We start from the raw sequence: 72,089 nt of genomic DNA on the forward strand, positions 1-72,089 counted from the left end.
ATAGACTCCCTCATTTCCCAATGCAAGGCTTCTAGACAAACTGAAAATAAAATAGGTGGAAAAATAGAAGTCGAAGAAAAATGAGCCTGCGATATCTATCTCAGTCATACACCAACCTGAACTTAAATGCTCAGTGACCATGTCAGTTCCAGGCCTGCCCTGTCTTCAACACCCTCCTTTTGCCACCACACCCCACCCCAGAGGCCAAGCTGCTGTCAGGCTTGTGGGACCTTACAGGCCCTTTCTTTGATGCTTTCCTGTTCAGTGTCACTGAGACTGCCTGATTGGGGGTCCTGAGGTCAAGACACTATCAGGAATAAGGTTTCTTAAGTGCCATGTGTGAGACACCATCTGACACTGTTTATAGATCAATTTAGCTCTTATTGACCATGGGACAGAAGTTAAAAGCATTGCTTTTGGAACTCAAATGTGTTAACTTCTAAAGCGATGTTTGAATTAGGGTTAAGAAGGGCCCAAAGTTTTGATCTGCTGATTAGAGAGGGAAAAAAAAAGAAAGGAAGGAAGAAGAAAAGACATGGAAAATTGTGGGTTTTTTTCTTTTCTAGAAATGAAATCAGATTATTTTGACTAAAGGAAGAGACCAGCCTATAATTAATCTGTCAGCTTTGGAGTTGACATGAAATGACTATAGAAGGTCTGAATTGTGCACCAACCAATAGGTGAATGATCTCTTAAAATGCAACTGCAGGTTCTCAAAGTAGCTCAGTGAAAGAAGTAACTTCCCTCTTTAGTAGATCAAGGCTAGAACAGGAAGTCTCCCTTTGAATTTAGAATCAAAACAATCCATTTTTGCCAAGTGCAAGTCAAAGCAGCATTCCTTGCCTAAAACTTGACCATTAGCGATCGATCAGTTACAAAATGAAAAGATATAAGCCATCTCACTATTTTGTTGGAACTTAGCATACATTTCCTTCAAAATGCTTTGCAAAGTAGAACACAGAGGATCTGGCAGATAAATTCCCACACTCTCATATATGGTGTAATAAAATGCCTGTAATGTATGTATTTTGTAGGCTGATAATTTTTGTTTCTTTGTTTATTTTGCCAGTCCTGGGGCTTAAACTCAAGGCCTGAGCACTGTCCCTGAGCTTCTTTTGCTCAAGGCTAGCACTCTACCACTTGAGCCACAGCGCCACTTCCAGCTTTTTCTGTTTATGTGGTACTGAGGAATCAAATCCAGGGCTTCATGCATGCTAGGCAAGCACTCTACCACTGAGCCACATGCCCAGTCCCCCAAACTGACAATTTTTAACTGATGTATTTCTTATCTATGATGTGGTATTACAGGAAACAGTGGCAATTAAGATAATTAGATATGAATTCAAAGTGTTTGGCTCATATATACTGGCATGGATACACTTCTGCAAAGCAGTAGGGGTTGTTACATTGCAAAAATGTCTGAATTCTGCAGCCCCAAAATGTAATGACTCTGAAGTGTGATAAGACTCTGGGGTCCTTTTTGTACCACATAGGAAACAAGAAATAATGTTCAAGAGGGTTTGAAAAGCTGAATTAACTCTGCTGTATTCTAATTCTTTTAAAATTAATGAAGTGAGTTAAATATAGATTGACTGTCAATTAAGCTAAATATTGGGTGAGAAATGTCTCACTAGACAAGAATTTATTACAGAAAGTACCTGCCTAGTAATTAATAGACTAGAATTCTTAGAAAAATAGTGAAATTATTCAGTAAGTAAAATATCCAAAAAGACAAAGTATTGATATGAACTGCAAAGAATTTATAAGTAAATCAAATTACATTTTAAAATCATTTCGGCCCTTGTTAAGAATATTAAGAGGCAGTAAATAGCCTCTGAACTAAATATATGGACCCTTATTTTGAAGAAGATATTGTTGAAGATGCAGTCTTTACCATTTCTTATAAGTCCTGTTACATGAAGCTTTTAATTTGCTTTTAGTTCTGTATAAACAAATTGAAATTTTCATCATTGATGTAATTGTGCAATAAATATTTGTGGGACAGTGATGCATTGAGGACATGTTCTAAATAATTGGCTAGGGAGTATACCCAGACTATTGAACCATACTTAAGTATATGTGTGAATGATGGAGTAAAATCAGGACGATATACACACATCATAACAGAAGGGGCTAGAACCTATCATCTTTCCTATCTGAAAACAATACCTATACTTTAGTGCAATGATAACTTTGAGGGTATTGTTTCAAAGTTAACAGGACCACATTCTCGGAGATCCTCTAAAAAGCCATTCATTCTTTGAACTGTTTAGTAAACAACTATCTACAGAGTATTCATTAAATACCAGAAGTGATTCCATATGCCAACATTGATTTAGGGAGCAAAGACTATTGTTAAAGACAGACTAAAAATGTTTTAGAAGTGTAGAGATTTTAACCATGTTTCTTCGTCACATCTTTATGATGTACAAAGTTTTAATATTGAATAAGTTCTGTCTATGGTTATCTCATCTGATCTAGGCTAAACTGTGTTCATGAGAAATACAGTGAATTAAGAATTAAGGGAACTCAAATTTCTCACAGAAGTTAAGAAACACTGTTGCAAGGAAGCTTTTTAATTTTTTTAATTGCATTTGTATAGTTGATTTACAGAGGGGTTAGAGTGACATGAATCAGGTACAATCAGTACAATTTTTTTATCATTTCTTTATTGTCAAAGTGGTGTACAGAGGGGTTACAGTTTTGTATATAAGGCAATGTGTACATTTCTTATCCAACTTGTTACCTACTCCCTCATTTTTCCCCGCCTCTCCCTTCTCTACCTCCCTCCCCCCTCCCATGAGTTGTGTAATTTGTTTACACCATATAGTTTTGTAAGTATTTCTGTGGCATTGGTTTGTCATTTTATCTTTTGTCTCTTGATTTTGATATTCCCTTTCCCCTCCCCAGGGTACCAAAATCAGTTACAGTGATATCAGGTGTAAAACTATGGGAAAGAAAGACAAAAGAAAAAGGGCATAATCTCATATGGTATGTTGAAATTAACAGCAACAATGATAAACCACTTGTTCCATAACTTGGAGTTCATTTCACTTAGTATCGTCTTATGTGTACAATTCTTTTTGAACCATGTCTCCTCTTCCATCAAAGCTGTGGTAGCTCTTCTCTGATGCTTTGTAGGATTCATTCTAAAAAACAAAATCGATATTAAACTCAGTTTTATTAGCCAGTTATCCTAGCTATGTGGGAGGCTGATGATGGGAGAATCATGGTTCAAGGACAGTCCAGACAAGGAAATCCACAACTCACTCCATGGCCCACCACTTTCTGCATCAGTAGCTTTCTGACCGCTTCTCCGCCTGCTGGCTTTCTCTAGTACTATGAACATAAGCCTACCACAAGACAGCCCAAGAGTACTATGAACTTAATACTTCTGGGGCAATCCTCAATCAGAGATGATTAATAACAATGACTCAAGATTCCTTGACCTAATGGAGTATGTACTAATAACCTGCTCATTAACACAACCTACATTAACTTTCCATCCCTCTCAGTCTCACTCTCTCTACTCTCAAGCTCTCTAGAGATTGGGTTAGGGTTAGAGTAAGGATTAGAGTTTCTTGAGGCAAGTACTATGACTTTTGGGAAAACCCAAAGCATAAAAGAACAATAATTTAACCATAATAGTTACTGGGAATAATTCCATTTGTCAACCCCACAAAAAGACCTCTTTCTTAGTAAGTTCTTCATAAGAGAGTCCAGAATCAGGATTCTTTACAGAGTAACTGTTTTGATGGTCCCTTGAAATTCTTTTAGCTTTCCTTATAGATCCTCTCTTCCTACCCATCAACCAATCTTCGCATTTTCCTCTCTAAACAATTCTCCTCACTGCTGAGTCTTAGTGAGATTATGACTGTTGCATAGAACATAGAGAAAATTGAAGTATGTTGAAAATGTGTTTATTTCTTATTCTTGCTTAAATTGCTCTGTGTAGGACTTCTGGCTCATGTTAGCCAGAAGTGGGAAAATTAGGTATCTTTTACCTGTTTCTGATTTTAGTTGAAAAGCCTTTTTGTTCTTTATCATGCAATGTGATTTTAGATGTGGGCTTATAATACATTCTTTAATATGTTTAGAGTTTTCTAATGAAAGTATGTTTGATTTTGCTAAATGCTTTCTCTGCATCTGTTGAGATGGTTATATCATTTTTATTCTTTATTCCATTAATATGGTTCATAGCATCTGTTGATTTACAGTACATTGAACCATCCTTACATCACCAGGATAAACTCCCCATCATGGTATATGACTCTCTTCATATGTTGTTGAATTTCATTTTCTAGCATTTTGTTTAGGTTTTCTGGAGCCTTGGAATTCAAGAGCCAACTTGGTCCTAGATGCACAGTTGTCATTTAGGAGGCAAGGGACAGGAAGTAATTCTGGTCTGTAGTACATCTGATCCTATATCTAAAGGAAGGAACTAGGGTTCACTAGGGCAGACGAGGTGCCCACAGAACGGTGGTTTTACTGCTCTCATTCTCCTTTGCCACACAGAAAGAAAGGGGTTATGTGGGTTAATATAAATCTATCATTCCTACCCTCTTCAATGCATCTTTCCTTATTTCTATACCCTGTAATCTCTCACCTGGATTCCTTAGTTTTATGAAGTATTATTCTATGTGGATTCTTTTTCAAATTTATGCTTCTTTAAGAGGAAAAGTATTTGGCTCCTGTTCTGCCATTTTGCTGACATCACTCCCACCATCACTCCCAATTAACAAATGAAGGAACGTAAGTACTAAAGAATACCCAACTCCCAGTGCTAAACTGGGGGCCTAGCCAAGAGCAGAGCTATATTCCCATGTTAAGCAGCTCCCTCTCAGATAACTCTTCTCGCAAAAAGAACATGAAGCCTGACAGAAAGCCTAAGACCCTTGAATTGTGGCTTTACTGTCTCAGAGGACAAAAGAAATAGGAGATTGCATTGAATTAACATTACCCAAGACTTCACTGACACCTGTATGCTACCATAATTTCTGCCATAGATATATTTAGAATATTCAGCAAATGTGTATGGTGGCTCCCTACCTGGGTCACCCACATGCCTTCAGCCATGCATTACTGACGGTAATGGCAACAATACCTAGCTCCAAGTCCTGAACTAGCTATGCTAACTCAAGCTTTCTTTCCTGGTCTTAAAGGTATTTCAGTTATGAGACATCTTGAAGATCTACAGAGAAGCAATTCTCAAGGAGAAAACCACCTGATGGCTACTCAGAATTCACCTCCTGTATCTCAATCAGGTTTATACAAGGAAAAAAATATTATTTTATCTCATATCACTTATATAAAAACCAGAAAACATTTACCATTATAAAATGCAAATACCTCATTTGCCACCATACTGGATTCTGTAGATACAGAATCTTTAATCCTTGCATTACTTAGGGTTAACAGGAAGAATATAAATTCACTCCTCATTTGCCTAATCATTTGCAAGGCAGTTAGTGATCCTAATTGCCTGTCTTCTCTGGAAAAGATAAAATAATACAACCAGAACCTGCCATGTAAATTGTTGAGGTTTTTCTCAGTTTTTGTTTTCCCAGCTCTGTTTATGTTTATGGAGAACTACATGAACACACAAAAAAGTAGAGTTCTATAGGCAAGCATGCAATTATGATAATGAATAGAAAAACAAAGAGTGGAAAAAGACCTGGCCACCACTTAACAGTGTTACTCTTTAAAGACAATCAAAATTATCCCCAGGGTTACTGGATCTCTGCCCTATGAATGGGGCCATGGAATGTTTTACAGGAATAAGTGAATTCAAAATACACATCTAAACTCAGCAAAGCTGGCTGATGTTACGGTAGGTAGCAAAAGATGACTAAGAACTTAGTCATTGAATTATTTTTTATCACTTGTATATAATTTTCTCTATATACATGGGATTTATCTGTGTCATTTAATGTAATCAAAAAAACTATAAGCTCATTAAAAAGAAAAAAATCATTTCTTCAGTTTAAAGTTCTCCTATTCAAGCACCATTTTCTCCATCTCTGCACAAACGCAAACAACTTCACCTCAGGGAAAGTAAGGCTCCCCAGTTGATTACCCACTCAGGGCATCATAGATCCACCATTATTCAACTCTCAGAAAGTGAATAAGCCACCTAGTAGTGTACAAGCATAGAACAGCAAGTCATTTTGCCAATGGAAAGATGGAGTTACTTTTTCCTGGTTTGCTTCCAAAAATAAAAGGATTCCATAAACAAGTCTGGCTACAAACACATGCAAATTTCCAATCAACACTTGTCCTAGAAAATTCACAGGCTCTCTTGTCAAGATCTAATCTACAAGCTATCAGGTTCCCACCTACCTTTTTTTTTTTTTTAACATCTAGCAATTAGTCAGAAAGACAATCCTTCATGACTCTTAGCCCACTGTGTTCTGGAGGAAGCCTCAAGCACAGGTAGTACTTAACCTTGTTCTTAAAGGTCACTGAGAATTCTCTTATTACCTCTGCAAACTGTCTCTTTGGTGATGATGGCTCCATTTTTTAAAAAATATCCTTTCACATTCTGCCTTTGAACTATAAGGGAAGAAAACTTTTCCTACAGTCATGGCTATTGCCAAAGAATAGTGTTCATCCTTAAAGCAGCAGTGCCTTGTGTCTGTTTAATAGTGCTGCATTCTGAAAGCTTCAAACACACCCTCCCAAACACTAACTCTAGTGCCTCCATCCTCAGAAAAGTAGATTAAGGCATATATATATATATATATATATATATATATATATATATATATATTCTGACAAGCAGAGAAGGACAAGGGTGACAATCAGAGGTTAAACAATTTCCCTATGATCACACAAACTGGTTACAATCTGTGTCTTAACTAGCTGCCTTCTCTTTCATTAAGATTCCAAATCACAAAATAATCTGACATTCCTCTGAAATGAGGAGTAATGGTTACTTAGGGCAGAAAAAGAAATAGGCCTTTCACCTTCTTACTATCATAACAATTCACAATGTTTTCAGGGCTTTAAAAACAATGCCTCAGAGCCTCTCATTTCTAGATAATTAAAGTTTTAAGTTGGTAGCTTACTACCAATAGATAGGCAGGACAAAGCCAAGAGTTAGCAGAAGTTTCAACCCAGTATTGTTCGGTCTTGCTAAAGAAGGATATTTAATATATATGAGAACAGTTCAAAGGTAGATACTATATAGAACTATATAGACACTATATAGAATCTATATGACTTCTCATTAACTTCCACATCAACCTAATATGGACAGTAACAATACCTACCCTTTACAGACCCAAAAAGTGAGGCTTGGGAGGTTCAGTGACCCCAGTTAGTAAGTGGCACACTCTAGGTAGTCTCACAAAGGAGATGATCTGTTGATTCTAAAAATCCTTAGCAAATAATCTACCTCCAATTCTAAATAAAGCAGAATGATGGCTCCCATATAGGTGAATTTAAGGGCATGTATTAGGTCAAATCAAAAGAAAGTTCTGGTAAATCAACTGCTTTCAACTAACAAAATGGATGTGCCAGAGTTCCTTATTCCTTTGAGGGTCCTTGAGATGTACTAGGGGGAAAACACCTTGAAAGTACTAATACCAAGGGTAAAAGTCAAAAGCTGCCTTAGAAAGCACAACAGAGGGCTTTGGATGAAAGAGACAGACTGATGAAAAATTGTAATTCAAAAAATGTCCCAGTTGGTAATAAGCTTAGTGAGAAAGGGTGCGTTCCCACCACTAGAGCAGAAATCTTTTTTTTTTTTCTTTCCCAAGCCCTTCTAGGATTTTGCCCTTCCCCATTCATCCTTTCTGATCAAATTCATCCTTTAGGTAAACACAGGAGGGATTAGAGACCTTTAATTGGCTTTGAGGAAGGAATGGTAATCTGAGATGCCTGGGCAGGAACTATCTTGTGCCTTGTGGGAGACAAGCAGGGAGAGAAAAGAAAATATTTGTAGTTTGAAAGGCTGTTCCCAGCCAAGGAGTACAGCATTCAAGAAGAGGCAAGATTGTTAAGCCATTCATCCAAATTTGGCTGTGACCTACCAGCTTGTCATTTTGATTGCTTCTTCCACTCAAGCTCTTCTTGTGTGAACTGGAGAAGTACGGCAGCATCCCAGAATCCAGATTCTTGGCTTCACAGTTTTGCCTGCATCCGTGTAGCACCTGGGGTCCTCCAATGAGGTGTTTGTTAAGAGACTGCTTGCTGAGCCCACCACAGAGATTCTTGATTGAATGAGTCCGTGGTAGGTCCTGAGAATCTATATTCCTAAAAAGTTCCCAAGGAGCAAGCTTTTAAAAACCACCAGCGGAGCTTCCAGCTGTGTGCAACTGCATTGTATCATGTCATGCCCAACAAACCCATGACCTGGCCATGTCTGTATATACAGAAGCCACACCAGATCCAAGGAGGATACAGTAAAGAGGTGATGCTGCCCAACAGATTGGGACAGCGGGTACCTTAAATCGGGCTATGATACAAACAAACCTATGACATACTGATTCTCTGGGATAGTACAAATAATAATAGTGAATAATTACTAACCACTATGTGCCAAGCAGCCTGCCTGGTCTACCTGTATTGTCTTTGAGGCATATGTACTACTTTTATGTCTGTTTTTATAAATGTAAACTCTAAACTTCAATAGATTAAGCCATGTAAAACCTGTTACTTAGCCACTGAGCACTATACTTCCTAAACTTTCAAAATAATAAATCAGGAAAAAAAGAAATCTTCATGCAGCATTCTTTAATAAAGGAATAAATATGACTGAATGTTTTTTCTTCCTAGTACTTCCTTATACCTTCTCTGCACGATTGAAACATTGTCCATCCCTATTATCTTTTCTGCCTTACCCACTAAAAAGTAGGGAAATGTTTAATATGTTAAAATGTTAAGAGGTTTGGGAAGGGGTGTTCCTGCTATCAGAAATGGCATCTTAGATTAACTTATCTTTCTTTGTTCAAACAAAGGCCTGGTTTCTCATGGGAACATCACACAGCATTTGGGGACAGTGGCACAGGAAATGTTATTATGGTTTTAAGCTCCAAAGGGAGTTGATTGCAAGGAGTGAAACTCCTTAACCAGAAAAGCTTTATTTTATAACACCTTAATTCTTGCATTGTCTGTCTTAACTCTTTGATGTTAGGTTGCTGGGGAAAGGAGGATGGAACTATAGGGACACTAGGCTCTAATCTGAACAGTGGATTGCTTTCATTGTTATCATTCTGACTTTGACATGCTACTTGATAGTCTCATAACTTTGTTCTTTCACCTTGAAAGTATCGATTTTATAATCTAATTCAAGATCTGGCTTCCATGAGGCCACTTGGTGAGGATGACAAGTTAAAAGGAATTGTGTGGCTTCTGCTCTGCATGGGAGAGTGCTGAGCATTTCCCAGGAGTTGGGCATTTAGTGTACAATGTTCATGTGCAACCTGTGGACCAGAAGAGCCATGTTTTATTCTACTTCTGTCTGGACTCACCCTTTAATTCTGCTGGCCTAGAGGACACAGACATGTGGCCACATTATCTGCCAGCTGTGGGTAAAATCCAATCACTTTTAAACTTGTTTGGCTACATGCACATTAAAATTTCACATACCCATTGTGTTAGTCAACCTTTGTCACTATAATAAAATGCATGAGATAATCAAATTATAAAGAGAAAAGGCTTGTTTTGGTTCACAGATTTGTTGGTTCCACAATCTGTTGGCCTCATTACTTTGACCTGAACAAGGCAACATATTGGGAACACATGGAAGAGAACTACTTACCTTAGTCCAGGAAGTATAAGACAATAGGGAGGAAGCTGGAAGCCCACAATCCCCAACGACTAGAGACCTCCTTACAAGACACTATCTCTTAAGCATTCCAACGTCTCTCAAAAGTGCCACACAAGGAGCCAGGCCTTCAATACATGGGGCCTTTTGGGGACATTTAAGATTCAAACCATAGCACCCTTTGATACAGCACTCTCCACCAAAGTCCATACATATAGTAAGATACTATTAACATATAAACTATCCATCCAGATTCTAATGCCTGTTGGCAGAATTCTACAGCAGAATTTCCTCTGGAAATGGCTCTTTAAAAGAGAAGAGGGAAAATGTAGACATTACACTTATGTATTGATAATTTCCAAGTGTCTTGAATTGTTCTATGACTTGGAACCCAACCTTCAGTTCTTCCCATTATTTGGATAGTCGTTGAGCCATCAGACTCCACTTGTGTGTAAATCTGAATACATCATCTTTCTTTGGATTCTCCAAACCAACTATTAGGTTCTCTATTTTAAGGAATTATGACACCCTCCTTCTAGCCACCTAAATCTGAAGGCCTAAGAGTCATTCCCTATGGATGCTTCTTCATAACCCTCATATTCCATCTTAACATTTTTATCTCTGAAATACTCTAATTATTATCATTATTACTGCTCTCAGTATTTTATGATGGTTGTCCTTGCCTCCAATCTCTGGTCCTTCCTTGTCTCTGATACTCAGTGACATTGCTTTGTGGTTAGCATCCTTCTGATGAGTCCAAATCCTGCTGAGCTGACAGTCAAAGCTATACATGATCCACAAAGATCTCTATCACCATTCCTTCCCTACTTTCCAGCTTTATCCCTTCTATCCTCTACTTCTACTTATTCTGAACAGTTTAGTCTCTCAAATATCCACCTCACAGCCCTCCATCAGATGCCAAATGTACTACTGCTCCAGTCTATCATATTCTCCCTGCCTGACTTCTAACTATGCTGTAAACTCAGCTCAGTTCTAACTTCTCTGGGAGTTCATACCATAGTCTTCCCAATACTGACTCCAGCTGAGTTCACTATTGTCCATCCCTCCCACCATAATAATTTGAGATTCTGTTTGAATATTTCACATTACAATTAAAATAGGGGAGCATTTTAGTAAAAAGATGAAAGATTTATACGATCTGAAGAGAAACCAGAGTATTAGGGGAGCACTTTAAAATCTTGTTTTTTCTTTTGCAGATGGGGCTTCAGCAGTGTGGGAATGATACTTCCATCTCTAGTCGCTACAGTTCTTGGAAAAAGGGTGGAGTGACAAACTAGAGTGATGATTGATTGGCGGTGTCTAGCATGCAGTAATACCTAGTTCCTGATAAATGATTAAAGTTTAGCATACCCTTCAAGCTTGTAAAGTATTATTCTTTGTGCTACATTTAAAATAATAATTGATGAAAAAGTGTGCTAAAATTGTGATCTTTGAAAAACGAGATATATTTGTAACATACAGAAATATAACTTGGATGGGAATGTGACTCTGTGGTATGTAACTCTGTGGTACTGTTTGTCCTGAGCATGCATAAATCCTAGCTTTAATCCCTCGAGGGAAAAGAAGTGAAGGAAGAGAGGAAAGGAGGGAAGAAAGGAGGAATGGAGGAAAGAACTAGAAAAGGAAAAGAAGGCAAGAGAAGGGTAGAGAAGGAAAGGGGAGAGAGAGGAAAAGAAGGAGCGAGGGAAAGAGGGAGGGATTGTGCCCTTAGAAAAAGATCAAATTTTGTTGTTTTTTTTACCTTTTCAATTAAAAAAAATTTATCATCAGAGAGGTTACAGTTACATATATAAAGTAGTGAGTACATTTCTTGTCAAACTTGTTACCTCCTCCCTCATTTTTCTCCCAACCTCCTTCCTCCCTAATCTCCACTCCCCAAATTGTACAGTTGGTTTACAACATATTGTCTTGTAAGTATTGCTGTTGCATTGGTTTGCCTTTTACCATTTCTCTCGCCATTTTGATGTTCCCCTTCCCTTCTCTGAGTCAGACAAACATATATATATATATATATATATATATATATATATATATATATATATATATATATATACTACCTAGGGTACCAAAATCAAATACAGTGACAAAACAGGCTAAACCATAGGGAAAATAAAAGAAAAAAGAAATAATTTCACATAGTATGTTAAAAATAACAACAACAATGATGAAACACTTGTTTCCATAACTTGGAGTTCATTTGGCTTAGCATCATCTTACATGATCCTATGTGCATAGTTATTGAGCTATTGTGATCATCTGCTAGGACTATCCTAGACATATACTAATTATTACCAATGAGGGAAACCAGAGAGTCTATGTTTCTTTGGGTATGGCTTTAAATACGTCACAAGACTTGTGTTAGCTTTGTATTACTGGCTAAAGCTAAAGCTATCACTTCTACCTAGATGAATTTGCTGAGGTTAATTTCAGTGCCACCTTTACAACTCTGAATCCACTCTAATTTGTAACTGCTACTGTGCTTTGAAGAATCTTATTATATGGCTCTCATTAGAATTCCTAAGCCAAGTTTGTCCAGAAATGTCCCAGTCTTTGGGAAAACCCTCAGTTTTCTTCACAACACAGCTTAAAACAGTTCTCTCATCCCACACCATCCAGTGAACTGTGTTGGGTTCAGCGAATATTCTACAGTCATGTTTAGAGTGACAAGAAGTTTACAACATTGTCATTTCTGGATTTCATTCCATAGAACCAACTTAGAATATAGCCTGCTTTAGAGTAATACTATTCAGAAACCTAAATAATGAAACCCTTCCAAATAGAGAGACACAAATGAAAATGTATTATAAAGAACTCCACTAGGAAATTAACTGAACATTTCAGTAAAGAGTTCAGTAAGCTCTAGACATTATTTTATATATGTGTGCTTATAAGTCAGAATTTAGTTCCCAGAGGATATAAATTGTACATCATAAATTCAGCCCCCGGTTCTTCTTTGATTATGCTGGTCCTGGGGTTTGAACTCAGGGCCTAGCCATTGTCCCTGAACATTTGTGACTCTACCTCTTGAGCTACTTCACTCCTGGCTTTTCTAGTATTTAATTGGAGGTAAGAGTCTCACAAACTATCTGTCCCTGAGCTGCTTTTGAGGCCATTGGCACCCCTCAGACCCTCTCTTCTTTAATAGTAGGCCATCATCCATTTAATTCAGATAAAATTGAAGACTCCATCAGTTACATTCAACAATAAATACATGAGGAATAATTTATAATAAGCAAAGTATCTGATGGTTCCACAACCTCTGCAGGATGAGAGCTCATGTTTTGAGGGGCATGGAGAAGAAAGCCCTCAAGACAGGACAAAACCGAGTTTGCAAGTCCCCTCCACTGTTACTAGAGACACTATTTCCTGCAGCCAACACATCCCAAGTGGGCATTTACAGTTCTGGAAGCAGCTGATAGAGCTAAAAGAAAATTTCACAATATCAGACAAACCTAAATTGAGAGACATTTCACAAAATAACTGGCCTGTATTCATCAAAAATACCATGAAAGACAAAGACTGAGAAACTTCCAGATTAAAAAAAAAATAAGACTAAAGAAATGTTTTCTGATACTGTGTGTTGTCCACAATTTTTACTTTCTTTTGTCACATAGGATTTGAACAATTGGGAATGTAAATAAAGTTTATAAATTTGATTATACTACTATAGTAATGATGCTAATTTCATGATGTTGGTGATAAGGCTTTGGTTATACAGGGAAGTGTTCTTAACTTTTAGGAAATATGCAGTAAAATATTTGAAGGTAAAGAGTCATCATGTCTATGATTATTCCCAAATAGTTCTGGGGAAAATAAAATTTTATGAAATAGAAGTGAGAGAGAGGAGAACTGCTTTTTATAAAAGCTCAAAATACTATATGAGAATTGTTTTCTCTGTTCTTACAGCTTTTCTGAGAGTTATAACATCTTTTTAATTAAAGATATTCCAACATGCTATAAAAGTCCTCCATCAGGTGTTATAATTCCCAGCCATAAAGTCTGACAACCTAAAAGAAATTGATTAAACAGGATATATATATATTTATATTATATATATACATATATATCCTGAAAACCTAAAAGAAATTGATTAAACAGGATATATACTTTTTTCTCAGTCCTGAAAAAAATGATCTGAATCTTCAATGTTGTGAGGTCTCTCCTCTAAAGACTCCATTCTCTTTTGCTGATATGATTTCCAGTGGTAGTACCGTCTATAATAATCCTATACTATCTCCGAAGGACCCACTTTTCTAAGTCTTCGTGAACAGAAAACTACTCATTCTGAAGGTATGAGCAATATTTAACATTTTCACCCAAAACTTTGGCTGAGCGTGTTTAATTTGGCTTTCCTTTCATTTTATTCTGCTATGCTTGGATAACTGTGTGGATCTATTTACAGCTTTCCCTGTTGTCTGAGAATGTGGCTTTGACATACTGTCATAAGCCATTTCCAACATACACACTAATGATTTCTTCATAGTATCTAGACCCACTCTGCGTCTGGTCCCCTCCACTTCTGCTGAAGGTCATCTGAGCTATGATATTTGTGCTGGTCCTCTTCATTTCTAACATCATCCAGACTACCTCACTTTGCCTTCCTTCCAGCAGCAATTGTGGCAACATGCTTGACATGGCCCTGCTCAGGCTTGGCTGTGTGCCAAAATCAACATGCAGTATGTACTTCTGAGCTTCATAGAGCTGACCCAAAATATCTGTTTATCCAGATGTTGACATTCTCATGAATAATGGGCAAAGTTTCTAACACACACTGTTGGTGGCAGAACAGAATTCTGAATTCCACTCTGATTTGTAGCATTAGATCGGATTTAAAAGATCATTGATTCTAACTATCTCACTTTAGGATGAGAAAAATAGAGCTATTAGCATGAAAAAGTTGCCTATCCAAGCCAGGATTCGAATCCAGGTACTCTGTCTCCTGGATTCGTTTCTTTTGACTCTACTACAGGATTAAGTGCACTTGGATGAATCAGTCTTAACAGCCTGAATTATTAGGTGGGTAATGGAGAAGGCTGCTTCCCAAATACATACTTTGAGATTAGGGACGACAACATTTCCAAATGCTTTTTTCAGAGTCCTACAGGAAGAAACCTCAAACCAAGGATTCCAGACAACAACGATTCTCAAGTTCCTATGAAATGCTGGATGGATGTTTAACTGGGTAACATGCTAGCTGACTCCCGTGGCAGATGCGAGCCTCAGCACAGCTCTAGGGCTGACACTTCAAAGGGAATAGTCATGAGTATGTGGGGTGGGCATAATTCACCACAGTAGGCCATTTTTGCCTATCAACAAGACAAATGAGTATAAGAGAATATGAGGACACTTCTGAAAAGTAATACAGAAGATGTGACCCCCCCTGCTAACGTGATCTATTTGTTTCTCAGCTTATAGAAAAGCTTACTAAAAAGTTATAGATACATTCCAGAAGAGTTAATGGCCAAAGGGATATTTCATTTTTCCCCTCAGGCCTAACATAGGCAGGGAAAATGAAAGTATTAACTCATTCATTGATTCACTCCTTTGTTCATTCATATACATGGCAAAAAATTTACTGATTTCTATTTTGTAATAAGTGCCAGACTGGATTACAGAGAGGCCTCTCACTCTCAAAGAACTCAGTCTTAATCCCATAACACAAAGAGCTACTACAAACAATAATAAGGAACTCCCATTGAAAAAAGTATGTGTGTATCTTTTCTTTCACAGGAAAAAGAAGTTCACAGAAAAAGAAATTCAAAGGTTGGCTAAATATGTTAAGAGGTCACCTTTACTGAGTATTAGGAATATCAGATTAACAGATACCATTTTTAGACATCAGCTTCATGGAAACTTATAATACCAACAATCAGTAGAGTCTAAAGACTATAGGGAGACAAGCTCTTGCAAACAGTGTGACATTGGAAGTATTAATGGGGATACAACTTGAAAGAGTTATCAAAAAATTAATGTACACACTCCTTAATGCATATTTCCACTTTAAAAATACATCAAGTGATAAAAAGACAAACCAATGCAACAGCAATACTTACAAAGCTATATGGTGTGATCCAACTGTACAACACATGGAGGAAGAGGGAAATAGGGAGGGGGAAGGCGGGGGGAAAATGAGGGAGGAGGTAACAAGTTGGATAAGAAATGTACTCACTGCCTTAATATGAAACTGTAAACCCTCTGTACTTCACTCTGACAATAAAAAAATTAAAATAACATACATCAAGTGGACATTAATTCCTTTTCTTGTTATTTTCTTGTCATATTCTATTCCTTCACCCTTCTAGTGACAGGAATAAAATATAGAGTTAATGTAACAAGTTTAAAAGCCCTCTATCTCTTACTAGAGTTGAAATTTTAAGGATGGAATCCATAATATCCTAGTATCCCATTTTCCAGGCTAACCTGCAACACAATTCTCCTGATTATGCGTTCTGGGTAGCTGATATGACAGATGTGTACCATATATGCCTTTTTGTTTATAATCTAAACCTTTTTCTTGAAATGTAATCTTGCTAACCCTTTGCCTCCAACTATCTTCCAATCATCTTTCTTCTTTCTACCTGCATAGGTGGAATTATAGATGTGTATCACAAAGGCTAGCCCACTTCTTGACATTGAAAGCTGCCAACTTGTCCAAGTACAGGGGTATTAAGATTGATTCATGTTTTAGAAATTCATTTTAGGTTTACATGTGGTGGTATAGTCCATTGCACAAACTGGTATGTAAAGATTCATTATTGTGGGTGTCACAGTCACAGTCAGTCTTTCAACAAACGTGTTTAACAGATGCTCCCCCACTGTGAGTATGTGTGAGTTACCAAGTGTATGTTTTCAGTCATTTTTCAGCACAGATAGCAAATGTGTTTTTGTAATGAAATACAGACAATTTCATAATCTTCCTGTGGAATCCAGCCTAGATGGGGTATCCTGTGCTGTCTTGGGGAAGAACACAGGAAAGAACCACAGACACAGGGAATGGTCCTAGCCGTGCATTGCCCCCACATACCCATCTCCACAGGATGTCTTACACATGAGTACCGTCTGTCAGGGTTAACAGTATTAAGAAATAATGGTTTACAAAATGAGAGTGAGGGAACAGAAGACTGTACAAAAGGAACTGCACATAATACTTGAGGCATATAATTGTAATCCCTGTGAGCATCACCTTTATAATAATAATAATAAAGTAAATTATTTTTTTAAATAGAATTAGAGCACAAAGTGGAGATAATTAAAATAATTGGGGAGTGTTTTTGCTTTTGGTTTCCAAAAGGGATGGTAGTGTTGAACATAGAATTTTCAAGCATAGAAGGAAAAGATGAATGTGGGCTGGTCTTTATTTCTGGTTCTCTTTGTCTGCTACTCTGACCATTCTTGCCCCAGGACCCTGATCTCTGTAGTATAGAGCACTGAATTCCTTAGTGCTCTGAATTTGTGATTAGCCTTTGCCCATGCGGAGTAGTAGCAGGAGACCAGAGGGTAGGAGGAGAGCCAGTATTGGGATGACTGTTTCCCTGTTCACCCCACACCCACGCACCTCATCCTCACTAACTTAGCTCCCATTAGGTGGCCCTTGTTCAAGTTCACATCAACTATATTTGAGACTTCGGCTGCTTCCCTTGGCTTCTAATTTCCTAAGGATGCATCCTGCCCTTGTCTTCCAGGTCTTTGCCACTCTTTAACTTGTGCATCCCTACTTTATGAGTAGGCCCTTCATTAATCTTTCTCCTATCCAGCTTCTCAGAGAGATGGATTCCTGTAAGAGCTGTAATTTCTACAGAGAACCAAAGATTTATTGAGAGCTTGCTTGGACTTCTTGATCAACTGGATAAGAACATGGGAAGTTGAAGAGGAGAGAAAGGTAAGTCTCCCCAGTCTCTAGCTGGAAGAGTAAGGCCAAACATTTGCAACATCGAGGATGAAACCAGAACTAACCAGGAATGAGATTGAAATGTGGTAGGCATAAAAGGTAGGTGGAGTCAGTCAACATTAATTTCTATTATTGTGAATTAGGCTTTCTTGAGACATAGTTACTGGGATAGAAGAGTTAACAGTAAGGACTGAGTACTAGAACTAAGGTTGTAGATAGATTTGGGGAATGGAAAGCCATTGTGAAAACCTCAGGGGTCTAGGGTTGAATGCACTACTCAATGGTAGAGTCTTACTCAACATGCAAAAGAACTTGGACTCAATCCCCAATACCACAGAACAGAAAGAAAATGTCTAGCACAGCTTACCATTTACACCTCCATTCTTTTCTTTTTTTTTTTTTACTGCTACTGCTTCTCATTTAACTCTTCCCTCTTCAATCCAGATTCTGCACATCCCTCCTAAGCACAATGATTCACATTGCCAAGACTTCTGTTACTGAAGATTTTTACATTAAGTCCTTTATAGACCAGAATATTATTTTCTAAAATGAATTCCACAGATAAAATCACTCCACCTAAAGCATACATGAACTCACATATTCCTGTTCCAAGAGAGCATTTTCACATTTTCAAAGGTCAATGGCCAGACCACCAATCAGACAATGACAAGCCTTTGTTTCTCAAAATGCAATTGCCTTCTCTCCTGCGGAGACAAGATAGTATCTGAGGGACAATTTGAGAATGTGGGATAAACAGAGCCCATCTTTCTGAAACATCTATTTCATGCCAAACTTTGAGGATGAGTGATGTTCTTATATCAAGTAAAACATGAATATGGTATGGTAAGATGTAAAATTCCTAGCAATTTTTAAGATTGAACTTTAGCCACTAAAGGAAGCAACTGACACTAAATTTGACCTGCTAGTGTAGGTACTTAATGGAAAAGTTGGGCTAAGTCAGTGTTTCTCTCAGGACTATTTGAAAGGCAGGAATTTCTGGACATGGAAGGACAAATATTTTAGAGCCAGCAAATCCTGTGATATTTCCATAAATCATGCCTTCCAGGCCCACCCAGACACTATCAACAATGCCTGGGCCTCAAGTGACAGTTCCTTGCTTAGCTGCCTCTACTAACTTTGGAACTTGGTGCATAAAATACCTCTCAGATGATGTAAATCCATCCAATACAAGCCTTCTTTAGGTTTTTTTTTTGTTGTACAATTTTAAATGTAGCATATTTGCTTTCTTCTTGCAGATGACAGAGCCTGATTCCAGCAAAGTCTGCCAGGGAAGGTGAAAAAAAAATACATTCACTAACTTCTTGAAACATTTGGCACCTGCCATCATCACTAATAAATTTACACTGGACAGCTTGACATTTCCTCAAACATGACCCCACCTCTCAAAGAACATTTGTCCCAACATGAAAAACAATAAAAGCCCAGCTGATAGAATGCAAAACATGTTTCCTTGTCTAACTGGAAAAGCAAAAACAAAATAATCACTTGCTTAGGCAGCGATTTGAACCCTTCTACAGTCCATGAATATTACCGATCTGGTCAAATGGCATAAGGCACAACCTTCAACAAACTTCAAATTGAAAGGGATTTTACATTGTTTCAACATTTAGGTTTTTAGAAGCTACCTGTCCAAAGAAAACATACTCCAATCTTGAGCTTTGTGTATGCCTGAATGAGGGTTGTGGGACTTGTTGCATCCTTTTCTACTTTGTAAAAACACAGTTGTCAGTTCCTGCTTTAGAAACAATTCCACTTATAAACAATTTAATGGAGGTTTCCTGTCTCCTCCTTTCCCCTTTAACATGGAGCCTTCCTCCTTTGTTTCCATACCAGATCTTCACTTCCCCGAGAAACCCCCACTCGCATAGATCCTCCTCCCTCTCTCTACTCAAAGGCTGCCAAGTTCTTCCAAAGAGAGGACAGGATATAGCAGAACTTCTACCAGTTTCCCAATCTATAGAGCTACCTCTCAAAGGGCTGAACAGCCTGTGAGTTAATTCATTCCAGTTCAGCCACTTGGGGAACTCCAGTAGGCCTTTATGATGGCCTGGGAAGATAACCATTTCTTTGGAACTTTGCTCTATAAGAAAAATGTATCCACAGTTCCAAGGGAACTTTTGGAATAGAATATTTTCACATGATAGGATGTGAATCTACACAGTATGTTAGAAACAGATGCATGGTTTCCATGGTCCCACAAGGTTTCATGGGAGTTTCCTAGCAATGTCACAAAAAATTAATCTAGAGGTCTTTGGGAAGGCTGTGCAGACCATCTACTTGCCTAAAGCATGATTAGCAAAGTAAGGGCCAAAAGTTTATTTTATTTTTATTTTCTTTATTTTATAAAATATCAGAAACAGAGGCTGGGAATATGGCCTAGTGGCAAAAGTGCTTGCCTCATATACATGAAGCCCTGGGTTTGATTCCTCAGCACCACATATATAGAAAATGGCCAGAAGTGGTACTGTGGCTCAAGTGGCAGAGTGCTAGTCTTGAGCAAAAAGAAGCCAGGGACAGTGCTCAGGCCTTGAGTCCAAGCCCCAGGACTGGCAAAAAAAAAATAAAATAAAATAAAATATCAGAAACATTCAGGTTAGAAGAAATGACAATTGCCTTGGACTCCTTTTATTTATTCCATGGCTGGATTTTTTTTTATTCTTCATGGGGGAAAACAAGTTTAAGGTTTGTTTGTTTGTTTGTTTGTTTGTTTGTTTGTTTTAACAATGTTAACAAAGCATTGTTATTTGATAGAGGGGGACAAAAACTAGTAGTTAAGCCAATACTATCATTGGCTTTGGCACTACCTGGCTAATATCTGGATGTCCATTTTCTTATGAGTTATGTTTGCTTCTGGGTTTCTGCAAGGTTACCACTGTATGATTCTGATCATTTCTCCCTTATCTTCATGTATAGTTCTCCAATAAGATTTTGCTTCCCTTAACTTGTATGAAGATATTTCCTGGTTTAATTATAAAAACAGATATGTCTCTGTGCTCTGTGAATTAGCCTCCCTAGCACCTAGTGAAGTGGAAGATAACACAGAGGACCTCAGAATATTTTATCTACAAATCTCAGCACATATGCATTACAAACCACCCTCAGATTGCTTAGGACCCAATATTAAAATTTACAGTAACCCAAGTTAGACACTTTGGGTTCCATCTACTCAATGTCCAACAACTGAAAAAAAATTCTTCTAATTCATGACTATTCAATAAACTTTAATATTCACATTGCTTGAATTCCCTTTAACTTTAGGGAATGGGGAGAAAGGCATTCCAGGTTTTGAAAATGGAAAGATTAATACCTTTGTCAATTGATGTAAGAGAAAAGAGTTAATGCTTTCTGCTATGTGTGTCATGATTCCTTCCCTTCATATTCCTCTCTTCCATGGACACAAACACATATAAACACATGTGTGTCAAAGATCTCCTTTCAGCAGTCAACACACATTAAAATAAACCCAATATCCAATTCTTATCTTGTGGAAAGTTTTGATTCTATGGAACTTTAGCTAAAACCACCTGCTAAATCAAAACATCTTACTTGAGCATCAGAATCAAATGTTTCAGTGGGTAAATTAAAATTGTCTATGTGTCAAATCTGGCTTACCCTCTGTTTTTTTATACCTACAAGCTAAAAATGGCACTGACATTTTCAAGTAGAGGAAATACCTAATTAATATGTATTTTCTTTAGCCATGTTTACACTATCATCAATGAGCCCAGTAGTTTTACCAAAGGCTACATGGAATACCAAGTGAAAATATCTATCTTGCTCTGTTTGCATGCATGCATGCATGTGTGCATGTATGTCAATCATGGGGCTTGAATTCAGGGCCTGAGTGCTATCCTAAGCAATTTTTGCTCAAAGCTAGCCCTTTACCACTTTGAGCCACAGTGCTCAAAACTGGAAGTGTCCAGTTTTTGAGAAGTTAATTGAAGATAAGAGTTTCACAGGGAGTTTCCTGCTTTGACTTGCTTTAAACCATGATCCTGAGATCTCAGCCTCCTGAGTAACTAGGATTAGAGGTGTGCACCAGTGCCCAGCTCTATCTTGCTTTTTATAGGAAGTACTTTCCAACCCATACTTTGATTCATCTATTTAATATCTCTGTGGCATTAAGCAAGTTTTTCCTTTTGTGAGCTCAATTTTCTTCTTACATAAAATATTCTCGCAGGTGTCTATAATCATGCTTGTCACCATATCCATTTAGTTCCTTGCTATGTCTCCTGCTCCTGTCTTTAATGTGTAGCTGTCAGAGGCATCAGGCTAACAGATGTTCACAAAGTTCTAACTTCTAAAGAGGGTAGACCACATCAAATCATGATTGCAAGGACCAGAGTTAGGCTTTTCAGCCTGTTTTAGTAAGTTATTTTTGGCTAATACCTGGCCTGTTAATTATTTTCCTTTCAGCAAAGGTGAAAGTGGATATTAACACATTTGCATCTCCTGCTTTTGCAATTTTCCTCCTAGAGAAATTCTGACCAATAGGAAAATGTATTTTAGTTAAGCCAATAAACTATATAAAATAAGTCAATAAATATTCAATGGTGGAGATTCTGAGAAGCCTTCTCAGTGGATGATGGAGTTATTTTTCCATCATGATGCAATTAGTACACAGCCTAACTCCCATAATAAGAACCTCAACTCACAAGGCACTTTGAGAATTCCCTGCTGTTCTCTGGTTCTTTCAGCCCACTTCATTCAAAAACTATTTTATCACTAAGTCAAGTCAATAGGGAAAACGGTACTCTGAAACTACACAAGCAAATGATTCCTATATGAGAAGCAAACCACTGTGTTCAGTGTTTAGAGAAATTACAGTACAACCTGGGTTATACTACCTAACTGGGAAGGAGTACACACTTGTAGAATGAGATTTGGAAGTGAAGGCCTGGGTACAAGTACCAACACGATCTTCAGCTTTCTGACTTTGCCATGATAGGTCTCTAAACTCTATCACATCATTAGGATATTGGGGACATAATTTTTACCCTCAAGGATATGGAATGAAATAAGGTGACTAATTTGGCACATTGTGAATTTATGAGAAATACCTTTCATATAACACTTCTTAGAAATCACTCATTGTTTGCTGCATACAAGATTCCAAGTTGAATCAGGGGTCTAGTACTATCACTCTATGAAAGGTCTGCCAGTGCCAGGAACTACAAACATACATAATATTTCTGTTGATATCTGGAATAGTCAAATGTGTGTGTGTGTGTGTGTGTGTGTGTGTGTGTGTAGTAAGGTTTCTAGTGTCAGCCTTCAGATGAACATATTGATTATACCATTTTGAAATAATGTGACAATCCTCTTAAAGGCCAGAAGAAATGTCTCTAGATGGTTGGCTCAGTAGGTAGCTTTGCTCCACAAAGACTATACTAATGGTGTTCTGGGTTTGGAAAGCTATGTAAACAATAAGCTTAACCTTGCTGACTACTTCAAAAAACTTTTAATGAAATATAAAATACTGAAAGCACACCTGTTCAGACAGTCAATGAACTTCTATAAATTGCACATCATCTCATTGTAAGCACCCAGGCTAAGAAACACAGCACAACTGGCCCCTGAGAAATCCTGTCAGGCTTTACTTCTGGCCTCTAACCTTCCCAGAATAACCATTCTCCTTACTTCCCACAGCACAACATGTATGTAATTGCATTCACTTAGTGGGAGATTTCTGGGATCTTCTTCATTTCTTTGCAAGATTCATCTATATTGATTTTTGTCATCCAAAATAGAATCATTACCATCTATACTATATAACATCACATTTTGTGAACATGTCACAATTTATCCATTTTGTTGCTGATGGACATTTAGGGAAACCCTCTTTTAGGGGTATCTGAACGTTCTACTGAATGTCTCTTGGTGACTATTTCATGTATTTCTGTCAAATAAGCACCTGCAACTACACTTGCTGACCTTTAAAGCATCTTTTATATATATATATATGTATATATACATATATACATATATATTTTATTATCAAACTGAATTACAGAGAGGTTACAGTTTCATACATTAGGCATTGGATACATTTCTTGTACTGTTTGTTACCTCGTCCCTCATAACCCCCTCTCCCCCCTTTCCCTTCCCCCCCCCATGAGTTGTTCAGTTGTTCAGTTCATTTACACCAAACAGTTTTGCAAGTATTGCTTTTGTAGTTGTTTGTCTTTTTTTACCCTCTCTCTCAATTTTGGTATTCCCTTCCAATTTCCTATTTCTAATACCAGTATACCCGGTTTCTAATATACTCAGATAAGATACAGAGATAGTGTAGGTACAACCACAGGAAGGTGATACAGGAAGATCATCAATAATAGAGGCTACAGTTACATGGCATGTTGAAAGTAGTTATAACTGTGATATAACAATCATTTTCATAACATGGAATTCATTTCACTTAGCATTATCTTATGTGTTCATAAGGGTATAGCTATTGGGCTCCTGTGATCCTCTGCTGTGACTTGCCTAAACCTGTGCTAATTATTCCCTATAAGGGAGACCATAGAGTCCATGTTTCTTTGGGTCTGGCTCACTTCACTTAGTATAACTTTTTCCAAGTCCTTCCATTTCCTTACAAATGGGGCAATGTCATTCTTTCTGATAGAGGCATAAAATTCCATTGTGTATATGTACCACATTTTCCTGATCCATTCTTCTACTGAGGGGCATCTGGGTTGGTTCCAGATTCTAGCTATGACAAATTGTGCTGCAATGAACATTATTGTGCTGGTGGCTTTAGTGTGTTCTTGTTTGTGGTCTTTTGGATAGATACCCAAAAGTGGGGCTGCTGGGTCATAGGGGAGTTCTATGTTTAGCCTTCTGAGGAATCTCCATACTACTTGCCAGAGTGGCTGAACCAGTTTACATTCCCACCAACAATGAAGTAGGGTTCCCTTTTGGCCACATCCCCTCCAACAGTTGTTATTGTTAGTTTTCTTGATATATGACATTCTTACTGGGGTGAGATGGAATCTCAATGTTGTTTTGATTTGCATTTCTTTTATGGCCAGTGATGTAGAGCACTTTTTTATATGTCTCTTGGCCATTCTCATTTCCTCATCAGAGAAGTCTCTTTTTAAATCTCTAGCCCACTTGATGAGGGGGCTATTGGTTCTTTGCGGTTTTGTTCTGGAGGAAGGTAATTTTTTTAGTTTTGCATATATTTTAGATATGAGGTCTGTTGAATGGCCAGTAAAGATCTTCTCCCAATCTGTGGGCTTTCTGTTTATCTTGCGAGCTATGTCCTTTGCCCTGCAGAAGTAGAGAGCCTTTGTTGATTCACTAACCCTTCCGTAATAGTATATTCACTTACTTCCATGAGCAGTGTGTGTGGTATGTGAGAATTCTGGTTGTCCCATATTCCTATGACTTAAATGTATTCCCCAAAGTTTATTTGTTGGAAGCTGGATTCCTGAATGCACAAGTGATGGGAAATGAGACATTTAAGTGCTATTTAGGCTATAAAGAACTTGGCCTCATGAGTGGATTAATACCATGATTTATCATTAATATATGTTTATTATCTTCAGAGTGAGTTCTTTTTCCTTGCCCACTTGCTGCTTCGTGTTTTTTCTCTGTCTCTCTTCCATCTCTCTTTCTCGCTCCTCCTCCCTCCCTTTCTCTCGTTCTTCATCTGTCCCTTAACTCTTCCCTTCCCCCTATGTTCTAAACCAACAAGAAAGTCCTTTCTGGATGTTAGCCTTTCTATCATGGTTCTCTCAACTTCTAGAACCATGATTCCCATAAATATCTCTTTTTATAAATTACCCAATCTCAGATATTTTGTTACAAGTAACACAAACTTCTAACTTTTCCATTCTACCATTCTGGGGGGTACATACTCACATTCATACTTCAGTCCCCACTCACAAAATATTCTACTATAAGAACAAAAGACAAGAAGTGCGTAAAAAAAAGAGCAGATGGAGGGGGCATCACAAAGTCCCCATGCAAAACAAGAGGGCTATGTAATGCATCACTGGAATGTATCATTATCAAATGCATGTGTAGTTCACTTTACTGCTCAGCCCTCCCTCCCACCCAGTCCCCACCTTCAATGGTATATTTAAATTATGGTTCCGTAATAGATTCCTGTTTTTCCATCAACCCACATTTTGACCTCAGAATTGTATTTCCTTCCCACTGCTGTTTTGGGTGTCCCAGGAGAATTCTTAATGAAATTTAGGATATTGGCAGGGAATAAGTAGGAAAAACAGAAGATTGGGCTCTGGACTCTGTAACAATCAGTAAATATAAAGGCATATTTCAAAATGGAAAGGAGTGGGCAGGGAGAACTTTGGGTGTTCTCAATACATCTCTTCCGTTGGGACCACATCACCAGTTAAACACACAGTAAGAGAAATACCTCACATTTGGATAGCCTTTTCTATTTATAAAATGTTCTGGGAATCTATAAAAACACCTTAAAAAGTATATCTCATGAAAGCAGCATGCAGAAGGGCTGCTGTGTAAATGGATTCATACCAGAACTTGTATTGAAGTAGCCAGGAAGGGGCTGCCTCAATAAATGTGGCTGACAGCAGGAGGGGTCTAACAGTCTGTTTCTGCTGGACCTCTGTTTTGTGTCATGCCTTTGACCTTTGTGGCATTCCCCAAGGAACCTATGCCCCCATTTCACACCAACCAAAGGCATGGCTAGGTTTCCTGTTGAAGGTTTATTAGCAGGTAGCCCTTACTTCATAGCTCATAACAATAGTCAACACTTCCCAAGTACCCATTCCATGCCAGGCAAGGTGCTAGAGCATTGCATACACTATTTATTCTTCTTTGGCTGAATCTCCACAGAACTCAGTATCAAAGCTGATAATTCACAGGACCCAGGATTAATCTGAATCTACTTGGGGCTGTGTGATCTGAGGAAGGATTTTCTCTTTCCCTCTGTAAATGGTACAAGATGCCTGCCCACACTTAAGACTCCCCAGTCTCAGCTTTTTCCTATGTATGTTCATTTGATACATTAACATAATGACTGGGCACATTATCAAGGAATTATCTTAAGGGAATATATTCACAAGGAAAAGGGACCCTTTGTCATCCTAGGACCTGGCATACTGGCTTACAAGAGGCCAGAGAACATCAACTGCTGGGTGATGACTTCTTCACTTTAGTGCTTATAATATTATAAACACATGGTAGATTTTCTACAGCCATAAGCAACTCTGAAGCAAACATTAACTCAGAATCTAAGGACAAAACGGGTACCAAATAATTCCCCTAAACCCCAAGAAATGAAACAAGTCCCTTTTCATTCTTTATCTGGAACTAAATTATTTTACCCAACAAAGTATCAACCACAAAGTGGGTAAGGAAACCATGCAGACTCTTGCAAAAGCCTACCTAATTCATACTTGAAACAACATGAGTCATTGTAGCTCATTGGATATATACTGATGATTGATATCAGGAGAAACACCTGCATGCCACCACTGAACCCCGATGCTACTGAGGTAGGATCAATATTGTCATCTCTCACTTTTCATTTCTTATTCTCCACTGTGTCCATTGCCTTGTCTCACCCAACTCCAATGCATATTCCAACATATTCCAATGCATATTTCACATTCTGAGGAGTGTTTTATTCTCCTGCTTAAAACTGCTCCTTTGCCACAACCTGGCTCATGAAGTGAGATAGAAATGCTTGGCAACATCAACAGCCATCTCAAGGACCTGGCTTCTACCTCCTAAACTTGATTCATCTCCTTTCAATCTACATGTCCATCAAATCAATATTCATTTGGTTCTTCATCTGCACTGCACACTCACCTAGATCCAAGTCTTCCCTGTATAGACCCCTTCCTGGAAAGATAATTCAACATGGTCACCTAGTGAACTTCCATTTATTCCTTAGGCTTCAGGTTTGATTTCTGTATCACCAAGACCCCAAGCATGGATTAAATCAAAGTCCTCTTAATGCCTTCCCTTGCACTAACCCCATGATTATGTTTTCTCACATTGACCACAACTTCACATCTCTCTGACTATCATGCCCCCAATGTTCTTCCATGGGCCTGGCTCGCAAGTAATAGTAAAATCTCCCTCCACACTGAATTGAATAATTAGTTCGCTAAATGAACATTTCTTCTAATCAAACAACAGTAAATCCTCAATCTGTCTAAGTCTATCTTAGATAAGCTTGCCATCCTTTTTAAGAGGAAATTAACAGAGAAGAAAGCCTATACTCCATAAACCCAGATGAATAATTTCCACTTAGCCAACAAGTAAATACAGGATTAAAAGGCAAATGCTTTAAAACCTCCTTTCACCAGCATGTAGAGAATCCATAGCCATTTCTGAATGTCTTCTGTTTCCAGAAATTGCTTTTTTTTTTTTTTTTTTGACTTGTGCTCTTTGGCACAGGACAGATTGCTTTTGTTGCTTAATTCTTCAGCACAAATAGAAGGAGATTCAGGCACTCCCAGGACTGCCTCCCATGGAAACCTGTTTTACTAGATGCATTCTATATAGCTGCAGAAAACCCCAGAAGAAATTTATGGAAAAGAGCTAGCATTAACAATGCTGCATCCTTGCAACTCTAGAACACACATTCAGGCTCCTAAGAGACCCTGAGCTGGCTATTCCCCCTGTCCCTGGTTCTTCCTGGAACTGACATGTCGTTCATCGAACTTGTATTTTGGTACTTGCACAAAGCCTTCTCTTTGTGGCTCACTCTCAGTCTTAAACACTTTACATGTGACCACATGTAAATGTGTATTTTTAATGGTCTTATAATCTCAAGACTTCTAAATCTCTGTTGCTTAAAGGCATACAGTGAGCTGAAGTGGAAGAGCTAGGGAGGTTTTGATAATTTCGAATCCGTTTACATGCTGGCTCTAAGTGGCTTCACAGCTTCAGGTCCTGTAAAAACTGGCCCATTAGGAAAGGAAGATCCTAGCCCCAATGATTGTTTGCAACCTTCAAAAACAACAACAATAACAAAAACAAACAAAACAAAACTCATTAAAGCAGATGCAATCTACTACTGTTTAAATGTCTCATCCGCAGATGTTTGCAACTACTGACTCACTTGCAAACTTCCTTCTGAGGGCTGGTCCTTCACAGTATATTTCCAGCAGTGAATTCCTTTCTCAAGCACAAGCAGATCTCCAGGGATGGCCCTAACAAAAAGTGAAATTATGACAAGGAAAACAAAAAACAACAGGACGGAATTAAGCCCCATACTCTGCTTGTGTTTTGCTGAGTTTTCTAATGTTCTCTCAACTCCCATTTCATGTTTTTTGTTTTGATGGTATTAGGGTTGAACACAGGCCTTATACTTGCTAGACTCTACCATTTGAACCATACCCCAGCAGTTTTTATTTTCATTTGTTTCAGGCAGGGTCTTGCACTTTTGCCTACCTACACTCCTCTCGACCCCAAGCAGCTGGGATTACAGGTATGAGCCACCAAGCCTGGTTTGTTTTTGAAACTAGTCTTGCTACAGTTTACCCAGGCTAGTCTGGAACTGTCTTAAGCCACACATTCTTGTTTTTATGTATGGATGTGTGTGCCAGTTCTAGGGTCTTGAGCTCAGGGTCTGGGTGCTGTCCTTGAGTTTTGTTGTGCTTGTTTTTTGGTGTTTTGTTTTGTTTTGCTAATAGCTAGCACTCTACTACTTGAGCCACAACTCCATTTCCATTTTTATGGTGGCTAATTGGAGATAAGAGTCTCATGGACTTTCCTGCCCCAGCTGGCTTTGAACTGAGATCTTCAGATTTTAATCTCCTGAGTAGCTAAGATTATAGGCATGAGATATCTTCGCTCAACCCAGCTAAGCTTTTTTAAAATTGTCTTTAAATCATTGTACAAATGGGTTTCAGTTAAACACCTGAACTTACATGTACAATGAATCCTGATCAGTGTCATCCCAAGGCACATATTCTTTTGATCCATCTTTCCCTGTGGCTAATGCCAAAGAGATCAAAGAATAGATGCAAGTTTAATCTGATGAAAAATACTTCATCCACCTATGTACATTAGTGCCATTAAATTCCCTTTGCCCAAAGTACTTCTGGAATTTTCCCATTATATACAATTTTTATTCACATAAGCAGTAGTTGGCTTATTTTTAAGTGCCAAAGTAGGTCAACTACAGTTTCATTGGATGTTTTTTAGAATCCCTTTAACTTTGTTTCTCTGTTTTCCACCTTTTCTGACTTTTTTATTTTAAAAATCTGTTGGTTTCTGAAAGAATTTTCACATAAGAAAGATTAAGCAAGCCTGTTTGAAAGCTGACTATACAATCACATTGAATGTGAAGTCACAATGTGATGTTCCACCAATCAAGAAAACATCTGTCCAGGGAGGTTGCTGGAAAACTCAGAAGCCTATGGCCTTCTTTCAAACCACTCACCATGTGCTGGGCTCAAGGTTTCCAACGTTTTGGTCAAGGTTTCTACTGTCAGGCAGTATGATTCCACCTTCAAGGTCTGCATAAGAAGCAGGTGGAAATGGTTTCGTTTTCAGCCACTGTGCATTTCTACCTTGAGTTTATTAACAGAAAAGAAAATTCCACCAAGGTTTTGTATGTTTTGATTTATTTTGCTTTTGTCCTTTGGCTTCCTTTCTGATCTCTGTTTGATCAGGCAGATCAGTTCTGACGCAAGTTAACAATTTTATAGATAGTCTTGCCCATTCTCATTTGTTAAATTTGGCTCAAACTCAACTGCTCTGACTTTTTGAATTTTAAATCAATCTTAAAATCAATGTAAGCCTGCCATCTACAAATTGTGCTCTCTTCTCAGCATTACAGCCCCCATACACTTGAAAATCTACTTTCAATTACTCATCTGAGGCTCTGAATGCAGTATTGGTAAGGATGGATCAATAAACAAGGTTTGGCACACATTATTATGGTTGAATTTTTAAAGGGATTTAAAACAATTTATCCAGGCACCTGTGGCTCCTGCCTGAGCTACTCAAGAGGCTGAGATCTGAGAATTGAGGTTCAAAGCCAACCCAGGCAGGAAAGTCTGCAAGACTCTTATCTCCAATTAAGCAATAACAAAAACAAAATAAGCAGAAAGCTATGGCTCAAGTGGTAGAGCACTAATCTTGAGCAACAAAATTCAGGTAATGTGCCCAGGCCAAGAATGGTACAAAAAAAAAGTAAAATATTTATTAGCATAAATTATATGAAGTAGATTCCTTGGTGATGTTATCATAAACGAATATAATGTGCTTTGATCAAATTCACTCCATAAAAAATCAGTTTCTTATTGCTTTCAGCCCCTAAGTAGACACTGGGAATAAATTTTGACAAAAACAGCTACAAAAGGTGTTACCTTTCCTACGCTTGGTTTTCTAAGAAGGGGAGGACGTGATGACAAAGATGTCTTCTAATGGAGGGAAGGTAAAACTAGATAATGTCAGTCTTCACTAAAGGTTTGTGAAATTATTTGTTTGGAACTTTTGGAAAGAACAATGATCCTTTCTATGTCACCATTTCTATTTTGTATATCCATACTTATTTTGCATGTATTCCATTTCTAGTAGTTGAACTCAGGGCTAAGGCACCATTTCTGAGCATTTTTTACTAGACTAGTGCTCTACCACTCAAGTCACAGATCCATTGCAGCTTTTTCTTGGTTAATTGGAGATCAAGTGTCAGGGACTTTTTCTTTCTGCCTCAGCTGGCTTTGAACCGCAATACTCAGATCTCACTCTCCACAGTAGCTAGGATTACAGGTATAAGCCACCGGTGTCTTTCAGGGTAGCTATATTTCATAAAGAAGTTAACCATGTTAAAAAAAAATGTACACGTTGTGAAAGCTGATTTTCATTCTCATTTGGAGAATTCATTTAGCTTGAGATCTTTGCTAGTGGGCCCTGTACACTCCAAGAACAAGGAGGCAAGTCCCTTCTCTTTGTGAAGATCTATTATGAAGTAATGAATAAAATTTGTGGCAAGAGTTTTTGTTATCTACTTACTTATGTACAGCCAGACTTAAGCTATAAAAATAATGAAGTGGTTAGCCAGATGTTAATGTGAGAATTTACCCTAATCTCCAGTTCTGTTCCTCCAAGACTCCAGCTCACTTTGATAGGTAGTTGGGTCAGAATGAAACATGGTTTTGACATCTGCTTGGTATGGAAGGTTTTCTTCAATATTGTAGGCCCTTGTTAAGTATTGATGGCTGTCAAGGTATAAATTATTATCCTCTATTGTACTTATTCAATGTGATCAGATTACATTCATTCACAAAGAATTCATATGGCACCATTTTTGTGTTCAGTAGGTACCTTTAGGAATTACTTCAGCCACCTTGCAAGTGAGCACATTCAGAACTGTCATATATTAACAGTCACAGTGTTTATAATTTTGGATAAATCATGAGAGAAGTTCTGTGAAGCAGTAGATGAGTTAATTATGGAAAGCAACCTAACTCTTAAAGTAAATGTAAACATTATGTTAAATATTAATACTCTCTAGAAAACTTTTTATATAACCTAACAGTCATTTGAGGCCAAAGTGATTAATCAAAATTAGTGAATGAGAGGGTTTGTTTGTTTTTTAAAGATTGAGGTATATCCACTTATAAGGCTGCTCATTAATTGAAAAAAATGTGTAATTTCAGAGGGAGAAAACTAGCCCAAAGCAATTTAACCAATGATGAGACACACTCCATGCCTCCTCACATGATGCCCTTAGAAGTACACTCAGCACTTTAATACAATTGCAACATAACCTGGAAGACACACACATACAAAGTGGACAGACCTACCACATTCAGGGATTAGAAGAACATTGTTAAAATGTCTGTACTACCCAAAGCAATCTAAAGACAACATGATTCTGGCCAAATATCACCCACAAAGTTCTTCACAGAACTAGAAAATGTAATACTAAAACTCTTATAGAAACACAAAAGACCCTGAATAACGAAAGCAATCTCAAGAAAAAAGACCTAGACGTATTGTCCTACCTAAGTTCAAAATATACATATAGTATTATATAATATATAGTATAGTATTTGCTTAACAGACACCCAGAATAATGGCACAAAAGAGAATACCCAGAAATAACCCCACGGATTTAGGGCTACCTGATTCTTGACATAGGCACCAAAAACATATTTTAGAAGGATGCCTCCTTAACAAATGGTATTGGGAGAATTGGTTATAACATGTAGAAGATTAAAACTGGACTCTATTTCTCACACTATATAGAAATTAACTCAAAATGGACCAATGACTTAGATTAGTCCTCAGATTATAAAACAAATAGAAAAGATAGGAAAAACACTTAAAGACATTGACATAGGCAATGCTCCTTTGGATTAGATTCCCGTAATCTAAGAAAGGAAAGCAAACATAGACAAGTGGGATTATCAACTAAGCAGTTTGTGCACTACAAAAACAATCAATAGAATGAAAAGACAACTGAAAGCACGAATGAAAATTTTGACAACTACCCGTCTGATACATAATATCTAGATTATGTAAGAAAGTTTAAAAAGGCAAAAACAATTTTAAAAAAGCCAAGGATATAAATAGATACTTCTCAAAAGAAGAAGTTCAAATGGGAACTTCTTGTGAAACCTAATTTTCATTCACACTAGAGAAAGGGGTGAATCTGGTAGGAAGGAGGGAGAGAAAAGTATTTGAATATCTTTATTTTTATGCTCACACCAGGGATATAGGATCAGCCAACATTTGTATATTAATATTACAAATGTTCTTCTTGTCTTTTTCATTAGCAGGGACATATGTCTGTATGTGTATGCACACATCAGGACATTCTAGACAATATATGAAGTTAATAATACAAATTATGCATACTGTTGCCTGGCATGAAGCTTCCTATTGCTCACTACTAGTGTCTCCACAGATTAAAAATTCCATTTCAAATGCTCTTCCTGTACGCTGCAAGGGAATAGAAAATGACATGCAATGTATTCTGGGTAGCACTGTGCCTTCTGTGCTAACTTTTGAAACTATCAACATACAGTTAACTGGAAATGTCTATACTTTAAAACAAATGCCAAGAGTCTAAATTTAATTTGAAAACAAATTCTTGGGCTAAGATTAGCCTCAGGAATTTCTGATCACCTCTGATTTCTTGACTTAAACCACATTGTTTAAAGGAAGTATTCCCTGTTGTTTTAACCAAGGGTGCTTTCTCCTGCAGAAGCCTAGAATGGTGGGAACCAATCTGAGGACAGCAGCTGGGGTGCTGGCTCTTTCTCTGCCATTCATCAGAACTGGTCTGATTTCCTCAGCTGTAAATAGAAGAGATTGTACCAAGAGGGGGCCTTCAACCATGTGTTATACAAATGCTTGGCCATCTTATCGTCAACCTCTTTCCAGAATGTTTTTAAATAGCTAAGAGAAAGTATAATTAGAAAACACTAATTGCACTAGAGTATTCATAATCTTAAATATGTGATGCAGCAATATATGTACTGTCTCTAGAAATATATTACATAAGACCTACTATGAGTCTAATAACTCCCATAACTTCAAAGGAGCAATGGATATGATAGCTTGACTTCTCAATAAGACTACAATGCTGTAATATGAGATGCAGATGTCTTTGATTGCAGTTGTATCCAAATTTCAATTATAATTGATTCCTCCATCTGAAATAGAAATGCTAGATTTAGATCACAGGTTCATGGAGACTATTTCCCCATTCAAATTCATAGACTGCCCTGAGTTCTCTCCAAGGATCCTTTGGTTATACAAATCTGTAGACCAGATAAACTCTTGGTTCTCTTTGAGCCCAAGAACCTGTCATGCCTGCAATCATCTCTAGCCATGCACCTTGAGGACTTTAGTGGGCCATGTGTGTGCCTCTCTCAGGGGACTCAAGTTCAACAAGATATCAAAATATTTCACTTGCAAGTCTTGGCTGCCTGACAGCACTTAGCAAAGCAGAGCCAGCTTTCCTAATTGAGATTGGTCAACACTAGGTTCATTTGTCTAGCATTTCACAAAATATTTTCCCACATTTGTCCAACTGCTGCTTGAAGGCTATAAGTGACAATATAAATGTGGCCTAAGGTGGAAAATCCGACCCCATTTCCCTGAGTGATCTCCAGGGTTGGCTATTTCCATGCAGATGCCCAGAGTCAAGGGATCTCTTAGATCTGCTAATTACTCCCCAGACTTTTCCACAAGCAATAAAAATCCCATTTGTTCTAGCTTGTTTGCAGAACAGCCCCCATTTCCACAGTGGTGGTATTAATTAGCAAAAACCTGTGAAAATGGCCAGAGTTTATATGCTTTAAGGGGAGGAAAAGAAAGGATCCTGACTCATTTCTAATATTCCTATAAATTCCTCTATAGCAACCAGGGGCTAAAAGCTTACTTGTCACAGATGCTGTAATTAAGGCTTGGAGCTCCAAGTAGGATCTAGTTGTGGATTCAGGTTCCACTAGGGTAGTGACTTGGGAAAAATCTTGAATGTAAAAGATGGTCAGTTTCTCAGATAATGTCACTATTCCTTAATGGTCTCATGACACCTCACACTGAAGTTGGGAAGATATGGAATACTCTACCAGTGGGTGGGGATCTTTCACTGGAGAGCTCTATAAACAAATCATCTCTAGGACTTCAAAGGACATTCTAGATGACATTTAGAGGTGGAAACTGAAGAATAATGGTATATCTACTCTACAGCCTAGAAGGGCACAGAATCTTTAAAGTTAGGCAGAGGAGCATATATAGATGAGAGAGGATAGGCATGGATGGGTGGATGGATGGATGAATAGATAGATGGGTGAGGGAGAGGAAAGAAAGATGAGAGAGTGGAGAGAGAGGAGAGAGAAGTGAGAGGGGAAAGAGAAGGGAGGAGAGAGGAAAGAGAGATGAGAAGAGGGAAGAGGGAGAGAGGAGAAAGGGGAGGGGAAGCACTTGCTATGTGTGTGTGAGAGAGAGAGCGAGCTAAATAGCCTTATAACAGTTTATCCATGAGAAAATAATTTGTCATACTCTTAAAACACAAGATTTAGCACTTTCTGAGCAACTGTGATTCTAGCTTTAATTCTGAAGGGTTAAACAAATGCTTAAAGGGTCATAAATCTTTCCTCTACACTTTGAGTGAGTGCTTCAAAATATTTTACTCCCTAATTTCTAGCGTGAGCCAACAATCATTGCTGACTTTAGCTAAGAATTCTATTTTTTAATTTTTTATAGCAGCAATATGAGTTTCCCATGCAGTTTTTATTAACTCTGTTTCATCGCAAAGCTTTGCAAGCAAAAAAAAAGGGGGGGCTGATTTTTATTTGGAGAAATCTATTTCGGTGACAATTTAGCCTCAGGGTAGCTATATGTCAATCTTTTTTTTCCCTGTTGAAACAAGCATGGGAAAGTTGCAAGACAAATGCCACACAGGGCAGGGATAGAGTAGCATACCAACTCTCCTCTTTGGCCAGCTTAATATCAGAGGGTGAGAGAAAAATGAAAGAGAGAGGGCCCACATTTTGAGGTAGAGAAAAGTCCCATATGTCTACCAGTTTTTATTTCCAACAGATAGGAGGCAATATATCAGTTTTTCCCAAAGATGACATTATTTTGGATTATGCTAGAAAGCAAGCAAAGCAAAGCAAGCAAAAAAAATTGCCTGTGCCAACGAATACCTGAGCCCTCCTAGTCAGAATCCTAAGAGGCCGCCAATGTTCAACCTCAGATCACTGGGCAGTCAGTCACATGGACTTCAGGCCCCCTTTCCCATTAACTGCAAACTCCTAACCACCCTCCCAGTTTTTTCAACCCATTCACATGTACCACTCAGTATCCAAAACCATTTGCATAATTATTTATATGAGCAAATATAGTCCAGGTGTCACACATCAGTGTCAAGCACTTTGTCGAGGGTAGCTTATTTTCAGTGAGAAGCCCAAAAAGTGCTACAACAAGCTCATCTACACAAATTAAACACTGTTGAACTGTAAGTATGGCTTGAGTGGCAGTGTGCCAGCCTAGCAAGGCCATGGGTTCAAACTCCAAAATTGTTGTTGTTGTTTTTAAACTGTACCATGAGGATTTTCTACCACTAGGTTTTTTTTTCCCTATATAACAATGTCTTGTCCATCCCCACCCTCATTTCTGTCACACTAGAATGGAATAATTTACTTCTTGTTCTAATCCAGAAAAGGTTACTATATGAGGAGAAAAAGCAGAATTGGGAGCTGGCCCTCTGTGGTTTCAAACCTAGACCATAATACTTTAAATCATGGTATATGTGAGAACATTAATTGCCTATGTTGCAAAGTTCCTGTGAGAGCTTGTGACAGTGTCTGGCATGGTGCTCAGCATAGAGTGGGTCTCCATTCAATGAGCGTTTATTCATAATAAAGCTTCAGTTCCCCTAGGCACCTGGGACAATTGTCCCTGGCTCCCTTCACCCCTCAGCCTAACACCCCTGGCTACCATCCAAGCACATCTCAGGGCCAGAATATTCAGAAACAAAAATAGAATGAGAGAATTCTTCTAAGCCAAAGTGATGAAGTCATGTTCTGGTCCAACTTAAACTTGAGCCTTTAGGGAACTGGGGAAGGATGATTCTTCAAGGACCCAGAGCAAGCAAACATAAGAAGAGACAGACAGCCTGAGCTCCCAAATTCAAACCTAGACAGTGCAATAATTCCAAAACGGCCTCAAACTGGGGCACAACACAACATTATGTAACCAGAAGGCGCCTTTATTTATTCCATTGGCAAACATTTCCTGCTTGGTTTTGTATAAACATGGGTGCAGAATTTCCTAGCAGTCCTATCTTCCTCGGGGCCAGCTATCATTACCCTGTTTGGTTCGGAAGGTTGACCTCATTGTTTCAGCTGCTTCCCTCTCTCCCTCACACCAGACGCTTTCTTTGGTGAATTGGCTCCATTTAGGGATGGAGCTTGGGTGAAACACTTCTGAATTAATAACACAACAAGGCTTCGTTGTCCAAACTAGCATCAGCAACATGAAAGAATCCTTTCTCCCAGAGGACTGGAAGCTTAAGTGTAAATCCTTAACTTTTCTGAGGGGTAGAAAGATGCTTGGAGAGCTTAATTTCGGTGGGGTTCTTCCATGATAAGACTGTGTAGATGAGAGAATTCAGTATATTTCAGGAGTCATTACCAGGTATAATTTTAATATTTCACAAATATTCAATCATTCCGTGTGCACCTAGAATTTTATTATTTTTTAAAAACAGCACAATTTTATTCTTATTCTGTAAACAAGGAAACTGAGGCATGGAGAAGCAAAGTGACATAGTTAATAAATGGTAGAGCCCATACTCAAATCTCAGTAGATATGCCCTTGACTGCAGTGGCCTGTTCATAAAAGCTATAACACAAAATCCAAATATAGAACCTAGAAACAAATGAAGTGAAATGTGTCTAAACTGTTTACCACCCCCAACCCCAGAGACTTACTGCCTTTTTATGTCAATAAATTGTACTGCATACTACCATGCCCTCTGCTATATAAGAGATTCAGAGATAAATACCACCTAGATGCTGTCTTCCACACCTGTACTTTAGCATACACTCATTACCCACTGTACTTAATTCATTAAAATTAAATAAAATTTAAGACATTGCTTCCTCATCTTCACAAGTCACATTCCAGGTACTGAATGGTGACTGGTGTGTTAGGTTATGTCAACCTAGATCATCACATGATTGTAGAAAGTACTATTTGATAGGATTGTTGGAGCCTACCTGTAGACAATTCCCTGGCACCAGGGCATCTACTTCTTTCAGGGTTGCCTAAGAATGAAATGCTAGATCAATTTGATCAGATTATTTTAGAGATTCCACAGGAGATTCAAGTTTAGATTTAAAAAGCACTTCAGTCAACAAACTTTTTTCTGCCTTTAACCTTTCTTCTACAAATAATACCACTTCTTTCATTACTTACACACACACACACACACACACACACACACACACACACACGATTCCCATTCCCTTTCAAAGTATGTATTGATAAGATAGTAACAGTCAAATCCAATGGTTCCCCTTGGAATGGCTGCCTTATAATAAGTGACTTACAAACAATAGCTATCCAAAGTAAAATAACAAGAAGATAATGGAGTTACAAGCAGTGGGGTTGTACCCAGTATACCTTGAAACTGCACCCTGTAAAGAGGCCCCTCATCCTTAAAGAGATTCTAGCTGAAGAACTTGCACAAGAATAGGGGACAGAACTTGAGCCTGAAGGTCAGAACCATGTGGATGCCAGCCAGGGAGTGCTTCTGAGCGCCTGGGTAACCTGAGACAAATTACTAAAACCCATTGAACCATATACTGCCTACCTATAAAATGAACTCAATTGTGATGGTCCCTTCTACATCTAAAACTCAAATAATCTCCAAGATTTGGTGTGTGAGAAGTACAAAAGGAAGGGTTAATTCCTTGGGTCTTGTCAGCCCCAGACAAGGATGACAGAAGGACTATTTCACTCATTCTTAAAGGGTAGAGATTTTCCCTAAACAGAAAGCAATGAGAATCAGCATCACAGGCCCTGTATGAGATGAATGAAGTTAACTGAGGCTTATTATAAAATATCTCTCTTTCTGGGCACCAGTGGTTAACATCTATGACTCTAGCTCCTTAGGTGGCTAAGATCCAGAAAATCAGGCTAGAAGCTAGAGCAGGCAGAAATGTTGGAGATTTCATCTCCAAAATAATCAGCAAAATAGCCAAGATAGATGTATAGTTGAAGCATTAGGAGGCCACCCACACAATAATTGTAAAAGTAAGAAAATCGATCTGAACATGATGGCATATACCTATAACCCCAGCATTTGAGATGCAGAGGCAATGAGATTTCAAGTTTGAGTCCAGTCTGGGCTGTATAGTGTATAGCCAGTTCTAGGAGAGCCTGAGTTCTATACCACCACCTCAGTAATAAGAACAAAATAACAACTGATACAGTTATTAAGTAACTTGACCATAGTCATGTGGCTTGTGAGTGAGCTAGGATTTGAACCAGGTTGTCCAATTCCAACTCTGACATGTTACAAAGCCATTGCTAAAAACTGTAGGATAGCACAGAAAACATACATGTCCAGTTCTACTTCAGCTCCTACCCCTAAAGATTTGACCAAGTTTGTGCATGTCATGGTTTTCTATGTACTCATTTCCTTAGCTGCAACTGGAGTAAGGTGAATGAGTTGGTGTTTATTATTCTACTTCACCTCTCCATTATTCTCTGAAATTATGAGCCTTGTCCTGCATGGAATGGTTTGTGAACACTGGAGTTGGCTGGAATCTTCTCCATACTCTTAGACTGGATTTGCTGAAATGAGAATCTTAATAAGGAACACAAGATTCAGGTTTTACTCCAAAACTCAAAGACTTCTGTATGGCTCTTACTCCCATCATAAGCTTCAGAATCAAAGACAGCTCTTGGGATGTGAGCTAATCCAGGGAGGAAATAATGTCTTCTCAAGCAGGTAGAAAGAGGAAAGAGGAGGAGGGACTTTAATGTGGTATAAACACTGATAAAAATGATGGCTAACAGTAATAGCCAACATTTTAATTTTTATATTGCCTTAAAAGTATACATATATATGATACATGTGAGTATTCAGTAATGTTCAAAGTGCATTGAGCATCTTCAACTCCTCAGTTATTTCTTAGTAAGAAAATTCAAAAACTTCTTTCCTAGATATTTTTAAATATATAGTAGGCTATTGTCTATAAGTCACCCTGCCATGCAACAGAACACAACAATATGTTTCTCCAATTTAACAGTAAGTTAGGACTACTCAGCCATCCTTTCTCCATCTCTCCCCCTGCAGTCACTGGCAATCACTATTTTACTCTTAACCTCCATGAGAACCACTTTTGTGATATGAGATCATGTAGAACTTGTCTGTCTGCACCTGCTTTATTTCACTTAAACATTATTTCCAATTCCATTCATTTTGCCACAAGTGGCAGGATTCCATTCTTTATGGCCAAATCGTATTCCATTGAGTATGTGTGCCACAGTTGTTTTATCTATTCATCTGTGGATGGACCCCTCATGCACTTCCATGCTGTGGCTATGGTGGAGAGAGATGCAACAGATATGGGAATGCAGATGTCTCTTGACATTCTGGACACATTTTCTTCAAACATACACTCAGAGATAGAAGTACTAGAACAGATGCTAATTTTAAGTTTTTGAGGAACCATCAGACAGTTTGCAATAATGGCTTTATGTTCCATTTCCATCAGAAATATTTAGGGGTTCATTTTTCTCCATTAACTTTTTAGCACTTAACCTTTTGCCCTTTTTGTTTGTTTGTTTAGCTTGCTTGTCTGGAACTTTATCATTTAAGACATACCTCCAAGCCTGCTTTTTTAATGGTTATTTTGAAGATAGAAGCTAACTCAGGTAGCAAAGTCTGTAAGACTAACTGTACTTGCTCAGATCTCAACCTCCCAAGTTTACTGTGATTTTTTTTTTTTTTTGCCAGTCCTGGGGCTTGAACTCAGAGCCTTGGCACTGTGCTTGAGCCTCTTTGTGCTTAAGGCTAGAGCTCTACAACTTGAACCACAGCACCATTTCTAGCTTTTTCTGAGTAGTTTATTGGAGACGAAAGTCTCATGGACTTTCCTGTCTGAGTTGGTGTCAAACCACAATCCTCAGATCTGAACCTCTTGATTGGTTAGGATTACAGGAGTGAGCAACCAACACCTGGCTTCATTGTGATTTTCACTTATATTTCCTTGATTAATGGTGTTGAGCAATTTTTCATATAGCTGTTAGCCATTTGTATATATTTTGAGAAATGACCAATAGGCCACTCCAAATAACTGATCTATTTAAAAAAATCAAGAACTGGCCTTCTTGTTTCTTGTCTCATATAGCTCTGGAAAGCTATTTTGAGCTCCAGAGTCTGAACCTTATTAGTTGAGGTTTCATCAGCCTTGGTCCTCAATTTGCCTTTTTTCCCCATATATCAAACCAAACCCAGAGTCCATGATTTTATTAAGAATTGAGATCTAATCCATCGGCCCAATAAAAAGTTACACTGTATTTTTTTCTATTTTAAAGTAGTTGTACTAAGGAGTTGCCATTTAGCAAAGCAGTTTCTGGATATTTCGATCAATGTCACCCCTTTCAACATTCCTACCATGCCATATTTTTAAATATATGTGAAAAAAAAGAAAGGGAGGGAAGAAAGAAGGAGCTATGTCCTTCCTGGGAAATATGACTCAATGCCATAATCCCCAAGAAAATGGAATTGTGACATTATTGCACCATAATGGAAGTAGCTTTTGGTAAATTCACCAGCCCAAATCAGCAAAAAAGGGACAGGAACTTACTCTGCCCTTAGATTGCTAACAGATTTTCAGATTCTACAAGAGGACCTGAAGAAGTAGAGATAAGAAAAGATGGGAAAATTGAACACAAGTTTCATAAGTATCCTCACAAGTTCTCAAAGGTTTACAGGGAATGCTCATTGGTCATCTACTATGATACTAGCAAATGTGCTAAGATCTACTCCTGTGTTATGTGAGTTATCACCGATAATAGCCTTAAAAATAGCAGGTAAATGTCACCATTCATAAACTACTCATTCTTCCTCCTCTCTATGGGAAATGTATCACCACTCAATGTTGAATTTGGCCTTGGACTTTGAATTTGGACTTATTTGTCCAATGAAATGTGAAGACTCTTGACTGGAATTGATCAATGGTTTGACTCATTTTCTCATGTTCCTGACATCTACTGCAAAGAACCAATGCCCTTTCAGCCTCCCATCAGTGGAGTAGATATGTGCCCCACTGACAGCAAAGAACAGAATTGCCACAGTTAACATACAGTTCTTGTTTCTGTTTTTGTTTGAGGTGCCAGTTCTAGGCACCTACATACTTGGGCATGTACAATGTCCAACTACAATCTTCAGATCTCAACCTCCTGAGTAGCTAGGATTATATGCATGAGCCACTGGTGCCTGGCTGACCTATAATCTTTTAAGAAAAAGAAAATCACCTGGTAAGGGTGCTCATGCCTGGAATTCTAACTACTCAGGATGTTGAGATCTGAGGATCCTGGTTCTAAGGCAGCTGGAGCAGAAATGTCTATGATTCTTGACTCCAGTTAACCACCAGAAAACCAGCAGTAGTGTTGAGACTCAAATGGTAGAGTGCTAGCCTTGAGCAAAAGAGCTCAGGGACAGCCCCCAGACCCTGAGTTCAAGCCCCATGAACAACAAAGAAACAAACAAAAATTATGACTCTAAGCCATTGACATTTAAAAAGCTAAAAAGCAGCAAGTTGTTTTACAGATCATCATAATAAATGACTGAAAAACATGTTCTGTACTTACCCTTATTTTCAGATGAGGAGGTTTAGCTACAGAGACTTTGATCAACTTAACTAAGATCACCATGTTAATGAATAGAAAACTTAGAATTTAAACCAGGCAATCAAGCTAGAGAGCAGTGTCCTTCGCCTCTCTCAGGCACTGCACACACAGTGTTTGAAATAATGCTATTGAATCCAGGTCCAACGTTAAGAGATCTTCAAGATTCATCCCAAGTCCAGATTTAGTGACGTTTTTCTTTAAAAAAAAAAAAAAAAAAAAAAAAAAAAAAAAAGCTTTCTTAGCTAGCAATTCCTATGAATGAGACATTTAACATATGGATACTGTATTATAACCAAATAAATTATGCTAAAAATATCCAATCAGGAAATATGCACACAGTTTCCATTTCCAAAAGATAGTGAGTTATCATTGAAAAAAAATACCTGATTTCCTTATCAATGGAAAACTCTCAAGAATGATGTTGAAACAGACATATCTGTGTTCCTTTGTGCATTAAGAAAAAAGAAGCCAGGTGCTGGTGGCTCACACCTGTAATCCTAGCGTCTCAGGAGGCTGAGATCTGAAGATCAAGGTTCGAAGCCAGCCCAGGCAGGAAACTCTGTGAGACACTTATCTCCAATAAATTACTCACAGTGGGGCTGTTGCTCAAGTGGTAGAGCACGCACCCTGAACAAAAGGAGCTCAAGGACAGCACCGAGGCTCAGAGTTCACAATAGTTAAAGCCCTAGGACCAGCAAAAAAAAAAAAAAAAAAAAAAAAAAAAAAAAAAATGCATACATGCAACTTTGCTTATAATGAACTATCTCAGTAATTGTGTTTTTAATGTTTTCAGTGGTGATCAAAAAGTCTTTCACCTTATTTTCCCCAGGCTTCCAAGCCTGTTTTTGTTCTATAGATACTAAAGTATGTACAATTGAGTTAGGCGATTTATGTGAACACAGCCAGCCTCTGCTTTTTTTTTTTTTTTGCATTTACTGCATTTAGACTATAAGAGATTCTTAAAACCTTCCTGGGGAATTTCAAGACCCAAACAGAACTTTCATGCACACCCTTCCTCAAGACAAGTCCATCCATCATCTCCTGACATGGTGGCTGCTTTCACAGCCCTCAGAGAAGATAAACTTGTGACCCAGGCTGGGAAGTTAGGACTGACTCACACTGTGCAGTTGAAGAGTATGAAGGGCATCTGGTTCCTTAATTTATTCCTTTAGACTCCCCACCGTCTGACTGTAGCTTATAGTCCTCCAGGCTCTTTCAATTCAAACCATTTATACACCTCACTAGAGATGAATAACTATAAAAGTTCCAAACCATTATTCTAGATTCATTCCAGACCCCTTCAGAAGGTCTTCCCTAAAGACAGCAACAAGGAGTAAATGACCGAAAAGGGAACATGCCACAAAATACCCACTGGAAAGATGTAAGAAGTACAACAAAGGTATTTTAAGATACTACTTGTAGTTGTCTGATGTGCATATTAGCCCTTTTAGCCTGTGTACTCCATGAACAAAATGACTTTATAGTTGTGCCCTCACTTAAGCACAGGATGGACCAATTAATTGTTCTTTTGTGGCCCTCCAACTATTTGTTATCAGTGAGTTAAAAGGATAACTGAAAAGAAAAAAAATTCATAGAACAGCTTTAAGGAAAAGTAAAATACCTGCTGGTTTTAGATACACATCATGAGCTCTGCTGTATGTCCATGCCTTATGCATCATGGGAAATGGACAGGAATGATGTAAGTTTTACCTTACCTTCCAGATGCTCACAGCCAGATGCTGGTTGCTCACACTTATAATCCTAGCTACTTAGGAGGCTGAGATTGGAAGAATTAGGGTTTGAGATCCATCTGAGTAGTTCATCAGACCCCTTTCTCAACAGAGCTGGGCTGGGTGGTACATGTCTGTTACCCTAGCTACACCAGGAAGCCAAACAGATGGATCATGTTCCAAGGTGCTTGTGCTTAGGTAGGGAGTAAGACCCTATCTTGAAAATAATCAGCTGTGCCTGAAAGCATAGCTCAGTGGTAGAGCACCTGCCTAGCAAGCATGAGGACCTGAGTTTGAATTAGAGTACTACCCTCGCCCCCCCCAAAAAAAATACTGTTCACCAAGCCAGCGTTCATTCTGCAAATAAATGAGTAGCAAGTTCAAAGTGTGTCCAGGCCCTAAGAATACAAGGACAAACTGATCAATTATCTTGATTCCAAGCATTGCAAGGGAGAGAGATCTGACAGTAAATAATTTCTATATGAAATAATGACACATGCCTAAGAAAGGACTAGCCAATGAGCAATGAAAGATTGAAGGTAAAGAATGAATAGTTAAAACTAAAGAATGTACTAAAGTGGGAGCTCTCTAGAAAAAGATTGAGATGGTCTTCAAAGATTAGATGTGGAATTATGCAAATGACAGGACAGAATTCCATACAGGAGAGAATTCTATTGAAATGTGGACATAAAAAGTGGAGAAGCAAAGTACAGTGCAGGGATCTTCTGATTTTTACAATGAGGCTAAAGAAATATTCATTCCATAGAGACTTCTTCAAATGTGGAATCTTGATACTTTCCTGGGCAAGTTGAGGCTGGGTAGGTGTAATGAGCTGTAGCTCCCAGTCAGCCACCAGATCACAAGTTAGCAGACAGTCCCTTCCCTCACTATGTTGCTTAGCAGGGATATCTAGTTGTTTGTGTGAATTCAGTGCACTTTGACTGATATTTTCCACTTACTATGGGGTTTAGCAGGACATAAGCCTGTGGTAAGTCAAAGAGCACATGTACATGAAAGTAACATTTCCAGGTGCCTCAACTAGACAGGACCTAGTTGGCATAAATAGAACACAAGGAAAGTAAATTGGGAGTCATTTTCTGCTGTCCATTTGTATGAAGCTCAGGAAGCTGGCATTTATTCAAATCAACTCTGCTGAGCACTGAGTGTTGTAGAGACAGAATGGGCGATGATCCAGGATATTTTTCTGGTGTGACTGAAACAGTCTGCTTTTATCTAGTTAACATATTAGCATTTCTAGGAAAGATTTTGTTTGCAAACCCAGTATGAAATCATTGCTGTCAGCAAATAGAAGCTTTGCAAGATTTTTAAGAGGGCAAGTTGGATTTTAATCTGGTAGCAGCAGTGTGTAAGATGGAATAGAGGAAAGAGTATACACAAGAAGAAATGAACTGAGAGGTCATTGAAACATCCCAAGGAGGGGTACTAGAGGAATAAGTATGACCGAAGAGACCAAGCAGTGATGAAGTGCTATAAACACATCAATCTTGTGGTCCCTGGACACAAACAGAATAGAGACACAAACAAAGTATTTTGAGGCTGGGAGACAATATTGTCACTGGAACTAGAAGACACGTTTGGAAACTGAGAGGTTCAATTCCGTTTGGGAAATAAACATGAGATTCTGACAAGATTTTCAGGAGGGTAAAAACACACCCGAGTGTATTAAAACAGCTAATCTTATTACACAGGGCTTTAATTTTATTACCTTTAAATAGTTGCACAAAGAGGTTCCAATGCATCATGTCCGTTTATAAGTATATTGCACCTTGCTGATGTCACTACATCATCCTCCATCTCTTCCAACCCCACCCATTTCCTCAGTTTTCCTAGTTCCATTTTCATATATGTATGTTAAATAATATGATTATATTCACCCACCCTTCCTCTCTCCATTTATCTACATGGTGAGGGGGGTACTTTAATAAAACACAAAAGTTCATTATATGCCAGATTTGACTTCCTGTTTGCTTTCCTGGTATTTCCTTTTGGACTCTAATAGGACAGGTATGTAGATTTGGTCTGAACTTCCTGTTACTGATTCTTTATTCATTTGCAAGCAATTTGAAAAGTTTACATTCCAGGACTGAGGGGTGTGGCTCTTGGGGTAGAGTGCCTAACTAGCAAGCAGACAGCCCAGAGTTCAATTTCTAATACTGAAAAAAAAATAATAAAGATCTACATGCTATGTCTTTATCTCCTATCCCATTCGCTGCCTACCCCACAGCCTCATAGAGAAGGCTGCCAGACATGGCCATTCAGTACACCAAAGGCAAGAAGAAAATGATCTTGATCAGGTGATCTTGATCAAGTGATCTCCTACATATCTTTGTATAGAGACTCCAAGCTATGGCATCTCAAACCTTCCCTCATTCTTGACACCATTGTCCTAGTACAGCTCTTTTCCAGGATGTTCTTCCCTGCTCAAACCCTCCATTGCTTAGCAATGTGGACAGATTAACATCCAACATTCTCATCTCAGTTTTCAAAGCCATCCATGAAGGTCATCCATGACCATCCATAAGCTTATCCCAAGTTACCTCTTTAAGTACAATTCCCCGTTATTCTGTGCCCCATTGAGATCAGCCTGTACCTGACCCCTGATGATGCCCATCTTTATTCCTTCCCATCTTCCCTGGTCTGATCTGTGCCCATTTTTCCAAACCTTAGCAAATGTGCTGCTTTATCCTGAACCTCTTCTTTGTACATTCTAGCCAGAGATAGTGCTCCCTCCATCCTCACTAAACAAGCCAGATATTATTTGCATATCCATTTACTTATGTGTAATGTAGGGATTTCTAACCTTGCTCACCTCAGAGGATTGTTCAGAAATTTAACACATATTCAAAAGAAAATCCTTTATATAATTACTATTATTATATGTTGGACATTTAAGGACACAGTTCCTATCCTTAAAAGAGCTTAAAATCCAGTGTGGAAGAATGAGAAGTCTGACTAATCACTGAAATTCACTGCAGGGAGGGGAGACATTTTCTTCTGAGATGGAAAGCTATTGAGTGCTATGACAATTCTGCACTGTCTCGTCTAACTATTATCTCCTAGGATGTTGGATATGATTCTTCTACATAAATTTGAAACAATTAGGAACTATCATATTTTCTTGATGCCCACTTTGGAAAAATCTAATTCATTTCCTGTCTAAGATTATATACTAAATAATATTTTCATAGGAGGACATCTTATTTCAAAAGTTAAAAAAAAATTTGTGTTTGTCCTGGGGTTTGAACACATGGCTTAGGCCCTGTCACTCAGGTAGTGTACTCAAGACTAGCTCTCATGGCTGGGAATGTAGCGTAGCAGTAGAGTGTTTGCCTAGCATGCATGAAGTCCTGGGTTCAATTCCTCAGCACAACATAAACAGAAAAAGGCAGAAGTGGTGCTGTAGCTCAAGTGGTAGAGTGCTAGCCTTGAGCAAAAAGAAGCCAGGGATAGTGCTCAGGCCCTGAGTTCAAGCCCCAGAACTGGCAAAAAAAAAAAAAAATAGCAATGAAGACTAGCTCTCTGCCACTTGAATGATAGTTCCACTTCTGGCTATTTTGTAGTTTATTGGAGATAAGAATTTCACAGACTTTCCTGCCTAAGCTGGCTTCAAATCATGATCCTCAGTTTTTAGCCTCCTGAGCAGCTAGGATTACAGGTGCCAGCCATTATTTATCTGACTATACATCAAAATAATATTAGTATTAATAATCCAATATTTAACACCTTCAGAAACAGGTCTTTCCTCCTTTACATTACACACATGTATCCCTAATATACATGTATGTAAAGATGTGAAAAATGATTAGAATCAAGAACCAAAATAGGTATATATGTCTACCTGACCTAGAGAAGGGAAAGAAAAACAGGGCGTAAGATATCACAAGAAATGTACACACTCCCCTACTATGTAACTGTACCCTTTTTGCACAACACCCTGTCCAAAAAATCTGTGTTCAATTAATAAATAAGTTAAATTTAAAAAAGAATCAAAATAGAAGAAAATAATTCTAATCTTGGCCCCACCATGGGCAAGACAGCATGTGTGTTAATTACCTTTCAATGCCTCAGTCCATCACTCATCTATAAGATGTGTACACCAGATCACCACCCCCAGTTCGGTGCATTATAAAGCTCTCATGTAGGGAGATTTGTTAAAATGAATATTCTCAGATTCCTATTTGGACCTATTAGATCAGAACTTCTAGGGGAGGAGCCTAGAAGTCTACAGTTTGAAAAGCACCAGAGGTGACTAAAACAATCAGTCAGTAGGGTTGGAAAACTGCTCTCCCAGGGCTGGGAATATGGCCTAGTGGCAAGAGTGCTTGCCTCCTACACATGAAGCTCTGGGTTCGATTCCCCAGCACCACATATATGGAAAACGGCCAGAAGGGGCGCTATGGCTCAGGTGGCAGAGTGCTAGCCTTGAGCGGAAGAAGCCAGGGATAGTGCTCAGGCCCTGAGTCCAAGGCCCAGGACTGGCCAAAAAACAAAACAAACAAAAAAAAAACTGCTCTCCAAATTCTGATTATCCTTGTATTAAATAGGTTACAGTCAAGAATTGAGTGTATATTCTGAAAAATTAAGAAAAGCTAAAGAAGGGGTGGGTTGTGAAGGACAGGAGAGAATGTTGAAAGGGGTGACATTGATCCAGATGCAGCATATTCATAAATGGCTTTGTTTAATGGCAACTCCTTTGTATTACTTCTTAAAGATAATAAAGTAAATTTTTAAAGACATGTACATAGCAGGCACTGGTAACTGATACAGATAATGAGGAGGCTGAGATCCAGAGGATCAAGATTCAAAGTTAGCCAAGGTAGCAAAATTAATGAGACTCTATCTCTAAAATAATCAAAAAGCAGGGCTAGAGGTGTGGCTCAAGTGGTAGAATGCCAACCAAAGTAAAAAGCCCTGAATTTAAAATCTAGGTGAGAGATCAAATATGAGTGTGTTACAGCCTGGATCTGAGGCAGAGAGAGAGACAGAGACAGAGACAGAGACAGAGAGAGACAGAGACAGAGAGAGAGATTCAGAGAAAGAGAGAGATTATCACAGCTGTAATAATGGAGTTTCCTCATTCCCAGCTGCAGTTTCCAATCAACATAAATGTTTCGGCCATTTGCCATTCTTTCACAATGATAGCTAAGAGCAAGGAAAAGGACTTTGATTATTTTCATACCTCTTAAGGACTTAAAACCAGCTTTGAACACATGACACAAAATCTCCTCATCAGATAATATTTGTTGCAATCACTGAAATTCAGTTTTAATCAGATGTGTATCTCCAATTGTTTCACTTACTCAACTGTGTTATTTTTAAATCTTATTGCCTCCTCCCTGTTTACAGAAAGATACATTTAAGGAATTATCCTCAGCTTTACTGGCTTTGATGGAGCTGCTTCTATAAAATGCCACTTTGCTGGAGCTTTTGCTCAAATGGCTTAAAAGGGACATTCTTCTCACCCTCCCACGGGAGCTCCAGGGCTCTGCCTTGCAAACTCTTGGTATTTGAGCTTTACTGCAAGGGCAGGATTTTTATGAAAGCTTTACAGAATCAGCTTCCAAATGCTGAGCTAACTCAAGTAAATGTACACACTCATTAAACACAGCCAGCCCCCTCCCCTCAATCACACAGTCACCCAAACCATCCGCATCCTGTTAAGAAACTTAAGGAAAGGTCTTTTCTCACAGATCCTAGCACAGGAAAATTGACCCAGGGATGCCAATTTTCTGGTTAAGGGCTCTTAACCTATGGAGTAGGACTTCCTGGTTCCAGTTTTAGCTAGCTACCATGATGTAGGCAACATACTTCTACTTTGGAAGAATTCTGATTTCTCACATGAAACAAATTAGGGACCACCTTAAAGAGATCGCTTCAAGAGATTTAAATTAGATATTATACAAAGGGTTGAAAGATCTTATCCCATGGTAAACTGTCTATGAAGTGCTATTATTTTGCCTCAAATCCTAAATTACCACAAGAAGACATATGTGAAAAGAATCTCCCATGCATTTGATCTGACCCCCCTATTACAGCAAAAGCTTTCTTTATACCAAGATGGCTGTTAAATTAGGTGAGCAATTGCCTCCACCTCTTTCCTCAAAAGATTTAAAAAGATTCCCCCATTCTACAACTGTTTCCATGCTTCATTGACGGCTGACTATCTGTTATTTCTCTCTTGTCTGTGGCCTGAGAGACACAACAGGCTGGATCCCACTTTCTTTGTTACTATTTACTATCATGAATTCTTTTTTTGTGCCATTACTGGGGCTTGAACTCAGGCCTGCTGGGTTCTTGTTGGTTCTTTTGCTGAAGGCTAGAACTCTGCTACTTGAGCAATACCTCCTCCACTTTTAGCTTTTTCTGGTTAATTGGAGATCCAAGTTTCAGATATGTATGCCCAGGCTGGTTTCAAACTGTGATCCTCAGATTTCAGGCTCCTGAGTAGCCAGGATTACAGGCGTGAGCCATCAAGGCCTGTCAACTTGTCTTAATAACTCTTACTGCCCCCATTCTGCACATGAGAGATGTACAATTCAACGTCAGTTGGCTTCAGTTGCTGCCATTTAATTGATACCCAACCAATTACTTGACTACATGAAAACTGTCTTCCCATATCTTGCCACTAAGGTCCCCAGATTTAGGCAATGGTCATCTAAAGAACTATCCATCTCTCTTTCCAGAATAAGAGTCAGAGCTGTGATTGTTCTATCATGAATAACCAGGGCCTGCTATACCCACTGGAAGGGAGACTAGGAATACAGCAGCAGACATTTAAATAGAATTCCATCTGTTTTGCGCATTTCCAGTTTTTATTTGATGTAGATGAGAAAGCACAGAACCCTGAGTCATGTCTAGGGAAAGGACAGGTGAAGCATCCACGCCTGTGAATGAATTAGTTGGCAAAGAAGGCTGACAGTCAAATGATCAGGCATGTTTGGACAATTTCTGTATCATAAAAGCCTGAATAACTTCAACACATTGGCCTGAAGCCTTCACAAACGCATTTCCTACTGAACAAGATGGCTCTGTGTTCAGCAAGAGCAATAGGGAACCAAATCATGCCAAAAAAAAAGTCAGTAGATGAAGCTGGGCACCAGTGGCGCAAGCTTGTAATCCTAGCTACTCAGGAGGCTGAGATCTGAAGATCGAGATTCAAAGCCAGCCCATGCAGGAAAGTCTGTGAGACTCTTATCTCCAATTAACCACCAGAAAACCAGAAGTGGTACTGTGGCTCAAGTGGTAGAGTGCTAGCCTTGAGCCAAAGAGCTCAGGGACAACACCCAGGCCCAGAGTTCAAGCCCCATGACTGATGACCAAAAAAAAAAAAAAATGAATCGATGGCAAAGTTTTCAAAAAAGGAGAGGGAAAAAAAACCCCTTATCACTAAAGTAACCAAACCTAAATTTCACTAATTTAAAATATGGATTTTTGAGAGTAAGTTTGTCATAACTTGCATTCAATTTGAAAAGAATTCTCTTGGTTTTCTTCAGCAACATGTATAATTAACATAAGTTATTCTCTCTCCAGAGCAAAACTAAATAAATAAATAAAAATCACTATTAGTGAAACATAATGTTCGAAGCACACAGCAAAGAGTTGGCTTTTTATAGTTTTTATTACATCCTGTTCACTGGAACAGTAAAATCTCAGTCTGTTCCCAGAACCTATTATCATAGTCAGAATTTTGATATTCAGAAGAAAAAGAATGAGCTTTCAATATTTAATTCCTCGGCCAGAAGTGACGCTGTGGCTTAAGTGGCAGAGTGCTAGCCTTGAGCAAAAGGAAGCCAGGGACAGTGCTCAGGCCCTGAGTCCAAGGCCCAGGACTGGAAAAAAAAAAAAAAAAACTCCTCAATCCTCAATATTTAATTCCTAACCAAAGCATCTAGGAGCAAACAATTCTAACCATGGTAAAAAAAAATTAATATGAATTATTCAGAAGAAAATTCTCCATAAAAGCTTAATCTTTTCTGTTTCCACGTATTTGTAACGGATACCACTTTAAGAAATAAAGAAGTTATACCATTATAGTGCTAACTTCAAGGACTCATGGCATTCTGAGAGTGGCTTCTTATCAGCATTATTTTAGGGGAATACAATAGCTCCTGGGTAATAGGAGCAATTGGGAAATCAAACAAAACTGTGAATTTTCGAACCCAACAACCCACAATAGTGCTTTTATTAATGTATTTCATTATTTTAGTAAGGACATAATAATGGCTTTTAAACTTCAGACTATCCTAATAAAGAAAACTTTTCTGGCCTGTTTGTGCTGGGTCTTAAACCCAGGGTCATATGTATGTTAAGCATATGTCCTAATATACAGCTACATTCCACCCATGAAAATGTTTTATTAAATAGGGTGATATAGGTCATGAGGAAAATTACATAAGAATGAAATTGCTATATAGAGTTATAATTTATGGAGTATATATTCTTTTTTGTGCCAGTTCTTGAACTCACTACCTGAGCACAACTCAGGGACAGTGGCTAGCCTTCTACCACTTGAGCCACAGCTCCAATTCGGGCGTTTGTGGTAGTTTATTGGAGATAATAGTCTCATGGGCTTTCCTGCAGGGGCTAGCTTGAAGCAAGATCCTGAGAGTTCAGCCTCCCGAGTAGCTATGAGAATTACAGATGTGAGCTATGGGTGCCTGGCAATACATGCTTACCTTTAAGCCTAATCTCTACACAAGACAAAAAGCCCAGCTGAAGATGCCTGCTCTTTTTGTCTAATCTTTTCCACATACTTGTGGTTCTCTGTCTCTAGGACTGTACCATCCCAGGAAAACCATGTAGGTGCTCAGTGAGTAAGAAACAGTCGGTACATGAAGAAAGAAGGTAACCATGAAAACACGAACAGAAACAGCAGCAAAGTTTTTGTATATATAAAACATCTACAGTTCTCTGAAAAATAAATTAGCTAGAGAAGAGAAAAAAATCAACCGATCACAGCTTTGAGAAACAGCAAGGAAGAGAAACAGTTAACAGAAATGAGATTGGGCCCTCAGGGTGGTTGAGTAATATATGGAGTGTTATTAGATCAAAGTTCTCTATCTCCAAGGAGAAAACAACTAAAAGTTGGCTTTAAGTCAGTCCAGAAAGATGTCAGCTTAGCTTTTAGGATGAATTCTTGATGTATAAGTTGATACGTATCATATTAGGTTACAAAAAGAAGTCTGGTAATCTCCCTCCCAGGAGACAAATGAGACAGGAAAAGTTCAGCAATGCGCATGACCATTGCTAGTGGCCGACTCACCCAGAGCCACAGGAACACACTAGAAGACCTCCTGGAGTCCTCAGAGATTCAGGATTTTCTTAATTCAACAAACACAGACTGTAGTGTGACTGCTCTGCCCCATGGTTCAGCAATTTTAGCAAATTCCAAATGCTTTTTCTTCATACATCTGAGGTTAACAGCAAGAGCATATTTTACAGGAACATTTTACAACCAATCAGCACCTCATGGAATGAGATAAATACATGCTTTTCCCTTAATACGGCAAGTAGTTGAACATAATTTATAGCAGAACCAGAGCTTGGTACCATTAAAATAGGTGAAGAACATGAGGAAGAAAGAGACAGAGACGCAACTCAGAAGACACAGAGAGAGGGAAGGAGGAAGTGAGAGACAGAAAGAGAGAGAGAAAAAAGAGACACAGGAAGAGAGACATACAGAGACAGAGACAAGCAGAGAGACAAAGCAAAAGTGAACCCTTTGTGCAGAGAATTATGCAAACGGTCTAAATTTCAAAAAGGAAGTTAGTGTCTAGAATTCACACAAGGAAAGACCACTGTATTCTTTAACCAAAATCAATCTGCCTCATTGAGGAAATGCAGGGTCTGCCTTGATTCTGTTGGTCCCAAGCGTAAGGTGTACAATTGACAGAAAATGAAACTATGAGCAGGGAGGAAATGAATCCTATGTGGAGAAACCTACAAGGAGAATGCCTCCTGCTCAGGTAAGACTCCTGCAACACTTACAGGCACAGTAGAAAAGACTGTTAATAGCAAGGGCAGTTAAAAATGTCTTCAGTTATACACACACACACACAGCCCTGTAAGTCCAGCAGCCGAAAGTTTCCTTCTCTTACAGGAAAATCTTGCAATCCAAGTAAAACTCAGAAGAGGACAGCCTTGTCTTGAATCATCATGATGAGGGCTTAGTTACTTATGCCCTAAAATGATACCTCCTTGGCCCCTTCAGGTAAGCATGTGCCAAAAAGACAGAAACACCCCCCTCTTCTGAAAAAGATATCAGTAATCCTTAACTGCTGAGATTCTGAACAGTTTTTGATTGACTGATCTCAATTGTGATTTAGAAATCTCACTTTCATACCTGGAAATTTGGAGTTCTAGCTATGTAATTTTGAAGACAGTTAAACCAAAAACCTTGGGCCCATATTCCTCTGCCAACTAAGTTGTGTATCTGGAAATTAAACTACCTGCCTAAAAGCCTCAAGCTACGGCTTGATATGTTATTATCTAGCCTTGCGCAAAAATATATACACAAAAAAATCCTTCCCTTGTTTCTTTTCCTCCTGTTTGAGGTACTAAACAAAGATGGTCATAATCTTCACAGTACATAGCCTGCCCCCATAAAATGATCCATACCATGCATGTCAAACAATGACACCAATAGAAAAAAATGTGTTTTTTTTTAAAAAAAAACCTGTTTCTAAGCAAAAACAGCAAAGGTATCTCCTTTCAGAGTCAATGAAAGATCATGTGATTATAATTACAGTTATAATCAAATATATTTGGCAATATAGACAGCTTATTAATACTGACAAAAAAATCTTTAAACTGTATAAATATTAGACCAACACAAAATGGCCTTGAACATGAACCAACCATGAACAGAAGTCATGGTTAAAAAAAAAAAGAATACAGTCACAAAATTGGAAACAAGGAAAAGTCAATAAAATTTCTTCCAAACCACCTTCTCTTACCCCTGGAAAGCATTTTATGAGATAATGAAAACTTCTAACATGGAGCGATGTGATTAAGTAATAAAAGGCTGAATTTTCCTTCCTATGTGACTCCACGGGGCACATCCCAGAAAGTTGCAAAGATCTATATAAAAAGTTAACTGTTAGTGTACTGCCAGATTACAAATGTCTGTTAAGAGAGGTCCCACTGAGATTTTTCTCTAGGCTGGTTAAACAAAAGCTCCATTCTCTCTCACCCTCATGGGCTGGCTATCAAATCCTCCCTTCCTAGGGTGCTCTATGCACTGGTTGTTGTTATTTGTTATTTGTTATATAGTCTCCTTTAACTAAGGAGGAGCCAGCATGCACACTTGAAATCCCGTGATTCACCTATCAATGCTGTCTGGTTGAGAAAGATCACACCAAAAACCAACCTTCTTCCTGTGTGCTCGTAAGGGATTGTGAGGCTCAACCACAGCCACTACTGTAGTGTAGTAAGAGAAGATATACAGCTGTCAGCCCTGGGAACACGGCACTTAAAAGATGGAGAATGTACTCCTTCCTGGGTTTAATCTGCTCACTGTTTCCCTCTGAAACGATGGTTCAGAGCACATAGCTTTGACCCAGGCTGCTGTTCTGCAGGTTCCCAGTATCACACAGGTTAAGCCAGCCAATAAATCAACCATCTAACCAGGCCTTCATCACCCTGCACCCCGGACTCTAGAAGCTTTGCAGCCATCTGATATTTCTTTAATGGGATTACCCTGATGGACATGGAATTTCTGGAGTCTGTCACTATGTAAGAAGTGCTTCAACAATATTTATGACATGGTGCTTGCATGGCTGTTCCTTGTGTTTTCGTCTCAATAGTCAAACTCTTTGCGTTTTAAATTCTCTTCCAAAAAAATTCTTTCCATTCATAAATACTTATGCACATCATGATGAAGGTTCAGATTTCACAAATCTTGCTTTGAAATTATTTCAAACCTAGAGAAAAGTTGCAAAAAACACTACAGCAAAAATTCTACAAAGGAATCTCAATATTCTTTAATCAAATTGATCTTTTGGGTTATGTTTAGGTCAAGTTTTTAGTTTTGTTGTGTTTGCCGAGGATAGAACCAAGAAACTGTATATGTTAAGTAACACTCATCCATTATCTATGCATCCAACACTTAGCCCCAAATTTGCCATTTTAAAAAATATTTGCCACATTTTCTTTAATAATCTCCTGTTTCCATATGTATGTGTATAACCATATATGCACCAGTTGTTGTTATTTGTTAAGCTTTATATAGTCTCCTTTAACTAAGAAGGAGTTTGAATGATTTTTAACCTGTCTCTCAACTTGGGTTTCTCTGATATCTCCTGTGATTAGATTCATTCGTCACACTTGAGATTGGATACTATATAAGGTGTTCCTCCTAAAATATACTATCTCAGAACCATAATATATATTTGCCTCTTCTTAGAAAGGTGACTTTCTTGTCATTATCTCTTCACTACTCTAAACTCTTTTTATTTCTTTGCTTTTGGTACCTTGAGATGCTCTACGTATGGTTTCTCACTGAATCTGCACCACTAGATTTCACAAGTATTAACGATTCTTGCCTGAACCAGTTTTTATCATTTTTACTCTGATCACCATGTCCCCTGTTGTGTGCTTGCTTTTTAGAATTACATTGCAGAAACTTAATTCCCTGACCATCACATAGGGGAGAAGAAAGTATTAGACTATCTCAGCTATCACCACACTTCTTCATTCCCAGAGTGATTATTCCATAAAAAGGGAGGGGGTAAGGAATTAAAATAAATATGTAACTAATGAGCCTGCTTTGTCACAATATGTTTTTCATTTATCCTAGTTTCAACAAGAGTCCTGACCCTAGAGGTGAGAGTTAAAATCTGAAATCATGACACCATCTTCAATTCCTTTGATTCACTATCAAACATTTTTCATTATGATTACATGCAGTCTCTAGTCCAGGGCATTTCCCCCCCTTTTGTTTAAATTGCTTCTTGAATAAACATCTCAAAATTTAGGATGGCAGCCAACAGAAGATAATCTCCCAAGGGAAAACTGGAATCTTTACAATTTCCATCAGTAAGAAGCAGAGGAAAATGACAAGTTGCCATTCATTTCCAAAGAAATCAGGCTCTCCACTAAACTTCTCTTTAATTCCAGAAGATAAAAGGTACTTTTGGGGAAAAAAAGTCAAATTTTACATATGGCAAAGAAACCACATTGTAACTGTTCCCATGGAAATATAAACACATACACATATATTAATTTACACATACATCTTTTCCTTGTAAGAATAATTGCAAGGATCCCAGAAAAGTGATCTGCTAATAATCAAGAGAATACCATGTTCATTTCATATGCAAAGAAAGTCGATCTTATTGGATAGAACTATCTATCAGGTATACCTTCTGGGTTTTATCAAGTTTAGTAAAAAATAAGCATACTTCCTTGAGATGGAAAATGTGAGGTGACAATTCATTCTCTATGAAAGGAACACTACTTCCCAAGAGGCAAATTCTCACTGAAAGATGTGGAAGACTCACATGCATTTAAAAAAGAAAGAAAGAAACAACCTTAAATATGTTTGCAAGAATTATCTACTGCAGGGAGTATTATACTAAAATCAAAATAAAATGATGAGGACCATCATACAAATACCAGTCCTATCTCCTTTACTGCTGATCAAAACTCTGGTAATATCTGAGGAAAATTGACCTTGCATTCCTATATATTAAAATTATCTAGTATATTATCAAAACGTTACTTATCATGCAATATGTTATCAAAAATGACAAGGTATTATCAAAATTTCAGCATCCAAGATGTATAACAGAAGACTCAATTTACACCTGAATCAAAAAAAAATTGTTTTATGGGATGCTATTATGACAGTTCTTACTATATTTTTAGAACTAAAAGCAACTGATATATTATTTTATGTGAACCTCATTTAGTAGATGCAATGGTTTAAATGCAAATTTATTCAATAAATACATTTGTTCAACTATTCACAAAGTTATTCCTTTGTGCCAGTCATTAAGTACTTAATGGGGCACTAGTTACTATGGAGGGTAAGATCTGAAAAATGCAGTTCGAAGCCAACCTGAGCAGGAAAGTCTTGAGACACTTCCAATTAACCACTAAAAAGCTAGAAATGGAACTGTAGTCCAAGTGGTAGAGCACTAGCCTTGAGCAAAAAAGTTCAGAGAAATAACACCTAGACCATGAGTTCGAATCCCAGGACCAGCATACACACACACACACACACACACACACACACACACACACACACACACACACAATGTACAAGAGGATATACTCAGATTAAATGTAAATACTATTCCATTTCATAGAAAGAACTCCCTTTTTGGGCTCAGGGTATCCATTGGAATTCTTCGAACCAATAACACAGAGATACTAAAGGATAACTACATTCATCTATAGCCTCACAGATAAAAATAAGAAAGTAAGTTGCAATAACAATGAATTTTAAAGATATCAAATAAATCAGTAGTGCACAACAGAAATATGATGCGCATGGGTAATTCTAGCATAGTAAATATTTCTTAAAAATACAAAGAAATAGGTTAAACTAATATATTAGTTTTACCCAATAGGTCCAAAATAGTCGAGGAAAAAATAATAACCAACATAAAAAATGACTATAATGTTTTCTTACCTCATACTAAATACTCAAAATACAGATTGTCTCTTTCATATTTGTAAACTTCTCATTTCATATGGTTTATTTTCATTGATTTCGATACATTTTAAATGTATAAAAGTCTGTAGTTTAAAAAGATAAATTCAAATTGTGTCAAATATTCTTTGGTGTCCAAGGAAATAAATTAAGCAGGTTTTTTATTTAAAAATTAAAATCTGGGCACCTGTGGTTCACTCCTGTAGCTACTCTGGAGGCTGAGATCTAAGGATCACAGTTCAAAGCAAGCCTAGGCAGGAAAGTCTATGAGACTCGTATCTCCAATTAACTGTCAAAAAACTGGAAATAGAGCTGTGGTTCCAAATGGTAGAGTGCTATCCTTAAGCAAAGAGCTCAGGGATAAGACCGAGGCCTTCTACTATGTAACTGTACCCTTTTTGCACAACACCTTGTCAAAAAATTTGTGTTCAATTAATAAATAAATTAAATTAAAAAAAAGAAAATGTCAATAGTCAAAGGGATACTTTGTAAGTGTGTGAATGGCAGGGGAAAAAATCACTTTTAGTTTTATCTACCATTTCACTATCTCTTTTGAACTATAATCTGATACAATGTTTTAAATATGACATACAGATTGCTGATTAATGGAGGTAAAAAATTGGAAGTCTCACATGTACTCTAATCTAATTTTAATGCAAAACTAGAAGAAAAATCTGAAGAGGGAAAATACTCATCACTTACAACTAATGTACTATATGTCTAAATTCATGATTCATAGATAGCAAGATCAAGTTCAATTTCTAAAAATCTTTTGAAAACTGTCAAAAAAAAGAAAGACCGAGGTCTTGAGTTCAAGCCCCATGACTGAATAGATAAATAAGTAAATAAATAAAATTGAATACCATTCTTCAGTTATACTAGCAGCCAGTGGCTGCTGTATTGGTAGTATAGTTCTGAATGGTATCATCTTACTTTTCTAAGAAATGCAAAAGCAAAGCAGCCCATATTGTATGAAAAACACAGCTTAGAGACAATAAAATGATTCATCTGAGTGCTGTGGTGCTACCACCATGAGCAGCCGGATCAGAATTCAGTCCCAGGACTTTCAAGTCTAATGATCTTTCCCCATAGCTTGCTACATTAAAAATGGATATGAACATCTTGTTCTAGTCTCTGTGTTAGATCATAGAGAACCTTATTATCCAAATAATGTTTGGACAGGAGCCATCCCAGAAATACATAGGTAGTCTAAGCGCTGAATCTGTCCATAAATGAGTTCTGTTAGCCAGGTCTAACTTTTAAAAAACTGAATTTGAGTGCTTCTCAAGAAGACATTCAGCTACACATTTCTCTGTCCTCTAATAATCGTAACTTCTGTTTCTCTCACATTAAGTTCCTTTCCAAATCCTGATGAGTCAATGGGTACCACTGGGGCTTTCAAGCAACAGAACAATCTGAGCCAATACTGCTTTCAGAAGACAGCCTGATTCTCCTCTGTGCAAGTTCAATTGGTAGCAGGAAAGGCTGGCACCAAGGAGACTCATTTACTTGATTGCCTGTCTTTTCTACATTGATTTTGTTTCTTTCAGATTTATTTCCTAGTTCACATTGAAAATTCTTTATTCCAAAAGAATCCTCTGGAATACTTAGAATATTTATTCAAAAGAAGCTTCTAGTGAAATGATAGACTCCTAATCTAAAGATGAAGGTTAGAAGTAGCATGCTTGCCTACTAACATGTCCAAGACCTGAGGTTCAATCCCCACCACCACAAAAAAAGGAAATGATAGAATCCCCCCCCACACACACAATTTTAGAGGCCACTTACACATATAAATCAATAAAAAACAAACTGATTCTATCAGGATACATTTATTAGTCAATCTGATATAGCTATGAAATACTATATTTAACTTAGGAAAAGGAATTTTAGAGAGTTAAGCCTAGAATAGATCATTTACATTTGTGAAATTAATTTCCAAGTCAGTTCTCCACATATAAACAAATACTGTATTTTTTAACTCTAACATGTTGCAATAGTTTTATAGAAAAAAAATCAAATGCAGTTATTCTCAAATAGAAGTATGAGTTATGGAGTGAATGACAGATAGGGAAGGGGCAGACTTCAGAGACCTAGTGCCAAAGATTTTTATACAGTTTATCTAGGATGCTTCAATTACCACAAATGAATCAGATACAGGAGTTACCTATAGATCACACTTGGAGAAATATGGCATTAGCAATTGGCTATACATCATTAACCTTTCTCCTGAAGCAGATATCCCCATCTTTACTAATAATTATTTTCCAATTAAAGAATCAAGTATGACATACAAGTATGACTTACAAGTGAATATGCTTACATATGCACGTGGGAGGCAGAAGGAGGAAGGTTACAAGTTTGAAGGCAACCTAGGGCTATATAGCAAACTCACAACATTAGCCTAAGATACAGACTTAAAACCTTGTCTCAAAAAGAAATTCTACAATACATACTTTCAATTTTTTTTCATTTCTTTATTGTCAAAGTGATGTACAGAGGGGTTACAGTTTCATACGTAAGGCAGTGAGTACATATCTTATCTGACTTGTCACCTCCTCCAAAATAAGAACATTATCACCAATTAATGCAGTAGACTGATGGAGGGTGGGAGGGTACTAATAATCATCTCTGTGTTCATACTCTGCCATAAGATACAGTAGTTCCTTCCATCAAGAGAAAGGAACCATTTTCCTCCCTTTTCAGTCTGGATTTATCCTGTGACTTGTCATTTTGCAGTGAAAGTGTCACTGTACCAGCTCCCAGGATGGACTCAAAAGTCTTGCATGCTTCTTGCCTCCAATTTTTATCACCAGTACATGATCAAATTCATAGAGATCTGCGGGATGGGAGACTGCATGGAACCAATTTTAACTATCCCATCCATGCCAGACTATTATCCACCCCAATCAAACATCTAAAAAAAAGCCCAACCTAGGTAAGCAGATCTCTTATCTGACCCATGGCTGACCAGAGATGTATGATGCACTTGACCCAGATCAGAAAAATTGTCCAGCTGACCAAAAAACAGCACTAGGCCACATAGTTTGGGAACATTCTGCAAAACAACAATACTAATTCATACATAGGCAAAGTTTAAACCCTTTGTCCTTTGCTCAAGAAAGTCTGGGTAAGAGGAAACTGTCATGTTTGTAGATTAACCCATGACAAGACATTTGTCACTTGAATTGATTGGGTTTTATCATGATGCCCAAACTCTCCGAACAGTGGTGGACCAAGGTGATTGCCAAGAAGATAGTGTAAGATTGATGTAAATCCAGGACCTACAGTGGGATAGCTGATATAAATGTGAAGTGGCACTGTTTTGGAGCACAACATAAAAATCCAAGTGCAAACTTCATAAATGATTTTTCTCACTGTTCCATCAGGGTCTTGTTTTCCATGTATCATAAAAGTGTATGTGTGTGCACACACACATACATACACCATTGGGCTTTGGGCTTTTGAGTGGATAAAAAGGAGATATCAATATAATCTGGTATGATATTAACTGTATTTCCTCTAGATTCCATCTGATGTTATGTGAATTTCTCAGAAACACTCAAAATCAGATCCTTCAAAGCTCCCCAGAATAAACCCCAAAAACCAGCCGTTCCTAAACAAGTCACATACAGCTTTACAGAATCTCTCCAGTGCTGAATGACTGCGAGCTCTTCCTATACATTGAAAATCACAATGATAGAAAGACTGGGTTCCCATGAAGGAAATTCACCACTGAGCTCCTAGAATATTCTGAGTTTGACGTCAGTTGCACTGCTGCCTGCTTGTAAAGCAGTGCCTGTGGCATAGGAAGCTCTCAACACACTGAGTATCAGAACCACATACCATATGCCCAGCAAGGCACAGCACAATGGCCAAAACATCAAGGGTAATATTGTAAGAACTTCTTTAGCAGCTCAGCTTCGCAAGAATGTATGGGGAATATGTAAGGCTAAGTGAGTCCTTTTAACAGGTAATAATTTCACCCATCCATATAAACAAAACCTACCTGTCAAAATCATATGCTTTTTTCATTGTAGTCATCTACAAACACACAAAAATAAAGATGAGACATAGAAAGTCTATTTGTTCATGTGACAGATCTTTAAAGTTTATTTGTCCACTAAAACAAACACTAACCTTAGCCCACAAGGTTGACATAACTTGCTTAAAAATCCATTCATTATAATTCAAACAAAAATGCCAATCAAAAGCCATGTGCTAAGGAACTACATTATGTAGTATTCCATAGATCTATGCAGATGTGAAAATGGGAAAAGAAAGCTATAACAGAGATTTGGAGATGATTTCTCACATCTTTCAACACATTTCCACCAAGTGTGACTTCCCAAATGTATATGATAATCTTAAATTAACAAAAGTTCTGTGGTTTTGTAACTCATGTATGTGGAAGCAAAAGTCTACAAATTCAAAATGTACCTGGATATATGTGTGTGTGTGTGCTAGATCAAACCTACTATGCGTCAGGAATTCTAATTGTACAAATGCTGACATTTGGCTGTTTTAATAGAAGCTTAATGCTTTCAAGCTAAGTTTGCCAACACTCTAAGAGTGCCCTCTTAGTGTGAGTGGTCAGAGATGATTAACTGAAAAATATTTCCAAGTTAAACATTGATTTGCCTCTGCCTTCATTTAGTCCTATCTTGGATGACCTTTCCAACTTTTTTTTAACAAAAGAAAGCAGGTACCAGTGGCTTTGCATTTCTTAGTCAACAGCAGAATTCTGCATTTGTAAGTTCTTGTGGTTTTGTCCTGTAAAAGAAATGCACAGAGCTGGGGATAATTTAAGGGAGTTTGCTTTTTTGTGCATACACTTATGATACAATTATATTCACATAGCTGTATACATGGATGCACACATAGGGACATAGGCACACACTGAGATACACATAGCATACCTGTATATGCAGAGATAGATAAGTGTAAGCACAGAGACACACAGACAATAGTGACTACACCATACTTGTGACTTTAATTGGGTTCTTCCTGTGGTTTTGCTTTAGTTTCTATTTTGCTTCAATATTTAGTCCATTAAGATTCAGAATGTATGAAAATAGCTTAATATATGTTAGATTTATCTTTTACCTCTTCTCAGACATTAATCCTTTAAGGTTCAAATCACTATCTAAACCTACCCATTTGCATTTCAGACTAATTCCAAAGCCAGCATAATTTTATTTTCCTCATACTGAGGAGAAGGAAAATTAAGGTAATGAGAAAGAATATTATGCTGAGGTCAAAAGAATTGAATTCAAGTACTAGTTCTGTTAGCTAATATAAAAATAAAAATACCTAAGTACATAAAAGCGTTTTTTAAAATTAATGATTAATTTGATTTGCATATTTCCATTTGCCTATAAGATATTCTTATTCTAGGGCTGGGGATATAGCCTAGCGGCAAGAGTGCCTGCCTCGGATACACGAGGCCCTAGGTTCGATTCCCCAGCACCACATATACAGAAAACGGCCAGAAGCGGCGCTGTGGCTCAAGTGGCAGAGTGCTAGCCTTGAGCTGGAAGAAGCCAGGGACAGTGCTCAGGCCCTGAGTCCAAGGCCCAGGACTGGCAAAAAAAAAAAAAAAAAAAGATATTCTTATTCTAATTTTTATTAATCTTAAACAATCTGGCATAGATTTAAATAGCAGGTTCTGAGAAAAGAGTTCTGGGAACAGGACATTGGTGATCAAGCATAATCTAAAATAACTCATACCAAAAAATACATAAAAAATAAGGCCAAATATTCTTACAATTTTTCAATTATAAGAAATTTCAGTAAGTTAATATTAGTGGGTGATAACAAATTATTGTTACTATTTTAAGGAGGGCAATGCTTTTTAGGTTTATGGCTTTCTAAAGCATTCTTGGTTTTTTTTTTGGTTGTTGTTACTAAATATCATAACATGAAAAAAAGAAATTAGAGATTTGTCCAGGAAGGCTAAGGAATTCAGCTGGAGAATTTTCTATGATTATTGAATCTGAGTGCAGGATATCTTGGTATTTGATTTCTAAAGTAATGTTAAAAAAAAAAGATTTTCTAGTTGCTAGTTTGAGAAACATGCTTCCTTTAAAATAAATCTCTTTGTATCTGGTATTTCACAAGTATTTCCATAGTGAGAGAATGCTATGCAGAAGCTGGATGCTATTCTTTGACATTCAAAACAATTGCTATTTTTTTCTCAATAGTCATAGCAAGAACGTCCTGAGTTTTTCCTGACCACACTCCAAATCTTCACATTAGCTTCAAGCTTCTACATATTAACTATTGTCATCTTCCTCCTCCCTTGCTATCTTTCCTTAGCAATCAGGTGTTCACTCTTGTCTGAGCTACTCTCTCATAATATGCTTTTTTTCTGGGTAGCAGAATATGGACAAGGCTTATGTTGATTTTGTGCAGCCCACATTCCTGGAATGTTAGTACTAAGTACAGAATTTGACCTGTAACACAGTGAAGAAAGAGTTCAAATGCAAACTCCAAAGATATCCATTCCACAGAATAAATGCCAATAAGCAATTTCCTTTTCCCAGCCTACCAGAGATTTTCATCAGATAGCCCTTAACAGACAGAAACCCAGCCAGTATTTTATAACCCATAAAATTTCTTCAAGCAATTGTACAGATTTCCAGCCATCCTTTGATCAGTCTTTGTAACAGTGACTCTGGGCCTTTGCCTAAAAAATGATTCTTATATCACTATATAAATAAACATATATATGTATATTATATATGTGTGTGTAATGTGTGCATCTGCGCGCACATATACACACAATAGAAAAGATCTGGCCTTCAGAAAGTTCTCATTAAAGCACTAATCTGTTCCACCACATTCTTCTAAGACACAGCGATCAGTATTCTAGCTGGCCTGAATGGCTAGTCCTAATAAGACTGATAGAAACAGCTTAAGTAATTGGATTGCTATATAGGATTGAATGTCTGACAACAAAAGATAGCCATCTCTATTCGACCACCAAATCTTTGTTCCAGCAATGAATTCATTTAGCAATGCACTTAGAGGCTCCTGAGCCCAGGGAGAAATGACAGACTCAAGACACAAAAGCTGGGCCAGCTGATGAGTACAGAGACACAGGCTATGCAATTCCGAAAAGTTAATTATGGGGAACAAAGGCAGCAGACGATGACTTGTTGAATCATTACCATAATCACATTACTGCACTGGTCTCTCATTCCCAGCCAAGAATGGTGTTGGCTTGGTTCACATTCTGATGGTGCACTTCAGGCTCATTTACTATCTGCAAACTACAGTACATGGCTACTTGGCTGACATAGTGGTAACTGACTTGACTTGTCTGTGTGTCCTAGACAGTTTTTTTTTAAATTTTATGTTATACACTTTTCTATCAAAAGAAACCAATCAGATACAAGTGCTAAAAAATGTGAAAAGTTTAAAATGTATATGCTAATTCTCCCCTTTGATTATTACACAGTATATTCGAGTGTCAAAATATCACACTGTACTCCAGGAAAATGTACAATTACTATGCATGACATTAAAATGTTTTTAAAACAATTGGCATAAAAGACATTAGCTCTCAAATTCTCATGTTTGTCTCAAAACTTGTAGTTTAGAAAAGCACACAGAAACCCATTAAATATAATTATTGTATCAAAATCATATACATGCATGCAACTTTAGATAGGTCCATATAGGGTTACTGTAAATCAAAGTTTTGACTTACAAATTTCATGAAAATCTAAAGATTCATGTAAGCCATTCATATTGATGTCTAAACCCACCCAAGGTTAACAGCAGAAATGCCATAGCAGGCAACAGTCTCAGTTATTTCCTAGAAGCTCTTGGAATAGTTATTTCCTGACCACTGGATATTTAGTTTCCTTCGTGTGACAAATGATTTTCTATACAACTTCTCTAAGACATTTAGGCCTATATCTCTCCAGAAGAATATCAGCCAGCAAGCAAGAATAGTATTTCATTTTATGATAAACAGAGACACTGGTGGAATAATTAGATAGTAAGAGAGTAACAGTGATATTAATATTATTAAGCAATAATGATTTGAAGCATACCAACTTGGGAGAAAGATTCTAAATATTTCTAAGTGAGGTTCTGATTGAGCCAAGTGACATTCTGTAAGGAGAAATCAGGGACCATTCATTCTACATTAAAATGGAAAGAAACAGCAAAGCCAGGAAGTCTTTGCTTTTCCAAACAGTGGCACCAAAGAAGCCCAAATACAAATGCCTTGATATCTAGTCCAACACCCCATGCTTTATGGGAAAAAAAAATCTTCCAAGATTCCTTGCCCAACTTGGCAAAAGGATTGAACCAACTTTATGGTCCAAAGTGTGACTTTGGATCATAACTGAAAATAGACGATCATATATTGTCCAGAGTTGGCAGGGTTTTTCCTTCTCAAGTTCGTCTGCCAAGTGGAGAATATAATCTCAAGTGCCTGGAACTAGAACCATGAAAAAGGTTGAGCTGCTTCTAATCATGGGCAGAGATCACATTTAAAAAAAAATTTAACATAAATCTTGACCAGATCCTTAGAGATTTTTACTCAAATCTTCCAAGAATACATGTCTGGGGCTTTACTGATTTCTTTGAGTAGGATTTTTCAGAGGAAGGCTATTTCTAAGCTTCAGGCTCAGGAGATCAGTCCTTTAGTGAACAGCCATGGCGCACACATCTTCCAGACCACACCTTACCTGTGACGCTCACATTCCACTAAACTGAAGTCACTCTGACAAAATAGGCCACACATTCAACAAAATGCCCCAAATACCTGCTTGAAATACCTTCATTTCTTTTTATTTTCTAAGAAACTGAATTGCAATACCCTCTATGATTTTTCAAGAGCAATATTTGTTGTATCTTCAAGCATAATTGATGCCAACCGGAGGAGAGAGAGATAGACTGACTTGTATGAAAGGACTCCACAGCACTCAGGCCCATCGGACATTCACTCAAACTCCTCCTCCCTCAAGGCCTCATGCTCCTTCCTTTCTCACCATCCTTCCCTCATTCCTCACCATCCTGCCTATGTTGGAATTCATTTTTCTTTTCCCAGGACAATACATTTCTTTCCTTCTTTCCCAGATAACAAAGTCCTGAAGAATGGGAATGGCATGGTCTTAAATATACCATTTCTCAGTGCTTGGCACAGATTTCACATTCCATGGTGTGCCACCAGTGTACCACTGGCCTGACTAGGATGGCTATGAAAACATGACACAGACAGAATTTGTTGAAATTATATACAATGCAAATACCTGTCCATGACTTGCCTTCAAGGTCATTAACAACTGACCAAGAAAATAATAGACTTTTCTTTTCAATGTTTATGGTCTTTCTTAATCACCTGAGGTGTGACTAGTACAAACCTCAAACCTGAAAGCTCCTCACAGGGTTAAAGGAAATGTGTGTTCACACAGACATATACAGGGCCTCTGTCTTCCAGCGGTAAATACCCATGGCGTCTGTGACTAACGGTGAAATCACTTCTTTGCTAAGGCCACGCCCTGGCTCCTCTCCTGGCAGCCCCTGGGGTGATGCCAGCAGGTATCACATAGTAGAAGTCAGGTGCCTCAACCTCACAGCCACTTCTCATTTCCTTACTTAGCCATGCTAGTCTGCCTTGCTGCCTTCTGTGGCACAGGAACGCAGATTCTTTAAAAGCATTCTACAGGGGCCTTCCCTCCTGCCCCTTCCCAACTCCCCTTCCTCATCCCCACCCCTGTTCTTGTTGGAATGAGGTCTGTGAAGAGTTCTTGATCCTAACTACCCAGGCCTGTTGTCACTTGCAGATCTCAAGTGGTACTTTTCACGTGTGATTCAGGCCAAATCACCTGTGCCATTCCAATGTAGAGATTGTAAAATTAGCACACTTAAAATACATGGGTCTGCAAATAAATGGTTATTTTTATACTTTTGTTGCTTTCATGAAGCCATCGGTAACATTTTTTTAATCAAGAAGTTTTTTTTACATCAATTCAGGTGACTCTACTGCTTTAAAATTAGATAGCGTCACCTCTCCTTGGCTTTTCTTCCTGACACTAATCGGCTGGAGCCAAGGAATGGCTATCTTGTCAGACATAGGCCCACACTCCACTTCTCCACTGTTCTCAACAATCCCCACCACCATATACCTAGGCTGACCTGTAACCTCATGTATGTGACCACAGTTCATGAATGACTTAAACACAGTTGACAATAACACTGGACTGATAACTTTACTGCATTGAGTTATGTGATAGACAAGGTAATTTCAAGTTTGTTCTAAAATGTCTTGACTTTTTTAAATGATTTTTTTTCTTCTTTTTAATGTTGAATTTTTTTTCTTTTTGTTGGTCATGGGGCTTGAACTCAGGGCCTAGGCAATGTTGCTGAGCCTCTTTGTGCCCAAGGCTAATGCTCTACCACTTGAGCCACAGGGCCACTTCAGTTTTTGAGTACTTGATTGGAGATAAGAGTCTTATGGGGACTTGTCTACCCCAGCTGTCTTCAAATTGCAATCCTCAGATTTTAGCCTCCTGAGTAGCTAGGATTACAGAGCCTGACTTCCTTGCCTTTTTTTTTTTTTTTGTGAAACAAATTTTACTATGCAAGGTCAAAGCCATATATAATAAATCCATGAACGCAAGTTTACTACAGTTAGAATATGAGACAATCAATTTTTCCACTGATAGATGAATGGATAAGCAAAATGAGGTAGTTATACACATAGAATATTATTCAGCTTTTAAAACATAGGAAACTCGGGGGTGGGGATATGGCCTAGTGGCAAGAGTGCTTGCCTCGTATACATGAGGCCCTGGGTTCAATTCCCCAGCACCACATATACAGAGAATGGCCAGAAGTGGTGCTGTGGCTCAAGTGGCAGAGTGCTAGCCTTGAGCAAAAAGAAGACAGGGACAGTGCTCAGGCCCTGAGTCCAAGGCCCAGGACTGGCCAAAAAAAAAAAAAAAAATAGGAAACTCTTGTGGGGCTCACATCTATAATTTTAGTAACTCCACCTGCAAAGTTCAGTTCCAAGCCAACCTGGGCAGAAACTCATGAGATCCTATTTCAACAGTAAAAGCTGACTGGCATCACAGGAAGTGTAAAAGGCATGATCATAGTCAGGGTAATCTTGGAAAAAAAGATGCTATTAAAATAAAACAATAAAGAAAAGAAAGGCTAAACACATGGTGTATATGGTAAAGCACTCAATTAGCAAGCATAAAACTGATTTCAAACCCAAACATTGCCCAAAGAAAGGGTAGGAAATTCTGATACATGAATGAGCCTTGATGACATTTTGCTAAGGGAAATAAGCTAGCCATGGAAAGATGACTGCATGTTTGGGAGATTAGGGCCTGGGTACTATCCCTGAGCTCTTCAGCTCAAGGCTAGCATTCTACCACTTTGAGCCACAGCACCACTTCCAAGAGATTATTCTTAACAGTTGACAAAGCCATCAGACAGAAAGAATGGTGGTTACTCTATTAACAGTTCTATGTATATTTCCAAACTCAGGTTTATATACCCACAATACAATTTTTAAAAATCAGAAAAAATGACTATTACCTGATCTATGTTGCATTATTTAAACTGGTAGACATGAGCTACATGTGACTCTAACATTCCATTTCTTGGTCATACTAGTTACACTTAAAATGCTCAATGGTCACATATGACTAGTGGTTACTATGTCAAATAACATAAAAAATGTTTCATAGAAAATCCTTTTAGACAGACCTATTCTATACCTTTGAAGCCCTGTTATGGTTATAGATTTATAAAAATGAAATGTCTTATGAAATGATTTATAGATGAAATGAAAATCGATTGTTACAGGAAGCCACAAAGTACTAATTAACAATAATAATTTTTAGATAGAGAGACATAAGTAGGATCTATGGCTCTACCATAAATCAATTCTGTAATAATGGATTTGAATGCAAATTTGAGCACTTCAATGTCTACTCTTTTTTTTTTTTTCTGCCAGTCCTTGGGCTTGAACTCAAGGACTGAGCATGTCCCTGGCTTCTTTTTGCTCAAGGATAGCACTCTACCACCTGAGCCACAGCGCCACTTCTGGCTTTTTCTATATATGTGATGCTGAGGAATCAACTCAAGGCTTCATGTATAAAAGGCAAGCATGCTACCACTAGGCCATATTCCCAGCCCCAATGTCTGTATTTTTATCATGACATCCTTAAATATTAAGTTGTATGTGTTCATGACTTAAATAGTCCTAGGGAAATAAACTAGTAAAGGAACTAGGACAGGGAACAGGAGCCAGTCAAGATGGCAACTTAAGGCAAAGTTCCAGTGTGTTGCCTAGCCTACAAAAGTCTAGAGGATCTGACCCAACTGGAGACAAGAAAGCTTTCATAAGCCTACACTAGAGAAGTGTAGGGCTACAAGCTATACAAAGTGGACATAAACCCCAAGTATTTCTAGGTGTCTGTTCATTGCATGAGCAAAGCAACTCCAGTAGCCCAAGGGTCCTCCAAGAAAGGGAATAGTTTGTGTTGCTAGGGTGAAAACACATCAAACCAGTAAAAAAGAGTCTATAAGCATCTAAGAGCAACCCTAATAGGAACCACAACAAAATAGCCTACCTGACTTTGCCTTATAAAGTGTGTCCATGAAATAGCT

Source organism: Perognathus longimembris, chromosome 6 (assembly GCF_023159225.1).
Source record: "Perognathus longimembris pacificus isolate PPM17 chromosome 6, ASM2315922v1, whole genome shotgun sequence".
Taxonomy (NCBI): domain Eukaryota; kingdom Metazoa; phylum Chordata; class Mammalia; order Rodentia; family Heteromyidae; genus Perognathus; species Perognathus longimembris.